The following is a 60948-nucleotide window of genomic DNA, read 5'->3' on the forward strand; positions in this document are numbered from 1 at the left end:
CCCCCAGATTAATGTTCCCCCATCTCTGCTCCAGATTCATGTCCCCCATCTCTGCCCCCAGATTCATGCCCCCCCCATCTCTGCCCCAGATTCATGTCCCCCATCTCTGCCCCCAGATTCATGTCCCCCCTATATCTCTGCCCCCAGATTCATGTCCCCCCATCTCTGCACCCAGATTCCTGTCCCCCATCTCTACCCCCAGATTCGTGTCCCCCATCTCTGCCCCTAGATTCATGTCCCCGTCTCTGTCCCCAGATTCATGTCCCCCATCTCTGCCCCCAGATTCATGTCCCCACATCTCTGCCCCTAGATTCATGTCCCCTATCTCTGCCCCCAGATTCATGTCCCTGTCTCTGTCCCCAGATTCATTTCCACCCATCTCTGCCCCCAGATTCATGCCCCCCATCTCTGCCCCCAGATTCATGTCCCCCATCACTGCCCTCAGATTCATGCCCCCCCATCTCTGCCCCCAGATTCATGTCCCCCATCTCTGCCCCCAGATTCATGACCCCCTCATCTCTTCCCCCAGATTAATGTTCCGCCATCTCTGCACCCAGATTCATGTCCCTCCATCTCTGCCCCCAGATCCATGTCCTCCCATCTCTGCCCCCAGATTCATGTCCACCATCTCCGCCCCCAGATTCATGTCCCCCATCTCTTCCCCCAGATTCATGTCCCCACATCTCTGCCCCTAGATTCATGTCCCCTATCTCTGCCCCCAGATTCATGTCCCTGTCTCTGTCCCCAGATTCATTTCCACCCATCTCTGCCCCCAGATTCATGCCCCCCATCTCTGCCCCCAGATTCATGTCCCCCATCACTGCCCTCAGATTCATGCCCCCCATCTCTACCCCCAGATTCATGTCCCCCATCTCTGCCCCCACATTTATGACCCCCATCTCTTCCCCCAGATTAATGTCCCCCCATCACTTCCCCCAGATTCATGTCCCCCCATCTCGGCCCCCAGATTCATGTCCCCCATCACTTCCCCCAGATTCATGTCCCCCATCTCTGCCACCAGATTCATGTCCCCCATCTCTGCCCCAAGATTCATGTCCCCCATCTCTACTCCCAGATTCATGTCCCCCATCTCTACCCCCAGATTCATGTCCCCCATCTCTGCCCCCAGATTCATGCCCCCATCTCTGCCCCCAGATTCATGTCCCCTATCTCTGCCCCAAGATTCATGACAACCCATCTTTTCCCCCAGATTAATGTTCCCCCATCTCTGCCCCCAGATTCATGTCCCCCCATCTCTGCGCCCAGATTCATGTCCCCAACTCTGCCCCCAGATTCATGTCCCCCCTTCTCTGCCCCCAGATTCGTGTCCTCCATCTCTGCTCCCAGATTTATGTCCCCGTCTGTCCCCAGATTCATGTCCCCCATCTCTACCCCCAGATTCATGTCCCCCATATCTGCCACCAGATTCATGTCCCCCATATTTTCCACCAGATTCATGTCCCCCATCTCTTCCCCCAAATTCATGCCCCCATCTCTGCCCCCAGATTCATGTCCACCATCTCTGCCCCCAGATTCATGACCCCCATCTCTTCTACCAGATTAATGTTGCCCCATCTCTGCCCCCAGATTCATGACCCCCATCTCTTCTACCAGATTAATGTTGCCCCATCTCTGCCCCCAGATTCATGTCCCCCCATCTCTGCCACCAGATTCATGTCCCCCATCTATGCCCCTAGACTCATGTCCCCACATCTCTTCACCCAGATTCATGTCCCCATCTCTTCCCCCAGATTAATGTTCCCCCATCTCTGCTCCAGATTCATGTCCCCCATCTCTGCCCCCAGATTCATGCCCCCCCATCTCTGCCACCAGATTCATGTCCCCCATCTCTGCCCCCAGATTCATGTCCCCCCTATATCTCTGCCCCCAGATTCATGTCCCCCCATCTCTGCACCCAGATTCTTGTCCCCCATCTCTACCCCCAGATTCGTGTCCCCCATCTCTGCCCCCAGATTCATGTCCCCGTCTCTGTCCCCAGATTCATGTCCCCCATCTCTGCTCCCAGATTCATGTCCCCACATCTCTGCCCCTAGATTCATGTCCCCTATCTCTGCCCCCAGATTCATGTCCCTGTCTCTGTCCCCAGATTCATTTCCACCCATCTCTGCCCCCAGATTCATGCCCCCCATCTCTGCCCCCAGATTCATGTCCCCCATCACTGCCCTCAGATTCATGCCCCCCCATCTCTGCCCCCAGATTCATGTCCCCCATCTCTGCCCCAGATTCATGACCCCCCCATCTCTTTCCCCAGATTAATGTTCCGCCATCTCTGCCCCCAGATTCATGTCCCTCCATCTCTGCCCCCAGATCCATGTCCTCCCATCTCTGCCCCCAGATTCATGTCCACCATCTCCGCCCCCAGATTCATGTCCCCCCATCTCTTCCACCAGATTCATGTCCCCCATCTCTGCCCCCAGATTCATGTCCCCATCTCTGAACCTAGATTCATGCCCCCCATCTCTCCCCCATATTCATGTCCCCATCTCTGCCCCCAGATTCATGACCCCCATCTCTTCCCCCAGATTAATGTTCCCCCATATCTGCCCCCAGATTCATGTCCCCCATCTCTACCCCCAGATTCATGTCCCCCATGTCTGCCACCAAATTCATGTCCCCCATCTCTGCCCCAAGATTCATGCCCCCATCTCTGCCCCCAGATTCATGTCCCCCATCTCTGCCCCTAGATTCATGACCCCCATCTCTTCTACCAGATTAATGTTGCCCCATCTCTTCTCCCAGATTCTTGTCCCCCCATCTCTGCCCCCACATTCATGTCCCCCCCACTCTACCCCCAGATTCATGTCCCCCCATCTCTGCCCCCACATTCATGTCCCCCCATCTCTTCCCCCAGATTCATGTCCCCCATCTCTGCCCCTAGATTCATGTCCCCCTTCTCTGCCCCCAGATTCGTGTCCCCCATCTCTGCCCCAGATTCATGTCCCCTATCTCTGCCCCCAGATTCATGTCCCTGTCTCTGTCCCCAGATTCATGTCCTCCCATCTCTGCCCCCAGATTCCTGCCCCCCATCTCTGCCCCCAGATTCATGTCCCCTCATCACTGCCCCCAGATTCATGCCCCCCATCTCTGCCCCCAGATTCATGTCCCCCATCTCTGCCCCCAGATTCATGACCCCTCATCTCTGCCCCCAGATTAATGTTCCCCCATCTCTGCCCCCAGATTCCTGTCCCCCATCTCTACCCCCAGATTCATGTCCCCCATCTCTTCCACCAGATTCATGTCCCCCATCTCTGCCCCCAGATTCATGTCCCCCATCTCTGAACCTAGATTCATGCCCCCCATCTCTTCCCCCAGATTCATGTCCTCATCTCTGACCCCAGATTTATGACCCCCATCTCTTCCCCCAGATTAATGTTCCCCCATCTCTGCCCCTAGATTGATGTCCCCCATCTCTGCCCCCAGATTCATGTCCCCCATCTCTTCCCCCAGATTCATGTCCTCATCTCTGACCCCAGATATATGACCCCCATCTCTTCCCCCAGATTAATGTTCCCCCATCTCTGCCCCTAGATTCATGTCCCCCATCTCTGCCCCCAGATTCATGTCCCCCATCTCTGCCTCCAGATTCATGTCCCCCATCTCTGCCCCCAGATTCATGTCCCCCATCTCTGCCCCCAGATTCATGTCCCCATCTCTGCCCCAGATTCATGTCCCCCATCTCTTCCCCCAGATTCATGTCCCCCCATCTCTTCCCCTAGATTCATGTCCCCTATCTCTGCCCCCAGATTCATGTCCCCCATCTCTGTCACCAGATTCATGTCCCTCATCTCTGCCCCCAGATTCATGTCCTCCCATCTCTGCCCCCAGATTCATGTCCCCCCATTTCTGCCCCCAGACTCATGGCCCCCATCTCTGCCCCCAGATTCATGTCCCCCCATCTCTGCCCCTAGATTCATGTCCCCTATCTCTACTCCCAGATTCATGTCCCCTGTCTCTGTCCCCAGATTCATGGCCCCCCTCTCTGCCCCCAGATTCATGTCCCCCATCACTGCCCCCACATTCATGTCCCCCCTATATCTCTGCCCCCAGATTCATGTCCCCATCTCTTCCCCAGATTCATGTCCCCATCTCTTCCCCCAGATTCATGTCCCCCCATCTCTTCCCCTAGATTCATGTCCCCTATCTCTGCCCCCAGATTCATGTCCCCGTCTCTGCCCCCAGATTCATGTCCCCATCTCTGCCCCCAGATTTATGTCCCCTGTCTCTGTCCCCAGATTCTTGTCCCCCATATAAGGTCCCATATATATTTCATATAATATTCATTTCTCATTCCTGTGCAAAAAGGTTTGTCCAGAATTTACAGGTTTTTTTTGGACAATCCATCAATGGGAGCTGAACATAACTAACTCACATGACTACTCACCCGGAAGTCTCCCAGTTGTCAGTACCATTATAGTATTTCCTTATGTCCTACCAGCAGCACAATGATGGGGGTATCTCTGCCCCTGTATTACTGGTATTACCCCGATTATATAAGGGGAAAAGACCTCAGTACCAAATGTGGTTTATTTTTTTCTGTCCTGTAGGAATAGGGCACCTTAGCGATTAGGCTTTCTTTTGTTTCTCAGGAGTTTGATCCACCAGAATTCATCAATGCTCATTCCACAAGACCAGTGTCTAGCTCCTGGGCTAGAAGAAGTCTGATCTCTTTAGAACAGATATATGAGGAGCATCCTGGAGCTCCCACCTTTCCTTTGTAAGGTAATATGGATTATACCTAAGAAGTTCAGAAACTCTAGCCTTTGACTGCATAGTTTTGAAGTTTGTTTGTCAAGAGGACCCTCTCTAGTGGTTCTACTTACTCTCTCCCCATCATTGTGCTACTGTTAGGACACAAGGGAAGTAGAGATTTAAATTATGTTAATCTTTTTTACCTTAGTCCTAACAACAGCACAAAGTTCACTCCCTTTAAAAAATCTGCTTCTATTACACCTGCATAAAATATTGGTATGTAGAGATATCTCTATATACCAGTGTCGGGGTCGTAATCGACAATATCGAGTCAATCAGTCAGTACAAATCAATGAGCATGTGTGCACTGCTGCTTTAAGAAATGAATCAGACTCAATCTGTTTCAGAACTTGAGCTCATGCTACATTGACTCCGGGCTAGCACTGAACTGAGTTTATTTCATGTCACACATAGTTATACAGGAAAGGAAAAGAAAGGGTTAATGCATAACATAACATGAAATTCTTCTGACGTCCCAGAACTGCACACTTCTGATTGTCTCTTGATCTTGACGCATAGCAGGTTGTAGTCTTGGTTACAATCTAAGGAATTCAGCAAACCATGGGAGACGGCGCCATCTTAGATACACTCTTTGTTCCAAAGCTGATTTCTTTAGTAGCAAGGAAAAATTAGTATTTGTAACACACAACATGTATAATATAAAAGTATAAAAATATTGATACATGATCTCAGATCTGACATTCCCCCCTAAATACTAATTTTTCCCTAATCTTTATGGGCCTGTTGATATGTTCCAATGTGTTACACTCCTCTTCACCCACTGGGTGACAACCTATCCCTTGTGGATAGGTTCCCACTTAAAGGCCTTTCACATAGGAAAGTCAGATCCTAACTGTCCCTAAAGCAACTTCGTGTATTCTCGAGGGGAAACTTTCACATTGTCATACACCTTGATTGTCTCCATACCAGTCTCAAATTCCATCATCCGAGGATCCATTCCTGAGTGATTCAGAAATATGCCCTTCTTGTCCAAACCCACAGCCTTGTTTATCATCCCCTTTAGACACGGGATTACACCGATTGATATCACTAACAGGATCAGTCTGTACGTTGCATATAACATAACCGAAAAATAAATGCAGATTCATCCAACAGTCCAACAGTCTTTGAAATTTCTCCTCTCAGATCTCATATATCTCCTTATCTCCATCCAATCTTTGGGTTTTAGTTTATAAGTTCCTTCCACTGACTTAGAATCTGGAGGGAAGGAGAAAACTCGAAAATATACATTAATCATATGTATTTTTGACAATTCATCACATAGTCAATCAGCACCTCAGACTACTTCTAAAACAATTGTGAAAATACAATCCAAATCTAGGGCTAAGGTTAATTTTCCTGTCTTTTATGTACTTTACAGAAAAGACAAATACAAATGACAACCGATAAAGACTTTCCAATACTCTGGGAACAGTATGGGGGTAAGAAACACTTATTGTATCCCCATAGCATACATTTTCTTATTACCTATATGGTAAGTTCCATTATCACTTCTTTTGATATAATACATAGGCTGTGGACTCTGGTGCTGGCACAAAGCCAAGTTTCGACTCCTTGGGCGCCAAATTGTCGGGGTCGTAATCGACAATATCGGGTCAATCAGTCAGTCCAAATCAATGAGCATGTGTGCACCGCCGCTTTAAGAAATGAATCAGACTCAATCTGTTTCAGAACTTGAGCTCATGCTATATTGCCTCCGGGCTAGCACTGAACTGAGTTTATTTCATGTCACACATAGTTATACAGGAAAGGAAAAGAAAGGGTTAATGCATAACATAACATGAAATTCTTCTGACATCCCAGAACTGCACACTTCTGATTGGCTCTTGATCTTGACACATAGCAGGTTGTAGTCTTGGTTACAATCTAAGGAATTCAGCAAACCATGGGAGTCGGCGCCATCTTAGATACACTCTTTGTTCCAAAGCTGATTTCTTTAGTAGCAAGGAAAAATTAGTATTTGTAACACACAACATGTATAATATAAAAGTATAAAAATATTGATTCATGATCTCAGATCTGACACCAGGACATTGTATACCTAAAAATATATTTTATAAGCATACAATGTACTGGCATAGGTCATTAAAAAAATCCTAGAGCATCCCTTTAATATTAGTTCCCTACGCTGCTCATTTCATTTTGATTGGCTCTTACGCTCCTAAATATCTCCATTATGCTTATACTCACATTCCTGGCATAAACTATGGTGAAATGTACATTTGGGAACTATTCTTTCTCTGCTTGATGCTGTTAGCACCATGATGTACCACCTTATGTAACCACAATTAGGATTCAGACAAACCATATTATGAGGGCGCTTTGGACATGTCTAATGAAGTCTGATGAAGCCCAAGCAGCTATACCAACATATGTCATCCTTTTGAAGCATACTGTACCTAACATTATTACTTGCTTATATAACCAGTATTATGTTTCCAGAATGGAAGGCTCTATGGAAAGGCCCAGAATCCTCAGTCACTAAAAAGAAAAATGTAATGTAATACAATACAAACGATACTAAAACTACTGAAATTTTAGGGGAATAATAAGAAAACATGGGTTGGCATAGCCAAACAAGGAATTGGACCCTAACCTACATATTTGAGCCAAGCATCATATCCATGGACATAGGTATGGGGAAGCATTTTCTACTGTGCCCTGGACCTTGAGGGGGAATTTTAGTCCCTATTCTGAATGCAGTGATGGTTGGACTGGCACACACCTTCATCTCAGTAAGTGTCACAGAGATAACTGAGTGGTTGTACTCCCACTGAGTGGTTGTACTCCCTGTGTGCTATACTTAACACTATGGTTATTGGAGAACTTGATAAGATGGGAACACCCCTGTTTATGGTTAAATATTAGCATTGTAGAACAAGAGTCATGTAATAACGCATATGCAAAATATATATTGTGCAGCAACTGAAGTTGGAGATATATTTTGTATCCAATATTGGTGCAGCAAGTGATTGATCGCCATCAGCTTTCCCTTTATGTGCACCTGGTGAAGAGATACCAGTGCCATTACCATAGCTCTTCACTGTCAGAAGGGCGTTTCTGACAGTCTGTGAGGAACGCCCCTCCTGACAGTAGAGTCCATAGCGCGCGCTGTACTGTGAGGAACACCCCCTAGTACTAGTCTACGGACGAATACTGTCAAGAGGGGGAGGGAGCGTTCCTCAATGCTCAGCGTCTTCACTGGGCGGTAAGGAATGTCCCCTCTGACAGTACAGGACTACGGACACTACTGTCAGGAGGGGCATGTCTCACAGACTGTTAGAAACGCCCTTCTGACACTAAAGAACTACAGTAACAGCACAGATAGCTCTTCACCGGGGGCACATAACAGGAAAGCCGGTAGTGTGCTGCGATGAGAACATGAAAGATCCTCTTTAAGCGGACTTTGTGGCTCAACACAGATGTGAACATAGCCTTATTCACCTCTCTTGAGCTCCAACGTGACTCCAACGTGACCACTTAGGTCTGTGAATGGATCACACGCATGGCCGCGTGACGCTGTGTGATGACAATCTCTGTAGAGTGCCGATAGTGCTGTTACTTGTTAGTCATATATTTCCACTAAAGTATATAGCCACTGATCTGTAACTTAGTTTGTATTCTAGGACAGGCATCTGCAGATACCTCTGGGGGGTTATTTTTACACATCATTCTTTTGCCACAAGCGTCCAGCATTAAAACATTCATATTTAACACATCACTTCACATGATAGCAAAGAATCATAAAAGGTACGCTTGATAAAGTGAGTAAATTATAATGCCAGTCAAACCCTGGTTAGCACAATTACTGTGACTAATATATGCTCATATCAGAAGACATTATCCCGGCTTATCACAGTGTAATGTTCTTGTTAATAAGACACCTGGTCTCCTCTTCTTCTCCTGCCTTAGAAGGAGGAAGATCATGGAGAACAGCTACCTATCTATGAGTGCTTCGGTTACACATCTATGGGTCTCCTACTCACGCTGTGGTTTGCACAGTAATGAAGATTTGCCATCTGCTCCCAATTGACATCACACATGTCTTACAAACAAGAACTGATCAAAGCTTTGATATTCCAAATGATCTCCAGTGCCTAATGTTTACTGCCGCTGTAGTACCAGGGTATATACCGTAATATAACATGCACTCCATAATTATGCTATATACTGTATGACCTTTAGAACAGCCCCTGTTCATATGCCCAGCTGGAGTACATGGACATTACAAGGGGTCTCCTGCTCTATGAGCCAAAAGGGAGCTATTCTGGAAGATCCAAAGTATGTCAATTCTTTTTGTGGAGTTTTGCAGTCAATTTAAGCCTATGTAATGCATTGAGATAGTCAGGACCTATAAGTAACTGGGTGTGCTCCTCAATAATAAACTAGACTGGGCTGATCACCTGTATGTGCTACACAGAAAGGGTCACAGCAGGCTCTACCTGCTCAGGAGGCTGAGGGCCTTCGGAGTCCAGGGGCCACTTCTTAGGGCCTTCTTCAACTCTGTGGTTGATTCAGCCATCTTTTTTGGTGTGGCCTACTGGGGGAGCAGTATATTAACCAGGGACAGAAACAGTGGCGTAACTAGGAATGGCGGGGCCCCGTTGCGAACTTTTGACATGGGGCCCCCCCGACACCGAAGATCTCGACCGAGTCCCTCCTACGCATTCCTGCACACAGTATTATGTCCCATAGTGGCCCCTGCACACAGTATTATACCCAATAGTGGCCCCTGCACACAGTATTATGTCCCTTAGTGGCCCCTACAGGACTAAATACTGTCACGTCACCCGCTGACCGCTATACCAGGACAAATTGTGGATAAAAAATCTGGCCCTGTGCATTACAATTTAGTAACTCCATGTGCCTCATATTAATAGCATATGTGCAGGAGTGCAACGGATTTGGCTGGGAGGATGGTGAGATAGGGTCCCAATCCTTATCATATAATGAAGAAGATCCCACCACGAGACAAATATACTTTGTTTAGAATGCTTATTTATTTTTCAAAGGATTCAATAATGCTTGGTGAAATAAACGTTTTCGGCCTTATTCGGCCTTCATCAGACTCTACAAAGGTCAAATAAACAATAAAATAAAATTAAACAATCGATCAAAGTGAGTAATACACCATTGCATTATATTTCATACAGTGACATCTAACATGGAACAAATTGTTATAGCAAAATTTACAAAATATACAAAAGCATCACATTCGCAAGACATTGTATAGAGGAAAAAGACCAGGCTCGATGGTACAGGGAGTCATATTCAAGCCTATTGTGGAACATAGATGAAATAATAAATCGCCTTCCAGCCGTAGGTCCTTGGTCACTTAAAGTATAGGATATATAGTAGGATATATGTAGAAAATGTCCCAACTGTACCAAGAAAGAATATAACAATCTACCGATTGTCTATATACCCCTATGGAGATAAAGAAATGAATAGAAAGTAAAATCACTGTGGGTACGTACCAACTCAAGCTTATGAGGAGGATTGAGGATAAGTAGACACCAAAAGGTGTTTCAGAAAACCTGTAGAAGAATATATGTTTGTCAAGATTGGTTGTATTATGTAGGGGTAAGAGTGATACATATGTCAAGTTAGGGTATTGCCTTACCCTCAGTGGGTTGGGATAAAGGGTGTTATATTCAGCTTGGTGGAAAGACGTCCTGTGGATACTACATAATGAATATATACAATAATGAGCATACTTGTATATGAGTGGTTTGAAGACAAAGAGAACAAATTAAAGTGGCTTACCCTATAGTAAGGGCTGTGTGGCTGAATCAAGTATAAATGCTCTTGTGGTTGGCAAAAGACTGTAAAACGCATAAACAGTGGTCAATGTCTGACTCTGTTGCACATATGGCTCCTAACACCTGACAAATTATGTGGTAATTACCTTTATCTCCTCCTGGCAATGGCTGTGAAGGTAATGATATGCAGTGTCTCCTAAGGATGAGAAGTATGTCAGTCATGGTTATGGTGTAAGCCCCCTGTGGCTTGTGGACGCTGCCCTGGTTGTAAAATCCCCCTTACCTTAGGGAGAATGTGAGGTCCGTCCTCATGCATTGGTGGTGTGGCAGCTTCTGTCGGCGGCCAGCGCTATAACCCGCGCTGGACCCGCCCACCGTGACGTCACGACGCACGTGCGTCGCGACGTCCGTCCGGCATGCATATCATTCAATTGAATGACAGTGCAGCCGGACGTGGTGTCCCGCGGTCACGTGCCGGATCGTGCACACGTGACCCGTCGTCATGGAGACGTCGGCACACCAACCTGCCGCAGGAAGCCGCGGCTACGCTCTAGACTGTCCGAGTGTGACCGGTAGCTAAGAGGGCCCCTCAATCCATCCCATACTAGTGTGAATGTGTATGGCCGGGGGAGGAGGAGCCATGGAGAGACTGGAGGGAATGTGTATGATTGAAACGTAGAGGAAATGTAACACAAGGTTGTTAATTCTAAAGAATGAGCTGACAAGGGGGGCGCCACGGTCATTATGGATAGGACAGATTATGTAGAGGAAATCCGGAGTCAATTAGACAACAGGGATGTTTATGAGCCACTAAGGCAGAACCCTTTGAACATAATCAGGGAAAGAATAGATAATACATTACGATTACACCAACAACTAGGCACAATTGATGAGGACACAATACAATTCCTAGTCAACTCATCCCCAGTTACACCGGTCTTTTACATTCTTCCAAAAATCCATAAAAGACTACAGAAACCCCCGGGTAGGCCCATAGTTGCTTCCACCGACTCAATACTGTCACCCTTGGCCATCTTTTTAGAAAAAATACTAACTCCACTCACAAAAGGCACAGCATCATTTCTACTTGATACCTCGGATTTCCTCAACCACATACGCACACGCAGCCCAGTACCTTCGAATACCATTTTGGTCACATTTGATGTGGTTAGCCTCTACACCTCAATTACGCACAACAAAGGCATTCAGGCTACTAGGAGGTTATTGGAGAGATCAACACTACACCAACGAGTAATATCATTATCAGTAGACCTTCTGAGGATTGTACTGGAGGAGAATTATTTTCTCTTCCAGGATACTTATTATAAACAAAGACAGGGCACAGCCATGGGGTCCAATGTGGCCCCCCCTTATGCTAATGCATACATGGCAGATTTTGAAGAAACCTGGGTATACCCATCCCCCCAGTTTCAGACACACTGCCTATTATGGCGGCGTTTTATAGATGACATCTTTTGTCTGTGGACGGGCAGTGTAGACTCATTGCTGACTTTCAGGGATTATATTAACAATATATACCCCGAGCTTCAATTTACTTTAACTCATAGCAATGAATCCATCAGTTTCCTTGATACATTGATTTGTAAGGATAGAACAGGAAACCTGTCCACCGACCTGTATGTGAAGGAAACAGACAGGAACAGTCTGCTTCATTATTCTAGTTTCCATCCTGAAGCAACCAAAAAGTCCTTGCCCAAATCACAGTTTACTAGAGTAAAACGCATAGTGGACGATCCACAGAAACGCGCTTCCAGACTGGAAGAGATGCGCCTGAAATTTGGTGAGCGGGGTTATCCTCCTTCAACCCTGGAGGATCCTCCTACTCCTAACATACGGTCGACCAACAGGGTGAAACCAAAAAGGATCCCTTTTATTCATACGTACCATCCCTTTAACTATAAAATTCACCGGATAATTCGCAAACACTGGGGCACTTTGAAAAGGTCATTTCCAGATGTGGAGGAATTTCAAAATGGTTTCATGCCATGCTACAAACGCCCCAAGAATATTCGCGACACCGTGGTGAAGGCAGACCTGGGGTCTGACCAGCGAGTATCTAGGCAAATCTTCCTGGATACACCAAGGAAGGGCACTTTCCCTTGCTTAGGTTGCCTACAGTGCTCCAATATACTTAGGGGCGATAAGATTTACCACCCCCTATCAGGACGCACTTTTCCGGCATCAGGATATTATACATGTGAGTCCACGTATGTGGTTTATCTGATTAAGTGCCCATGCGGTCTCGCATACGTGGGGGAAACTACCCAGCGTGTGCGGGACCGCATACGCCAACATAAATCGAACATCCGTTGCCAGTTACTACATCTCCCTATACCAGCTCACTTTATTGGACAGAACCACAATATTGCCCAATTACGCTTCCAGGTATTGGAACAGGTGGAGGCACCAAGGAGGGGAGGGGACAGAATACGCCTACTAAAACGCAGAGAAGCGTTTTGGATCTACACACTTCAGACAATGGAGCCCCAGGGTCTTAATAGGGAGTACGACATTTCTGCTTTTCTTTAAGGTTGGACTCTTGACATTAACATGTGTTTTATATGATTTTTCAGAATCGCCGATAGACGAGTCTTTGTGACGCCACAGAGTAAGGTATCCTTGGTCCAACACCGTATTACACTGCACAACTTCTGTAAAACTGAGTCTCCCTATTTACCTTATATTTTCTTGATTCTAACTATTTCTAATTCGAATTTATTATTTTTTTCTCAATTTTCTCATTTATCTCTACATTCTTACTTTCCATACACATACATGTCCATGTGTAGATACATTGTTGCATCCATTTACTCATTCTTTAGAATTAACAACCTTGTGTTACATTTCCTCTACGTTTCAATCATACACATTCCCTCCAGTCTCTCCATGGCTCCTCCTCCCCCGGCCATACACATTCACACTAGTATGGGATGGATTGAGGGGCCCTCTTAGCTACCGGTCACACTCGGACAGTCTAGAGCGTAGCCGCGGCTTCCTGCGGCAGGTTGGTGTGCCGACGTCTCCATGACGACGGGTCACGTGTGCACGATCCGGCACGTGACCGCGGGACACCACGTCCGGCTGCACTGTCATTCAATTGAATGATATGCATGCCGGACGGACGTCGCGACGCACGTGCGTCGTGACGTCACGGTGGGCGGGTCCAGCGCGGGTTATAGCGCTGGCCGCCGACAGAAGCTGCCACACCACCAATGCATGAGGACGGACCTCACATTCTCCCTAAGGTAAGGGGGATTTTACAACCAGGGCAGCGTCCACAAGCCACAGGGGGCTTACACCATAACCATGACTGACATACTTCTCATCCTTAGGAGACACTGCATATCATTACCTTCACAGCCATTGCCAGGAGGAGATAAAGGTAATTACCACATAATTTGTCAGGTGTTAGGAGCCATATGTGCAACAGAGTCAGACATTGACCACTGTTTATGCGTTTTACAGTCTTTTGCCAACCACAAGAGCATTTATACTTGATTCAGCCACACAGCCCTTACTATAGGGTAAGCCACTTTAATTTGTTCTCTTTGTCTTCAAACCACTCATATACAAGTATGCTCATTATTGTATATATTCATTATGTAGTATCCACAGGACGTCTTTCCACCAAGCTGAATATAACACCCTTTATCCCAACCCACTGAGGGTAAGGCAATACCCTAACTTGACATATGTATCACTCTTACCCCTACATAATACAACCAATCTTGACAAACATATATTCTTCTACAGGTTTTCTGAAACACCTTTTGGTGTCTACTTATCCTCAATCCTCCTCATAAGCTTGAGTTGGTACGTACCCACAGTGATTTTACTTTCTATTCATTTCTTTATCTCCATAGGGGTATATAGACAATCGGTAGATTGTTATATTCTTTCTTGGTACAGTTGGGACATTTTCTACATATATCCTACTATATATCCTACACTTTAAGTGACCAAGGACCTACGGCTGGAAGGCGATTTATTATTTCATCTATGTTCCACAATAGGCTTGAATATGACTCCCTGTACCATCGAGCCTGGTCTTTTTCCTCTATACAATGTCTTGCGAATGTGATGCTTTTGTATATTTTGTAAATTTTGCTATAACAATTTGTTCCATGTTAGATGTCACTGTATGAAATATAATGCAATGGTGTATTACTCACTTTGATCGATTGTTTAATTTTATTTTATTGTTTATTTGACCTTTGTAGAGTCTGATGAAGGCCGAATAAGGCCGAAAACGTTTATTTCACCAAGCATTATTGAATCCTTTGAAAAATAAATAAGCATTCTAAACAAAGTATATTTGTCTCGTGGTGGGATCTTCTTCATCATATTAATAGCAGTTAACCCCATCATCTCCCTCACATTAACCCCTGTAAGCCTCACCATAAGAGTTACTGATATGTGAGAGACATGGAGGTAATAATAAAGTATCTTCATTATTATTACCCCCATATGTCTCACATATCAGTAACTCTTATGGTGAGGCAAACAGGGGTTAATGTGAGGGAGATGATGGGGTTAACTGCTATTAATATGAGGCACATGGAGTTACTAAAACACAAGTAATCCCCCCATATGCCTGACATTAATAAGTAACCCCAGTACGTACCTGTGTAGCTTTAGTTTCACTTTCCTTCTTCCTTCTTCCTCCAGTGCAGACGGCAGGAGCTCGGCAGGGATAAGCCCCGCCTCCTCCTCTCATTGGTGGGCAGAGGACAGCAGAGAAAGGGAGGGGGAGAGAGGGGGAACGTCCTGAAGCGCTGACAGGAGCCAGAGCTGCAGCTCCTGTGTCTCAGCTGTTGCTGCAGCTTCGGGGGCCCCTGTTGGTGGAAAGTATTCCACCAACAAGGGGCCCCGATCATTATACTCGGGGGTCCGAAAAGACCTCGGAGTATAATGATAGCAGCGGTAGCAGCTGTCACCGGGCCCCTAATGTCCCGGGCCCTGTGGCAGCTGCTACCGCTGCTATGGTGGTAGTTACGCCACTGGACAGAAATAGACTTGACAGGCTGATCAGGAGGGCCAGCTCTGTCCTGGGGAGCCTCTTGGACCCAGTACAGGTGGTGGGTGACAGAAGGATACTGTCCGTGGTGACCTCCATGCGGGAGAACAAATCCCACCCCATGTATGAGACCTTGATAGCACTTGGCAGCACTGTAAGCGACCGTCTGCTTCACCCCAAGTGTGAGAAGGAGCTATCGCAAGTCCTTCCTTCCAACCGCGACCAGGCTGTATAATCCACATCAGACCAAGCAAAGATCACTCCGCACAGAGAACTAATGATTATGATTCTGAAGTCTTCCTTCTTTCTTCTTCTGTTCCTTAGCTGCTATGGACTCCTAGTATATCTTCTCTTCTCAGCATATGTGTGCCTACGTCTGTAATATATTACTGTGTATTATCCTGTATCTGTATTACTATGCTGCTGTAACATACTGAAATTTCCCCACTGTGGGACTATTAAAGGATTATCTTATCTTAATGCAATGCATGCAGATATTTCTGTGGATTTGTTATGGATTTTGCTGCAGATTTATTGAAAATTGTCCGTGTGGACTTCCCTTTATACATTATATAATATCTGAATACATATAATAAAACGAAATCCACCCTTCGAAAGAGAAAAGAGGCATAATACTGTACCAGTTATTCATCTTTTACCATTCAATATATTGATCCTTGGGCCATTATTACTTAATTATACATTTTTTTAATCATTATTTTTATTGTTCCCTTTTAGGCCCATTTTATTGGGCAGTGTAACCTGGAACATCGCCACGTCAACATTAATAATTTTACGTCCTGGGCATGTTTTGTCTTGTTTTTTTCTGGGATTTAAGTTCTCGTCATTAGGATAGATCATTAATGAATCAGTGGGGGCCGACACCCAGAACCCCCCACAGATCAGCTGAGATGGCAGAGTTGCTCTTGTGAGTGTCACTTCCACTTCATAGGCCAGTGACATCACATTAATTAAACACATGGCCTGCGTACAGTTCAGTCCCATTCAAGTAAATGAGGCTGAGCTGTAATAACAATCATGGCCAAACAAATGTTGCAATCTCTTTAAAAATCTGATCTGTAGGGGTGTCAGGTGTTGAACCCCACTGATCTGATATTGATGACCCGTTATAAGAACAGGTCATCAATATCTTAGACTCAGAAAACAGCTTTAAACGTATTGAAGAATTTTATTTATATATATATACGGTATGACTTCTTAGCTTTCCAGACTCCTTGCCATGACAGGAATATGTATCCTGATGCCAGAGCAGAGAGAAGGGGCAGGCCAAAGGAGGCTAAGAGTGGTGAGTAATAATGAAATCTTTGGGGTCTGGCAGTATCATACAAGGGAAAACAGCTATAAGGTGCCATTATACTGTGTGTGGACATAATAAGAAGCTTTTATACTGTGTGTGGACATAATAAGAAGCTTTTATACTGTGTGTGGACATAATAAGGAGCTGTTACACTGTGTGGGGACATAATAGGCAGCTTTTAGACTGCAGGTGCACATAATAAGGAGCCATTATACAACAATTTCAGCCGGTGGGCCACAGCAAAAACCACCTAATTGGGCTGCCAATAAAGAGGACCTTTCACCACCTATATCAACTCCAACTCTGTGTATCCTTTAATAGGTGCCGTACCACTGATGCTTGACTATCTGCTTCAGTCCAGAACCGCCCACCTGACCATAGAGAGCATAATTAACAACTGATTACTCAGTAATGGTGGGGGCCATAAAAAAAAAAATCCAACCTTAACCAACGGAGCAAAACCTACTAAGGAATGCAAAAAGTTGGAGATGGTGGAGGTGGAGAAAGGTTCTCTTTAATAATGAAAGTGGCTTTAGCTGCATTTATTTGACTAACATGCCGATCTCCATGGTTTCTGACAGTATCACAGGCATACCTTGGCATAAATTTACCTAATTTATATGATATGACTAGAGATGAGTGAACACCATTCGAAACAGCCGTTCCGAATAGCACGCTCCCATAGAAATGAATGGACGTAGCCGTGGCCGCTTCCATTCATTTCTATGGGAGCATGCTATTCGGAACGGCTGTTTCGAATAGTGTTCGCTCATCTCTAGATGTGACCAATGTAAGAATACTTGGTACTGTACAGTAGAAGTGGTTATATTACAGTATGACATAAAATGACAGTAGGTTAGAGACTTCCACGCAATAATCTATTTTTACTGTGCAATTAGGAAACTTAGATTATCATATAAAATGCTAAGTATTATCAAATATAAAACACTACTGCCATCTGCTGGTGGTAAACGTGTCTGTGCCATTATTAAATGTAATGTCTCCTTTTCCAGACACATGTAAATTAAAAAAAGAAAAATGTTTAGAGTATTCCAGGTTTTTAGTTACCTCCGCTGGGACCAAACATTTGTGTAGTTGTCTGAGATTAGAAAGGTAGTAGAATGTTTGGGTATATTCACACATTGCAGAAATTGCTGCAATTATCCAATTCATTCAGACTTGCAGAAATTCATGGACATGAAGCAAAAACAACCTCATTCACATTAGATCTCTAATATCTGCTGTATGTGAACATCTCAATGTGTCTTAGAGTTTCTTGCCCTGTGACCCCCACATAGTATAATGCTCCACATGATATATAATACTCCACAGTGGCCTCACACAATATAAAATCCTCCCCTGAGCCTCCCACAGTGACCTCACATGGTAGCATCTCATGATATAAAAAACTCCCCAGAGCCTGCTCCCCCACCACAGTAGAATGTGCCGCAATAACCCACAAAGTATAATATGCTTCCCAGTAGCCCCATATAGTATAATAGGCTCCTAACAGTGCCCACATCCTCAGTATAATGCTCCACAATGGCTTCACACAATATATGTACCCAGGCCACACCACTTTTTTTTGAAAAGGGGCCCGGGAACATGTGACCCCAGCCACACCACTAATGAAAAGTGGCCTGGCATCATGTGTCCTCCGATGGGCCAATCCTACCCTGACTAGAGCTATGGAGAAGTGTATTATGTTAGAGGTTATACATTAGTGCAAGTCTCTCACCAATCTATCCAAATGCTACACTGTCTACCAATAAGTACTTTTACACCCAGTTAAGTTCTGCGAAGGTAGAGTTATGGTCTGGGGGCGTTTCTCCTGATATGGACTGGGACCCTTGGTCCCAGTGCATGGTAAACTCAACGCCGACACCTGTTGCACTATTTTAGATAACAGTGTGTTTCCTACATTATGGTGGTTCTATGGGTCGGACCAATGTTACTTCCAGGATGACAGCGCCAGCTGTCATGTAGCGAGGTCTGCAATGGCTTGGTACAGTGACACTCAGGTTAACCGACTGGACTGATCTGCCCAGAGCCCAGACTTGAATCCTATCGAGCACCACTAGGGCAAGTTGGATCGCCGAACTAAGGGGTGCAGCAGCCATCCAAAATCAGTGAAAGAATTTACCTGTCCTCTCCAAGCCGAATGGAATAAAATACAACTAGCCGTCATACAAGGACTTGTGGAAAGCATGTCCCGGAGGGTTGGGGCAGTAATTGCCGCTCGGACCACAGGTGTCCAAATGCTTATTGGTAGACAGTGTATAGTCCTAATATATCTGTGTTGGCGAACCTAAGGCACGCATGTCAGAGGGGCCACTCAGAGCCGTCTGCTAGTATGTGCGCCATTGCCCAGATTGCTCACTAACGGGGAATCTGAGACAGCAGCTTACACTGACGGCAGAATGTAACCTCTGCACCAACGCAGACACGATGATGTAAGTCATCAGCGCCTGCAATCGGAAGAAGTAGTACGTCCAGGACTTCAGGTAAGTATAATACTGTGTGGAGGGGGATCTACTGTGGAGAATATAATACTGTGGAGGTGAGCCTACTGTGGAGCATATAATACTGTGTTAGGGGGCACCTACTGTGGTGCGTATAATACTGTGTGGAGGCCTAATGTGGTGCATATAATACTATGTAGGGAGCCTACTGTGGAGCATATAATACTGTGTGGGGCTCCAAAGTGGAGCATATAATAATGTGCAAGGGCGTCTGTGGAGCATGTAATACTGTATGTGGGTCACTGTGGAGCACATTGTACAGCCTGGGGACCACTATGGAGAACATTGTACTGTGTGGGGGGCCACTGTGGAGCATGTAATACTGTATGTGGGTCACTGTGGAGCACATTGTACAGCCTGGGGACCACTATGGAGCACATTGTACTGTGTGGGGGCCACTGTAGGACAAATTGTGTGGGTGACCCGTCACTATTTATATCACACAGTATCTGTTTAATAGCAGTTGTGATATTAGTACAGGCTGTAATAACACTACACTGTCACTAGATCCTGTGCGATGTAAGTACTGAACATTAATTGTTCAAAAGTACCAAATGCAAACTATTACCTTTCAGTACAAAGTCGTTTGTATTATTGAAGGCTCGGTAAAGCCCCATTCATACGACTGTATTTTGCGGGTCCGTAACTGTCCGCACAGTATTAAGATTAAATTGCCGGATTGGACCTTTAGGATAATTTAGTGGGTTTTGGGTTGCAGTTTGGGCACTCGATCACTAAAAGGTTCACCATCACTGTAATATCTAAATCTCTTCATAAGGAAAGAACTTTTCCAAATGGAGACCATAAAGTCAGTCACATCCTTTCAGCAAAGTGATGCTCTTCTCACTCTCAACCTATAGGGTGTATATTTACATGTTCCCCTGAGAATTTTACTTCCCAATTCTCTATGGGTTTTTGATCTGTGCCTTACAGCCCCCTATGATGATGGGCTATGCTATGCACGTACAATAAGGAGCAATTTTGTGGTGACCATGGAGGCTGTCGCTTCATTTATTCATTTGGACATCGGATACACTGACTATGTGAATCTCCTTTCATAGGGGCTCCATGTTTTTTAGTACTTACCTTTCATATGCTCTCTCTCTGGGTTCTCCACTTAGTTGATATGTGTCTGTTCACACATACGACTCCGTCCCCTCAACGTGTTTGCTCTCATTGAGAATAGGTGGGCATAGTGAATTCTATTGGCTCCCTTGGATGTGGTTGATCTGAGGCATGGTTTTGTCATGTGCACGGGGTTATATAAACACCTGTAGAGGCTAGTATTCAGCGTCGGCCTCTCTAAGTACCGAAGCTCACCATTAGGGATCCAGGAACTACGGTTTTCACCGCAACATCCCTCATTAATCTATCTGCATCTATCGCCTGATGAACGTACTATAATTAGACAAGTGAAACGCGTTGAGACTTTAGATCGCAGCTGTATCACTTTCAGCTGGCTTCCTCATATGAACTAGAGCATTATCCACTTGTGCACCTATAAACAACCAAACAATATTGCTATTGTATTTCTATCACAATTAGAGGGATATGACCGTTTCCCTATTTACAACATAGTGATTGATTAATCAGCTGGGACTATCCTATAGCTATAGGTCTCTTCCCATGTGATTTGTAGCGGACTGAGGTGTGGGAATTAGGGATACTTTATGTATATTTAAATTTCTCCTTTTGAATTGAGTTTATTATACATAAGGGATTATTCCTTATTTTATCTTAGATTTCCTAGGTTGACGGTCCTTATTAGGGATCATACTTTTAATATTGATGAAAAAAAAAGTTATATTTTAGTTTCTAGTTTATGTTGGGTACCCCACCTGTCTTGGAGGAAAACCTGCCTTTGCTAGAGATTATTGATCATAAACTTGCATTAACTCCATACTTTCAAAGGGGCCAACATCAGTCCTGATTCCTATCGGCTGGTTTAAAGAGTGAGCCGACCAGCTGACAAAAGAACAACCACTCATTTATTGGCTGATTAGCTTTAATTTAATCACTGTCCAAAATGTAGTTTGACTTTCAAAGACAGCCTTCATGTGCGCCTATGTACTAACTGTGCTAGACAGCCTTCACAAGCGCCTATGTAGTGACTGTCCTAGACAGCCTTCATGTGCACCTATGTAGTAACTGTGCTAGACAGCCTTCACAAGCGCCTCTATAATGACTGTCCTAGACAGCCTTCACAAGCGCCTATGTAGTGACTGTCCTAGACAGCCTTCACAAGCGCCTATGTAGTGACTGTGCTAGATAGTCTTCACAAATGTGTCTATAGTAAACTGGCCTAGACATCCTTCACGAGCGCCTCTGTTGCAGGTGTTTCCTATGATCCACTTATTATGTATATATTGTCCCCAGAGATTTAACATATGGGCTATAGTAGGTCTGTCTTGCTTTGTGCTCTGTTGGTCCACAAATTTTGGATTATATTGGACCTATAAGCAAACTGAGGAGAATTCTGAATGGGAATAGTGTGAAGGATACATAGAACCGCATACCACAAATGGTCTGTCCCTCAATAACACTGTCATTTGGTAGCACTGGGGGAAGGATGTGTGCGTGTGTGTTCTGTCCTTATTAGCAGTATTAATAAAATCAACGTTTTATTTATTTGTTTATGATAGATCCTTAAATAAATTTTTTTTTCTTTGCTCCTTGTCCTAAATGACTGATGATGATAAATAGAATCCACCTGTGTGTAATCAAGTCTCTGTATAAATGCACCTGCTCTGTGATAATCTCAGGGTTCTGTTTAAAGCGCAGAGAGCATCATGAAGACCAAGGAACACACCAGGCAGGTCCGAGATACTGTTGTGAAGTTTAAAGCCAGATTTGGATACAAAAAGATTTCCCAAGCTTTAAACATCCCAAGTAGCACTGTGCAAGCAATCATACTGAAAAGGATGGACGGCTACAAATCTACCAAGACCCGGCCGTCCCTCTAAACTTTCATCTCAAACAAGGAGAAGACTGATCAGAGATGCAGCCAAGAGGTCCGTGATCACTCTGGATGAACTGCAGAGATCTACAGCTGAGGTGGGAGACTCTCTCCATTGGACTACAATCCGTCATATGGAAAACTGCAAATGGTGTCTCCCAGCATGAGTACAGACTGCGAAATTGTTCTTAATAAAACTTAACTTTTATTATTTTTTAGCATACAGCTGGTTAAAATTACATTAGTGGCGGTGGGGTTGGTAGACCAAGACCTACGCGTTTCGGAGCATTGGCTCCTTATTCATGGCATAAAAACCATCTACATGCACACCAATATAAAGGATAAAAACACTGACTGCCCGACCCCTCCCGACTGGAAGGTCATTTAGTTAATGATATGCATACAGGTGGGAAGACAGCAAAACCATAATACAGCATATTCAAAATCGCTGCAACATAAATAAATATACACAGTAATCCGAACATGATATGTCAGACCAGAATATGAAATTATATGTACTAAATACCTATCTCCAGTATTTGAAGCTGGTAGCTTGGAAAATAAATAATCAAATCCATAGATAAATATTATCTACTAAAAACATTTATCAAACAACTACACAATTATAAAGGTTGACATCCTATGTCTATACATGTAACATCAATATGAAAAAGGCTTGCTGGGGAAAAAGGGGAGTGAGGATATGATATAAAACATTCCGGTGCAATCCATATAGTAAAGCTTAGGGCACTAATTTCCCTTTTAAAAGGGAAGCATCATGGATATTTAAACTTGGAACACGACATCCAGACGGTCTCAACTACAGAACCGACTTATCTTACCTTTACTAACACATATACACACTTACATATACTTACCTTATTATACATGTTTCAGGTTTTATTTTTCATTTACTATTTTCATTTTTATTCATCTATTCCTTTTTTTTCATATATATATATATTTTTTAATTTTTATTCTTTTTTTTTTAATTTTCTTTTCCCTTGGGATAAAAGCACATTGGTACGCATGCGTGCTCTTCATACTGAAAGACATGTATCCAGCACACGTGTGCATTCCCACAAACACCATCTTTGTTGAGGGAAATTAGTGCCCTAAGCTTTACTATATGGATTGCACCGGAATGTTTTATATCATATCCTCACCCCCCTTTTTCCCCAGCAAGCCATTTTCATATTGATGTTACATGTATAGACATAGGATGTCAGCCTTTATAATTGTGTAGTTGTTTGATAAATGTTTTTAGTAGATGATATTTATCTATGGATTTGATTAACTATTTATTTTCCAAGCTACCAGCTTCAAATACTGGAGATAATTTCATATTCTGGTCTGACATATGTTCGGATTACTGTGTATATTTATTTATTTATGTTGCAGCGATTTTGAATATGCGGTATTATGGTTTTGCTGTCTTCCCACCTGTATGCATATCATTAACTAAATGACCTTCCCTGTCAGTCGGGAGGGGTCGGGCAGTCAATGTTTTTATCCTTTATATTGGTGTGCATGTAGATGGTTTTTATGCCATGAATAAGGAGCCAATGCTCCGAAACGCGTAGGCTTTGGTCTATCGACCCCACCGCCACTGATGTAATTTTAACCAGCTGCATGCTAAAAAATAATAAAAGTTTTATTAAGAACAACTTCGGAGTCTGTACTCGTGCTGGGAGACACCATTTGCAGTTTTCCCATTGAGGACAAGTTATCTACAGGGATAACATCCCTTGCATCAGCGACTCCTGGGTGACGCTCACCGTTTCAAGACTACGGGGCATGTAAGTGTTTTTTGTCTCATTTTGGATTGCAAGCACTGCATTCATATTTTTTGGGCTGTTTGTCCTTGTTTTGTATTACAATCCGTCATACACTGCACTAATCTGGCCTTTATGCAAGAAGAAAGCCATTTCTCAAAGATATCCATAAAAAGTCTTGTTTAAAGTTTGCCACAAGCCACCTGGGAGACACCAAACATGTGGAAGAAGGTGCTCTGGTCAGATGAAACCAAAATTTAACTTTTTGGCCACAATGCAAAACGATATATTTGGCGTAAAAGCAAGACAGCTCATCACCCTGAACACACCATCCCCACTGTCATACATGGTGGTGGCAGCATCATGATTTGGGCCTGCTTTTCTTCAACAGGGACAGGGAAGATGGTTAAAATTGATGGGAAGATGGATGGAGCCAAATACAGGACCATTCTGGAAGAAAACCTGTTTGGAGTCTGCAAAAGACCCGAGACTGGGACGCAGATTTATCTTCCAACAAGACAATGATCCAAAACATAAAGCAAAATCTCTGGGGTATTATATTAATATAGTTAATTATAATGACAATTAACATTATTCTGGGTGGATAAAAAAAAAAAAAAAACTCAATTTCAACTCAAAACTCAATGGCATTTCTTTTTACATTTTAATGTTTTGTTTTTCCATGCAGCATAAGTAACAGGTTACCTTTACTTTTTGTGGGACGATCTGTGCTTTTTATTGGTATTGTTTTGAGATATAAAGTTTGTGGAAGAGGTCAGCCTATGCTGCCTCCATTTTGGATTCTAGGGCCATGCCTGCAGCCATTTCACATTCCTCTTTGTTTAGAGAGCCAATCCTCCCCCCAGTTAATGATATGTGACTCCTCTCCATTTTCTTATCTAATAGCCAAGTGCCAGAACTATTTTAACTTTGCCACCAATCATGTTATGCTAATTGTACTAGTCCAACTTGTTTTTTGTCTCCACACTTTACTTAAAGGGAGTCTATCATTGGCTATAGTGATTTTTAACTAAGCATAGATTTGCCTTTAGAAAGGCTATTCCAGGCATACCTTTCATTCATTGATCGGCGCTTTTGAATTGCTTTTATTGATACACTAATTATCCAGCACAGACCATGCAGTGTTCCCTGAACATCGCTTGTGTCATCAGCCTCCCCCTTCTTTACACATGATCACAAAAGCAGTGCTTAGGGAATACTGCAAAGGCTTAGACACCAACTTTATGAATCTGAAATTCAATATGGCGATACTTAGAGCAGATTGCGCTCACAAGTTTTTGATCAATGTTTACAGCATTTCTTTTTTATATGCAGGGTGGCCAAAAAAAATGATTATTTCCAGCAGTCCTTAAGCGGTTAATATGGATGAACAAAAGTTATATTTTTAGTTCCTAGTTTATGTTGGGTACCCATTCTGTGAGACTAGTGGTGTCCCCATCACCCACTGTGGTGAGTTCACACTAGCGTTACTTAATGTACACTGCTCTCGTTCATCATAGAAAGAACAGACATGAAGTGTCTATTGTAGATTGAGCCCCCTCTGTCCGGTGTCCGTGTGCATTCAGCCTCCTGTAAAGAAAACATGATGGAAGCTTTCCTCTGGTATTTTCTTACTTTTCTGATGAAAAAAAAAAAAGTTATGCATGCAAGTCTCCGTCATTTTTTTACATTAGCATCAATAAAATGTATGCAAACAGTGGGAACTCTGCCTGTGTCCATCACTCTGCTACAGGTAATGTTTGTTGAGCTCATTCCATATGGGAGTGTAGAAGTCTTTAATAAAACTTTACATTATATAAATCTTTGCCTCAATATATGTCTGAAAACAAAAAGAGGCCAATGATGCATACTGTGGTTATGGGACTCAAATCATATGTGTAGGAAAAACAGCCATATCCACAAATGAATATAAAAATATAATTTTATTACTATCCAAATTAAAAATTTTTTACAGTTTATATGATGTAAAGGTGAGCTAAGGCATATCATTGTTAATACTTGGGCACTCTGGGATAGAGTTGAGTTATTGACTTTTGACTATTATGCCGTGTGTAAGTTGACATATTTAATAGGACCTAAATGTCTTTTTTCTGATACGGTATATGTGTGTGCATATATACAATTATATTATTCAACTGGACCCTTAGTTGCCCTGCCCATGGCTAAATACTGACTTTAGACTTATGCATTGTCTCACCCACATCACTCTGGCTTGCTGGCACTTATAAACCTCACGGTTTATCCCGTTTACCTTGTGTTATTTGTGTAATGTGTTATTGTATGTCCATGTAAAAAATTTTAATTTGGATAGTAATAAAATTATATTTTTATATTCATTTGTGGATATGGCTGTTTTTCCTACACATATCAATATGTCTGGCTTCAGAACAAAATGACCAAAGCTGTTGTTCAGTTTCAGAGTGGGTACTTTTTCAACCCAAGAAAGCAGATGGTTGCTGCAGACATGTGACCAAATTAAAAAAAAAAAAAAGACTATGTGGCCATATCCTTATGCAATCCATGCACCATATGTCTCATGGGGGGGGAAAAGCTAGCACCACTGCCCCTTGGGTGCCAAGGCCCATGTTTCCATTCCTTGGTAGATACTAACCACTGTATACTCAGAACACCCTGATGAGAATAGCTGTGACCCAGTTGTCTAGACATCACAAGCTGACCCTTGTAAAAAAAAAAAAAAATCCTTACACTTGCCCACTGTTCCAGCTTCATGTGCCGCCTAACACCTTCCATTGACAGGTGACAGTCACAACACACGTCACTTACTTTACTGGGCTTTAGCTTTAGAATACTTTCTTTACAGCAAGCAAGGACTTTTTTTTTTCTCGGCAGTCAGATGTAGCCTAGGTTACGGTCTGGGCAAGTATTATGTAAGGAAACCAGGAGACAAGATTTTTTTTTTTTTTTTTTTATAACAGTTTATTTTCCTTCCTGTTTGTACATTTAGAAAAAGAATCCCAGGATTTTGCCTCCTGTGTGTTTTCGCCTAGCTTCCTCATGGTCCATGATGCCAGCTGAAGTGGTGAGCACAATATATCTGCAAAACAAAAATCACCACATTTATAAGAAAATAGCCAGATCCACATTACATCTTCAAACCACATTTATCAGAAGCAAAACAAGAAGTAACAAGTATGAAAGCTAAAAAAGAAGTCAGGGAGCAGGGCCTCAGGCAGTTCTACTGAAACTGGATCAGTAAAGACCCCGAATACTGATTCAGTAGAACTGCACGGGGGTCTTGGCCTTCTATCCATAGTACGGATTCTATTGTTTCGCCATGTTAACCCCTTACTGGTCCTCACCATACCACTATATTGCGTGGAGTATATAAATGAACAGTGTCAGTTACTTAATAGTACAGTACTGTAATGTAGAGGGCATAGAGGCTATGCTACCACTGCTGGGTGCTAGCGGTCTTCTACCTGCAGCCCCAGAGTGAGGGAGTGCTCATTATGGTAGATTAACCCCTCTGATGCAATGATCAATACTGGTCATTGAATAGATGGTTACAATATGAACTCCTTACCCCTCAGCCTCTCCACAATGACTGAGGGTGCCAAGAGGTTCAGCCGATCCAAACAGCACGCTCCATAGAAATGAATGGATGCACCTGGTACTTCCGCTTTGACGGCGGGCGGCCGCTTAACCCCCCGCGTGCCGGCTACGTCCATTCATTTCTATGCGAGCGTGCTGTTTGGATCGGCTGATCCGAACAGTACTCGCTCATCTCTAGCTAGGACACTCCATCACCTTAATGTGCTTGTTTTTGAGCCACTCCTTACGTTTTTTTTGTAGTTGAGGTTTGCGCACATCTTAGGAGGAATTTTGGTCCACTCTGCAGATCATTTCTAAATCATTAAGATTTTGAGGTTGTCACTTGGCAACTCAGAGCTTCAGCTCCCTCCATAAGTTTTCTATGGAATTAAGGCCTGGAGACTGGCTACGCCACTCCATGACATACTCGCTCATCTCTAGTTATCATAGCAGCCAGAGGCCTAAAAGCCACCTACAGTGTATCATAGGAATCTGCCGAAATGTACTGCAATACCAAATCAATCAAATGTTCTATTGTGGAACTGGGGGGGGGGGGGGGGGGGGCAATACTTAGGAGTGCCAAAAGCAGAAGTGGAAACTTACAGAAGACACGTTTCAGTGTGCTACAAAGGCAGGTATAAAAATACTGACCAAATCCTGCCATCTGAATGAGGCCTAGCTGCCACAAGACGACAAGTTACTCCACTAACCCAGGTCTGTGATTACTTTATGGTGCTCGCAGACAAGCATAAACCTGGTGAAATCCACTATAAAAAAAAACTGATCAAAGCTCCGGACCTGTCACTGGGTTGTATAAAATGACACACTGTCCAGGAGGCTTTGACCTCCAATCACTAAAAGGGCTCAATTGAGTGCTGTTCCCATTTGGGTGTAATACACTTTCCTCAAAAGACGGGTTATACCGTGTACTGACAGATTACTACGAGTCTGCAGAATGCTAACAAGGAGAATCTACCACAGCCAAAGGGACATCGCACTTGTGTCAAAGTCTCGCAGCACACAGGGCTGCATACTACTTCACATATCGAGGTATGGTACAAGTATTCTTCAAGCTTAAGAAAACTTTAGAACACACTGCATCTATGAATAGGCGCAGCTCCACTCATTTCAGCACGCTTTGATTCTTTCTTTACCCTGACAATTGCTAAGAAGTTCAGTTTTGTGCCAGATGTTCTAACTGAGCTCTGTCAAGGAGATCACACATCCGAAAAAAACGAGTGCAGTTCTGAACGGACATGGTCCACAATCAATTGGACACTACACACACTGAATTATGACCCATGACTTGATTCTTCCTGAAACCGCACACTTGACATAGCTTAATGAGCATGCTGGGCACCAAGATTAATGCACTGAATATTCATGAATGGAGACTATAGAAAAGCTTGTTCACTTTATCCATTATATAAAATACTATACTATTATTCACACTCGAGAGAGTGTGGAGGTATATAATATCTATTTATCTACACAATTCCTGTAAAAGCCCCATTTCTCTGACTTACCCAAACTGACGTGAAGGCAGGAGATTGTTCTGCCACTTTTCCAGGTCCTTCAGCTGCACATCAAATCTGGGGCTGATGACGCCACACTGTAAAAAAAAAAAAAAAAAACATTACAAGCCACATTAGATGGAAAGTGCCAAACTGCTAGGCTGGTCATGAACAAAATGGACTTGTTACATGGTCAGGATCTTATTGGACCATCACCCACCCCTCTCAAAGCTTGTTATGCATTTTCACCAGGCTCTCCATATCTAACAGTGCACATTAAAGAGCCATCTCTTGACATCACCACAACATTGCCAGTGAAAATGCATGGACAAAAATAAGGATTTGGGGACTTCTGTGCGCCCCCACAATACAGAACAGTAAGGGTACATGCACACACAGAGGTTACTGCATGACAATAAGATGAATAATCCTACGTGCCTTCATTGCCACATGATGCAGAATTTAAAATCACAACAATTTCCACTTCAATTCTGTGTGTGGATTTTTACCTATTTCTATGACTGGGATGAAATGTATATAGATTTTACTAAGGGAAAAAGTGAGCACATAGCCTGGGTCAGTATTGAGAAACGGACTATAGAAGCACTGGGTCTATCGCCTCAAGAAATGAAAACACAAGTAATCCTTTATATTTTCACCATGTACTGCCAAGTACGGCCATTTAATCTTTCAGCAGGGCCCTGACGGGCCACAATATATTATTTTTGCCCCACCATTGGTCAAATTCTATGCAAAAAAAAAAAAAAAGTTACCTCAAGCAAAATGAGCCCCGACAGACATTTTTACATTATTGTTTTTAAGCTAAACTCGGGATATGCCATCACAATAAGATATGTGGGAGTCCCAAACCCAGGACCACAACCAATTGGCTGGTTAAAGAGACCACAGTATTTGGTTGAGCTTCAAAGCTGTAGATCATATCATAGGGGCTGTGCTTTGCACTGCAGCTCAGTCACATTCACTTGAATAGTATTTGAGCTGCTGCTATATGATGTGACCAATAACGTAATGTTATTGGCATAGGGAAGAGGCCGTGGCACTTGAGCATCATTTCCTCTTTAAACCGCTGATCAGCAGGAGTCCCAGATGTTAGAGTCCCACCAACCACAAGTCAGAAGAATTATTTCCACATAAGTGGAAATCCTCGCTGCACATGACTGCTTTAGTGAATCAGTAGCCTCAGTGGTCACAGGAAAAGACAAACATCATCACCGGTCCTTCCTTTGACCACTGAGGCCACTATTTGGTTGTAATGATCACAAGCAGTAAGGACTTCTGCCAGAACATGCCCCTCGTCACCACCGCTGGGCTGAACATCTTTACATTCCAAAAATATATATCAGTCAACAAATAGTGTATAGCAGCAAAGAGAGCACAAATCATAAAGTTAAAGGGGTTGGCCACTTTCAGACCAATATTGACAAACTAATGTACAATAAAAAGATATACAATTTCCTAATATACTTTCTGTATCCATTCCTCACGGTTTTCTAGATCTCTGCTTGCTGTCGTTCATTCTGTTACTTCTAGTGGATAAAACTCTGACCATGGTCATGTGATTTACGGTCCATGGTCATGTGATGAGCACACAGGTGCCGCTCGTTATAGTCACAGCACAGTAATCAGACATCGGCCTGGTAATCAGCTGTGCACCTGTGTGCTAATCACATGACCATGGACCGTAAATCACATGACCATGGTCAGAGTTTTATCCACTAGATGTAACAGAATGAATGACAGCAAGCAGAGATCTAGAAAACAGTGAGGAATTGATACAGAAGGTATATTGGGAAATTGTATATCTTTGTATTGTACATTTGTTTGTCAATATTGGTCTGAAAGTGGCCAACCCCTTTAACAGACACAGCCAATTGCCACATTTTTTTTTCCATTAACACAAAAGACCACATCCTTAAAATAAGTCTGTCAGCAGTAAATTGGTTATAAATGTAAGGCTTCATACACATGATCATGTGCAGTCTGCAGATCAGTGAAAATGGCACAGGTGGCATCATCCGTGGACTTCACTGACCCATCCATTCTACTGAATGGGCTGACACACAAACGCAGACAGGTATAGGACCTACTCCAGTATTTGCGGCTCTTAAATGCTATGACACTAAGCTGTAAGACCTTTCCGAAAGATATCGGTGCCAAAACTAAACGTACCAATTTCTCCAACACCTGGGCACATACAGAGGAAGCTGACAGTACGCTGAATTCAACAAACTGTGAGCTTTCTAGCGGTACGTAATACCGCACATCCCTGAGGACATGAAAGACTGATGTTTCCTCTACCAGTTTAAGGCTAAGGCCCCATGTTTCGGAAAGGCAGCTTTTTTTGTTGCAGATTTTGTTGTGGTTTTTTTGAGCCAAAGCTAGGAGTGGATTGGGCAGAAGTTAGAAGCAGAATTCCTTCCTATACATCTCCCATACCGTTGTCACCACTCTTGGCTTTGGCTCAAAAAGCCGTAATAAAATCTGCAACTAAAAAAAAAAAAAAAAAAATCTGTTTCTGCACCATGGGGCGTTAGCCTTAAAGGAATTCTGCCACTACAGAAACTTATAGGTGGCATTCACACGGGGCATAATGGCTCGGATTCTGGCTCGACTCCGTGCGGGATTGCCGCCAGAATCCGTGCGGTTAAAAAGCCTCCCATAGAACTCTATTGAGAGGATTTTTAACCATGCGGATTCTGGTGACAATCCCGCACGGAATTCACGCCAGTATCCGAGCCATTTGGCCCCGTGTGAATGCTTCCATACTCTATTCTTACCAAAACTGAATCCTATAGAAGTCAGAGGCTAGTATAGATTTCAGCCATAGCACACGCCATAAAACTGGTGCAAGTTATATTAAACTTTCATCGGCTTTCTTAAGGAAAGACCACAGTTACAAGTCTTTGGCTGAAGATGCCCACTTTACACACGAGTTTTCTGGCAGGAACAGATTTTAAATTCTCCTGTTGAGCATTGAAAGCACCAAATTATTTCAGGTGCAAGCTTAATAACCAACCTAATAAGGATCCAAAGTAATAAACCTCATTATAGATGTTTTTGAAAGTCCACTAGGACCACTTTTAAAACAACAATTTGGGACTATAAGGTCAGGTTCACAAACACTTACAGCAGACTACAACAAAAGGTCTGTCCAATGTGCATAGCAAAACCTCAGCATGTAATAGGACAAGTCAAACAAATTTCATAATTTGCCAGATGGTCAAGAACCTGTGTGTGAACCCAGCATACAGATTCCCCTGCATAGACGCACTCCTGTATGTGTACACAGTTGTTACCAATGCCATTTACTTTATTGCACTCACACTGCAATTCCCTGGAATAGAGGGTACTTAGGGAAACAGTGATAGGACAGCGCTACACCTCCTTCACTCTTAGAATCATAGACGTCCTGGAGATCAGACTTCCACCAGAGTGATGGATATGTATGTTTATAAGACAGGAATAACTAGTTTCCTGCTCAAAAGAACCAGAAGTGATAAATTAAACATATTAGGAATACTAGTAACCCTAACCCCAAAACCCCATTACCCTGCCAGGCCTAGGTCTTTGCTCTCACCTTGTTCAGTCTGCCTGTGAGATTGACAACAATTTTTCCGGCCCTGTGATCATCAATAATTTCGAATTCTCCAATGTAACCTGCAATAGAAAGTAAGGTAGAGGTCAGTCCCCCTGTACCTGCACCAAATACATACACAGCGAGCTGGAGGAAGACTGTGGTACTTACCATGCTTCATCATCACTGTCAGGAAGCGCACTATCACTTTGGAGCATGGTCTGATCAGAACCTGGCGCTTGCCACGTTTTTCGGCATTGTTGATGCTTTTAAGGGCATCGGCAAGTACGTTCATGCGCACCATGGTGCCTGGAAAAAAAACAGAGACATTCATCAGGCTACAGGATCATCTATAAACATTCGTGTGCACTAGGCCCAGGCAGCCTCTGCTATAGCTGGTCCATGGAGGAGACAATGCCACCAGATGTGATGTAATAACTGGGCAGGTCTCATGCCATCAACTACATATCACCAACCCCTTGTATATATGAGACACAACCACAATACAGATTAACATTTCATGAGGTTACCAGTAATGCCATGGCATACTATAGTGGAGAGGCCATATACAGGACATGGGCTCTGTGCCCATTTGCAGTGTGCCAGGAATTCACACATCCATAGGCCCTTATGCCAGAAGTATACTACACAATAGAGGTGCTCACTGAGACACACAGCATACTTTTTGCAACACGAGCAACTGTTAGGACTCTGGCGTGGAACCCCCCACACACCCCATTATAATGAAGATCACAGGGCACCTATGGCATCATGTGATGGATAGTTACTGCTACCGTTTTCAATGTTCTAAGGCTTGGTTCACATCTATGACAGAGTCTCCTTTGAAGACTGTTGCAAAACCATCAAAAACTGTTGTAGAGAGAGAGAAGTCCTGCTCAGAGGACTTCTCCCCGCTGCTTTCAGTTTGTAAGAAAGTGGCCCCCAGTATAGTCACAGGACTTTTGCGTAACCAATGTTGTTTGGGTCCCCTGGCAAACAACCAAATCCACAACGATAGCGTAAACCTATAACGCAGCAATATGGAAGGAACAGTAATGTGAACAGAGCCCTAGCTACACTGCAATAAAGAGACAGTAAAAGCCCTACTACACAATTACATTGACCGACACAGAAAAATGCCCTCAATAAGCTTGTCCTCACTGGTACCCTGTTCACACTGACTTCAGAGGATACAAGACAGAAGTATCTAATGAAATGCAGACCCCATGACTTATATAATGCATATGATTGCACTGCACCAGCTAGCCATCACTGCACCATCCTAGCCCAATGCCAGTGTACAGATCTGTGCCACATCGGCCATCAATCCTGGGCACACTACAAATACACCAGAGATCACATAGGAGAACTGCAGACCAAGTCTCATTCAATGGAAGACTGTTACTACAACCCCTACTAATGGGACACTACAACCCCCAGCATGCCAAGGAGCTCTGTAAGGTCAGGCCTCGCAGGATCAGGTATAATACACCGGGTACAGTGCTGGGACACAACCAGGAACTACACAGACCTGGGACACTACAACCCCCAGCATGCCAGGAGAGCTGTGTAATGGCAGCACCTGCTGGGGCTTGTAGTGCTAAGGCCTAGAGACAGCACAAGACAGAGAGCCATGTACAATACGGGGACACGGACACACCAGTCAGCCCCACAGCCCGGACAATACCGGCATGGAGCCCGAAGCCGAGGCCTCTGCTAGTCACTGCACACCCCACAGCTCACTACCGAGGCAACAAGGGACAAGCCCAAGGTTCCCGGCCAAACTCTGCACCATAGAAACGCCCGCCCTCCCCCATACCGAGCTCCTCCGGTAACGCTGCTTCTCTACTACACGGTGGTCACACCAGAGCGGCGGCTCAGAGTCGGATGGCCAAGATAAAAAGCGGATTTCAGCCAGGCCCGGGATAGTGACTTACTCACCGGGTCTGCAGTATGGCGGAAAGAGGGAGGAGGAAGAGGCCGCGCGGAGTTATGGGAAATTTTCAGCTCTCGCGAGATTTTGCTTCTCATAGTGCTCTGGGGTTTAGGCGTCACTAATCGATTGCCGAACTGATCGTGCAATAGGAAGGCTTGTATAGAAACAAGTTGATTGATTACAATAGCCTACTCAGCAATATCAATGGAGGAGCTGTGTGAGGACTGAAGTGGCGATGGCAGCAATGTAAACAGGGCCAAACATATGACTGCCTGTATGAGCAGAGTGTCGGGGTAGTGATGGACAAGGCCTGGACTCCCTGACAGCTTGTCCATAGCTAGACTGCATCTAGGAGGCGGCAGAACAGTCATGTCAGGGCTGTGTGTATACGGAGTATCTAGTCATGATGTGTAGTCAGCACTGTGTGTATACTGTATATGTCAAGTGTGTGTAGTATGAATGTAGTGCATGTGCACTGTTTGTTGTGTTTTATGTGTCTAGTACGTTTGAAGTGCATTTGTAGTGTATGTTTTTGGATGTTCTGTGTTTAGTATGTATGTAGTACATGCTGTGTATGTACGAGGTGCATGTGTAGTGTAAGCTTTGTATGTATTGTCGGGGCAGTAACAGCAATGGTGCGGACCCAACCAGTCAGAGAAAGGAACACAATGTCTGATGCAAACAGGTTTATTTGAATAAACAACTACATTAAATAACATCAGGTAAAAATACCCCATGAAACAAAACCCTGCTCATCCAAGCACTAACTAAACAGTACAACACTAACTATACATGTGGCTTACTATCAACCACACAAACGAAAGAGCAGTGTATAGTCTCACCAGACTCTCTGTATTTCAGGCCAGCCCCAGACACCTCCACTCACTCCCTGGATCTGCTCTGAAGACTTTTATAGCCCAGTAATGAGCCCAGGACCCACACCTGGGGCTGAGGCCTATTCAAGACCTGCACTGGACCACACATATGTCAGAAACCTGGGGCTGATCTATCTGGACTCCAGCACTCTGCATGTCACCTTTTCACAGTATGCAGTGTACATCTGTGTAATGTGTAGTATATGCTGTGTATGTAAAATGTGTGTAGTGTGTCTGTAGTATGTAGGAAGTGCCTGTAGAGTGTATCCTGTGTATGTAATGTTCATGTAGCATGTATGTAGTGCATATATATATATATATATATATATATATATATATAATGTTTTTGTAATGACACCAACCTCTATTACAAAATTGTCTGACCATTGTATCAGCAATGCTACCTCTGATGTCGCTCCTGCTACCTCTTGTGTCACCCCCTCTACCTCATAGATTGTAAGCTCTTGTGAGCAGGGCCCTCAGTCCCATTGTGTGACTATTTCTTTGTACTGTATCTCTTTGTCTGTAGTTGAACCCTACAAATTGTACAGTGCTGTGGAATATGTTGGCGCTATATAAATAAAATGTATTATTATATGTAGTGTATTCTGTAGTCTGTGCTGTTTATGTAATGTGTGAGACTGACTGCTTTATATTTCACTAAATTTGGAAAAGTCGTGTGCATTAATCCAGGAGATAATGTGCGCCATCACTTACTGCTGCTCACATCTTTTTACTGCTGTGCATTACTACACTAGTTCTGTACGTGTACAGCTGAGCATTGTCAGGACCTAGCATGGTGGTGCCTAGGGGTTGTAGGTAAATGGTGGAATTTTAAATAGGTTTAGGGTGAGATGTGAATTAATTTTGGGGTCTTCATCTTCAAACTTGTCTCAGATATAAATTATATTACACAAAACAATCAGACCTCCGGTGTTTCAGCCGAACCAGTCCCACAAACCGTAGAACTCTATGGTGATGTAATTTTGGGTCACTTGACTTGCAGTGGACTGAAGCACTAAAGCTGATCAAGATTCAAGATCTTAAAACCAGTTGGTTTCTCGGCAGGATGCCAAAAAGAAATTTCACGCAGAGTCATTTTACTTAAAGTAAAAGTGACTTTTTTTCTGCTATTGTGTCAGGGATTGTTTGGTGAACATTTTTGTAATTCACTTTATTAATCTATCAAACTTCCTTTTAATAGAAAAGGCTGTAAAGGTTCTACAAGCAATGCTTTAACTAAGCAATGACAGAGACTCCATCCGTACACCTGTACTCCTAGAGCTAAAGAATTTACCAAAGGGGGATGGTCAGTCCAGATAGCTGTAGCTTTGGTTTTATACCACCTAGCAAAATGGCTCTGGTATCATAAGAAAGCTAAGATTCTCTAAGGACCAGGTGGGTTTCGCCCTCTGCAGGCAATGGGGAGACAACACCAGAAAGGCTGCGAACCTGATTGATGTGGCTAACCGCTCAGTTACTCCTACTCTAGTCTTGAGCCTTGATGCGGAGAAGGCCTTTGATCGCCTTGATTGGTCCTTCATTATGGCCACTCTCGAGCGTTTCAGTTTTTCTGGTGCCTTCTTAACTGCAATTCGATCTCTATACTCATCCTCTTCTGCAGTCGTTAAACTACCCAATGCTACCTCCCCTGCTTTCCCCATATGTAATGGAACTCACCAGGGGTGCCCTCTTTCCCCTCTAATTTTAGCCACTGGCATCTCGGATTAGGTCTAACCTGGACGTTACTGGGGTCATGGTCCACGACAGGGAGTTTAAAGTGTCCTTGTTTGCTGACGATGTCCTCTTAACCCTTACCAATACCCATACTACCCTCCCTAATCTCCTGACCACCCTCAAAGACTATAGTCTGTTTTCGGGCTACAAAGTTAATGCTGCTAAGACGGAAGCTCTCCTACATAAAGAGGACCTTTCACCTCCAGGAGTAAATGCACTGTATTGTGAGAGGGGGCTCAGCATTATCCCTGGGCGGTAAGGAACACACCCTCTCACAGTACAGCGCAATAGACGCCGTCATGACAGACTGTCAGAAACACCCTTCTGACAGTGAAGAACTACGGTAACGGCACCAATAGCTCTTCACCTGGGGCACAGAACGGAAAAGAGAGAAGAGACTCCTCGCTCCTCTACTTGGGTGTTCAGCTGTCCTCGACCTACTCCTCCTTATACTCAGCGAACTATCCCCGCTTATTTAGTGAACGCTCCCTTCTGGATAAGTGGCGTCCTCTCCATATCTCCCTCCTGGGGCGGATTACAGTGGTTAAGATGACTCTCCTCCCTAAGCTTCTCTGCTACTTTGAGACACTCCTGATGGCGGTCCTGAGACATGAGTTGCACTCCCTTCAGAAGGCAATTTTTCCATTTTATCTAGAACGGTAAGTGTCACTTTATTCCCTGATCTGTGATGTTAGCTGGCGGTCCCACACATTCTGCATTGCTATTGGGCGTCTCATCTTCGAGCTATTCCGTTCTGGGAAGCGCCTCCTTACCAAATGGGTGGAAATTTAAAAACTTTGGTTGGCCCCTGTGCACCCAAATGCATTTTTTTGGTCCCACTCCCCCTATCACTTGCCATTCCCCTCCTGGGACAGATTAAGTTTACAAAGGCATTCTGGATTACATGTTCTAAACTAGGGGTCTCAAACTCAGTTTACCCCAGGGGCCGTTAGAGGTAAAGTCTGGGTGAGGCTGGGCCGCATCAGGTTTTTCCCAATTTTTTTTTTTTCTAAAAGTCATTTTTTGCGGGGCTGGGTGTAACATTTTCGGAAATTGCTTTTGCTTTGATCATTTTTTATTCAAATTTTTATCAGAGGCAAAAGAGTGAAAAAATGGTGGTTTGGCTCTTCTGACTTTTTTTTTCCCACTACGGCGTTTACCGAACAGGAAAAATATTTTTATAGATTTGTAGAGCGGGCGATTTCGGACATGGGGATACCTAACATGTATGTGTTTCACAGTATTTAACTACTTTTATATGTGTTCTAGGGAAAGGGGGGTGATTTGAATTTTTAATACTTTAAAAAAAAATGTTTTACTTTTTTTTATTTATTTATTTATTTTTTTCCATTTATTAGACCCCCTAGGGTTGTTGAACCCCAGGGGGTATGATCACTAATGCAATGCATTACAATGCTAATGCATTGCCAAAAAATCAACATTTCTTTTGCAGGCTATATAGACCAGCCTGCAAAAGAAAGAGATTGCAGACCGGCCGGTAGCCTTTAACAAGGCTTCCGGCTGTCATGGCAATGTGACGTCGTCCCTGGAGCTTGCTCCAGGCACTGGCGATCACTGGCAAAATGGCGGCGCCCATGCACCGCTGGGAAAATGGCGCCTCCGGCGCCTTTGACTGTGGCGCCAGAGGGGTTAATGTCTCCGATCGATCCGCGAGTTTGAGACCCCTGTTCTAAACAGTTTGCTTTGGCCTCTCGTTCTTCCTTCATGATCTCATTCCTTTACATACAACCTGCTCCTCCCAGAGTACACCCAATGGTACACCCTTGGAGCAAGTGTGGTTTGTTCATTATTGCAGATTTAGTTGACCCCTCATCCTTGAAGCTCAGACCTTTTGATTATTTCACTTCAGCTCTGGGTATGCTGGCTGAGTGGTGGCATTACCAACAGATATCCCACTTTGCTAGGGCACAATTAGGATCCTTGCGGGTCTAGCTCCCCACAGCTTTCAAGAAACTTTGCCAATTGGGCACTTTTACTAAAGGCCTTATAACTACACTGCTCAAAAAAATAAAGGGAACACTCAAATAACACATCCTAGATCTGAATGAATTAAATATTCCCAAAGAATACTTTGTTCTGTACAAAGTTGAATGTGATGACAACAAAATCACACAAAAATCATCAATGGAAATCAAATTTATTAACCAATGGAGGCCTGGATTTGGAGTCCCCCCGAAAATGAAAGTGGAAAAACACACTACAGGCTGATCCAATTTTGATGTAATGTCCTTAAAGGGGTACTCCCACGTCGCATACTCACCAGTCTTCGTTGCTGTAAATTCTTCTTTCTTCCGGCTTTGTTGCGTCATTGGTGGGCGGGGTTACATATGCAAAGCCAGCGGCGAGATGCCGCTGGCCCTGCGTGCACGCTCATAGATAGTAAGATCAGCGTAGCCTTCACAGTGCGACTACAGACCCGGCATCCGCTGTAATAGAGAGGCGGATGCCGGGGAGTGTAGACGCCGGCACAGGTGCCTGCAACATCGCTATGCTCCTGCCCTGCATGAAGCCAGCAGCCGCAGGAGCTCCTGTTATTCTGCTCCTCCGCCCCCCCCCCCCTCCCCTCTGGAATAGCAGCATCGCTCCTGCCGCTGCTGGCTTCATGCAGGGCAGGCACATAGCGATGTTGCAGGCACCTGTGCCGGCGTCTACACTCCCCGGCATCTGCTGTAATAGAGAGGCGGATGCCGGGTAGTGGAGACGCCGGCACAGTCTGTATTGGCGGTCCCTTCCCCCAAAGGGTAAACTACCCCCCCCCCCTCAGGCTCGCTCTCGTACACTTAGCCCCTCCTCCCTCCCCCCTCAGAGCAGCAGATACATCACTTGACTTATGACCAGATAAGTCAAGGGATGTGTAAAAAAAAAAAATGAATAAAGTAAGATAAACAAAGCAGTTTTGCTGAAGCAATGTATTTAGGAAAAGTCTTACATTCACATTAACAAGCAGTATAGATAGGATCCTTGTGATGGGACGACCCCTTTAAAACATGTCAAAAATGAGGCTCAGTAGTGTTTGTGGCCTCCACGTGCCTGTATGACCTCCCTACAATGCCTGGGCATGCTCCTGATGAAGTTGTGGATGGTCTCCTGAGGGATCTCCTCCCAGACCTGGACTAAAGCATCTGCCAACTCCTGGACAGTCTGTGGTGCAAGATGGATGTAGGTAGGATGGAGCGAGACATGATGTCCCAGATGTGCTCAATCAGATTCAGGTCTGGGGAACGGGTGGGTCAGTCCATAGCTTCAATGCCTTCATCTTGCAGGTACTGCTAACACACTCCAGCCATATGAGGTCTGGCACTGTCCTGCATTAGGAGGAACCCAGGGCCAACTGCACCAGCATATGGTCTCACAAGGGGTCTGAGGATCTTATCTCAGTACCTAATGGCAGTCAGGCTACCTCTGGCGAGCACATGGAAGGTTATGCGGCCCTCCAAAGAAATGCCACTCGACACCATAATTGACCCACTGCCAAACCGGTCATGCTGAAGGATGTTGCAAGCAGCAGATCGCTCTCTACGTGTCTCCAGAATCTGTCACATTTGTCACATGTGCTCAGTGTGAACCTGCTTTCATCTGTGTCTGAAGAGCACAGGGCACCAGTGGCGAAGTTGCCAATCCTGGTTTTATGTGGCAAATGCCAGCGTCCTGCACGGTGTTGGACTGTGAGCACAACCCCCATCTGTGGACGTCGGGCCCTCATACCATCCTTTGTTCGTCCCTTTTGGGCTGAGGTGCAACTACTTACTGGAGACCTCTTTGTTCTGGGGATCCCGTTGATCCCATGACTTATTTACATAGTTTACCTCCCCGTCTTGTTTGTTTCTCTACTTATGTACAGCAGCGAAGACTCTTGTTGCCCACCATTGGAGAGATGCGCTCCCCTCCACAATGTCTGAAGTGCTTATGAAGGATATTTGCAGCCTTAAGTTTTTGACTGCGACATTGAACAACACGGTTGAGGCTTTCAAATCTGTTTGGTCATACTGGGACACCTACTGTACGTTGCATGGTCTTTGATTTTGCACAAACCTTGTACCCTCATTTGCTATCTATCGCCCTCTTCCTCCATCCTCTCTTCATGTTGTGTCCTTTGTCTGTCTTGGTCTTTTCCCCATGGCTTTGTGTAAGTTGTGATTATCCTGTGGTTCCCACATTTATTATGCCACATGTTGTGGTTATTTTTCTTTGTTGTTGTTTGTTCTTTAATTGTTGAAAAATTTAATAAAAATTAAAGTTTAAAAAAAAAAAAGAAAGGTAAGATTTTCTGAGATTAAAGAACTAGCTATAACATAATCTGAGATATCATTTTACATGCAGCATGAAGGAACTGTTGCATATTAAGTTGAATTTCCGCATTGTGTTTTTTTTTTCCCTAAAGGCCCACGCACACGGAGTTAACGCGAGTGCATTTTTGCATAATACACGTGTATAGAATACACGTGTAAAAATAACACTCCCATTGACTTCAAAGAAATTTTATACATGTGTAAAAAACGTGTCGCGTTTTTTGGCACATATTTTGACGCATTATTTACGCGTGTAAAAAATTTCATTGAAGTCAATGGGAGTGTTATTTTTACACATGTATTCTATACACGTGTATTATGCTAAAATGTGCTCACATTAACTCCGTGTGCACGGGTCCTTAGGATGCCGAAGTAGTTGAATAGACCCGAACAGCAGGACTTTACCTTCCTGCTCTATTACTCAGGCATCAGGCATACCCGCTGCCTCAATCTGCACTGGAAGAGGAGGATCAATTATTAGTTGTTTGGGAGCCACTGGGGAGCATTATGAGGTGTCTGGGGGACACTGGGGAGTATTATGAGGTGTCTGGGGGCCGCTGGGAAGTATTTTTTTTGTGTGTCTGAGGAGCATGATACTTTGTGGGGCTACTAAGGGGGCTTGGTGATGGTAAAAGGTGAATTTTTGTATGTGCTGGGTGGAAACTATAGGATGGTGTAGCTTTGAGGATGCATTCACATGGTGCAGTTGTGATGAAGTTGCAATTGCATCAAAACTGCAACAGAAACGTACATGCAGTTTGAATGTGGTTCAAGCTGTAATTTCAAAAACTGCACTAAAAAAAACACATCAAAACTGCAGTTTTTTGTCTTTTGGCAAAAATTATTTTGTAGGGGTGCCTCAATGCTCAAAAAGTTGGGAAGTACTGGTTTAAGGACTTTCCCTAACAAAAGCTCATACAGGGTTGCTAAGCACAATGTTACAGTATGTTTTATGATAAAACGGCAGTAGAAAACTTTTAGAGATTAAGTTGCACACTCTTCAACTTGAAAGCTACAGCTAAATGTGGATTTAGGCCTTGTTCAGATGATGGTAGCATACCTCCCAACTTTTGAAGAACTGAAAGAGGGACAAAATGTGCGGCGCGCGTAGCGCACTGCGGCAAATTTAGCCCCGCCCACTTTTGTGTTGACTCCGCCCACTCATTAATTTTTCATGTGCCCGCACACAATATAATCCTCCTACAGTCACCCGTAAATTATATGTCCCCCCTCTATCTCTTCCCCAGTTTCATATACACCCTTCATCTGCCCCCAGTTTCATGTCCCTCTTCCATCTCTGCCCCCAGATTCATGTCCTCTCCATCTCTGCCCCCAGATTCATGTCCCCTCCATCTCTGCCCCCAGATTCATGTCCCCTCCATCTCTGCCCCCAGATTCATGTCCTCTCCATCTCTGCCCCCAGATTCATGTCCCCCCATCTCTGCCCCCAGATTCATGTCCCCCCATCTTTGCCCCCAGATTCATGTCCCCTCCATCTCTGCCCCCAGATTCATGTCCCCCCCATCTCTGCCCCCAGATTCATGTCCCCCCATCTCTGCCCCCAGATTCATGTCCCCTCCATCTCTGCCCCCAGTTTCATGTCCCCTCCATCTCTGCCCCCAGATTCATGTCCTCTCCATCTCTGCCCCCAGATTCATGTCCTCTCCATCTCTGCCCCCAGATTCATGTCCCCCCATCTCTTCCCCCAGATTCATGTCCCCCCATCTTTGCCCCCAGATTCATGTCCCCTCCATCTCTGCCCCCAGATTCATGTCCCCCCATCTCTGCCCCCAGATTCATGTCCCCCCCATCTCTGCCCCCAGATTCATGTCCCCCCCATCTCTGCCCCCAGATTCATGTCCCCTCCATCTCTGCCCCCAGATTCATGTCCCCACATCTCTGCCCCCAGTGTCATGCCGTCCTCTCCTTCATCTGCCCCCAGATTCACGTTCCACCTCCACATTAAACTTACCTTCTCCTCCGCTCCCTGCCCGCCTCTCTCCCTGACACATGCGGCTGAAGGAAGGAGCTGACACAGGTCAGCTCCTCGCTTCGCCGCTGCGTGTCTCTCTCGCTGACACATGCGGCTGAAGCGAGGAGCTGACCTTTGTCAGCTCCTCGCTTCGCTGCTGCCGCCGGCTCCTGGCATGTAGACGCGATGTGTCACATCACGTGTCACATCGCGTCTACAAGCCAGGAGCCGGCGGCAGCGGCGAAGCGAGGAGCTGACACAGGTCAGCTCCTCGCTTCAGCCGCATGTGTCAGCGAGAGAGACACGCAGCGGTTAAGCGAGGAGCTGACCTGTGTCAGCTCCTTGCTTCAGCCGCATATGTGTTCAACTCAGATCTGCGTCCTCTGGACGCAGATCTGAGTTGAAATCGGGACATACCTCCCTCCAACCGGGACCGCGGGACATGTCACCCAAATCGTGACTGTCCCGCAGAAATCGGGACGGTTGGGAGGTATGTGGTAGTGACCTCGGCTTAGCTTGTACACAGGGAAAAGCTTCCAATGTACGCACTGTGCAGATCAATAGGTTTCTTTTAACCCATTAAAGACTGAAAGTGTCCCTGTCAAAATGGTATGGTGCAAAAAAAAAATTATATATATTTTTTTACTGTATGGCCCTTATAAACAACATTTAACACTGTATGTATATGTGGGCAACCAAAATCAAAATGATGATTAACTGAACATTTTACCTCGATTACGATGAATGAACAATTACTTTAGGCCACACCCCCTATTTGTATGCCACATCGTGACAATGAATATTGACTTTGGTTATTCACATATTAACATACAGATGCCATCAGTGTTTGCCAGTGACCCAGCCATCACATGACTGAGTTTCATCTGTGAATCTTGGTCTGTGTGTTGGCCAGATTTACTGACCTGGAGATCACGGTGAGAGAGACTCTTAGCACTACGGTTATGTATGATGTTAGGAGTCCCTGCCTGCTAACATAAAGCTCAGGCCGGTAAATCCAGCCAACATATGGACTGAGTTTCAAGTCCTTAGACATGAATACTTTAGGCATGCCGTTTCTCTATTTGATCTGTAGAGGTCTCACTAAGATGTTTTTTTATACCAGATACCTGGTTATTTATTTCTTACTTACATACCGCCATCCACGTAACACTCACAATCTAAGGTCCCTGTCAGTATACAGTCTACATTTAGTTTCTTTATATTGAATAAAATGATCAGCTATCTCTGCCCATAAGAGCTGGACTGTACAGGCTTCAGGCATTTTACAAACCACCATGAGGGCGCATAATATTACAAATATAAGTGCCACTTTGTCCATTTTCTGACCTTTGACGCTAGGTTCACACTAGCGTTTGGGTCTCAGTCATTCATGTCTGCGTAGGGACCCAAAAGACGAAGAGCCCATCTGCTTAAAAGCGGTTCCCTGTCGTCCGTACCAGCGGCACAATGTAGGGTATTTCTGCCCCTGTGTGCTGGTAGGACAGGCGGAATATTTAATTAGCCAATAAAATACATGGCTTACCCTATAAGAGGGCACAAGAATTTCCCCCCTGCATGTTTTTTTCTGTCCTGTGTGACCGAGGACAAGTGGAGAGGACTTACTCTTGTGGGCCCAGCATAGTCTCTGACCTGGCTCCTGGGCTCACTGTTGTTTTCTTTTCCCTGCAGCTCTGCAGCTTTCAGTCTTCATCTAAGAAGAAAGGGCCGAAAGTGGACCTCGCCATGGCAAAATTGTCCCGAAGGACCCTGGTGCCCCTTGAGGATGGATCAAATTTGCAAGACCCCTTGGACCGCAGGGCTGACTCTAATTTGAAGAAAGTCTATTCTGCCACCTCTGCCCAGGCCTCCGTGGCTATAGCTTCCACCGCGGTTGCAGACTTATTGGCAAATGGCCAATAAAAAAAAGGCCTATGCGCAAGCGCGCATCGGCTTTTTCATTGTAACGCCCCCTTATATGGTTTACGGGCTATCAGCCTATATATTACTGGTATATGCAGTAATAATGGGTTTATGCCGACGCGCTTCATTGCGCATGCGCGTCGGCGTCTCACTGATTGGCCGCTGTCTTTCCATGACAGCGGCCGGTGAGTGTGTGCCGATGCGCTTCACTGCGCATGCGCATCGGCGTTTCACTGATTGGCCGCTGTCTTTCTATGACGGTCAATTGATTGTTTAGACGCGATCTTCGCGTCTAAATGCGCATGCGCATCGGCGCCTTTTTTATAGGCTGATAGCCCGTAAACCATATAAGGGGGCGTTACAATGAAAAAGCCGATGCGCGCTTGCGCATAGGCCTTTTTCTTATTGGCCATTTGCCCGTGCTTCCTTCCATTTGTGAAGTAGAAGCACGGAGACTTACATATGCTGCTTGGCATTGGCTTTTTGCCAATTGGCTAAAAGATTTTAGGACAGTTTTCATTCTGGTCCTCTCTACCCACATGAATATTCATGGAGGACATTACTAGTACTCCTATTGGCTAAAATTTGAATCCATTCCAGGAGTTTTTCATTATGCCTGATTGTTTTAGCAGTATTTAAGCCCGCTTTTCTGTCATTTGTGATTGCATTTTTGAGGCTTGAGAAAGCGCACATAGCTGCGCGAAACGGCTGTTGCCTACTTGCCTATTTATGCTACCTTCCCTCCCTGCACTATTTGTTTTTACAAACATGTTACTTTAATAAAAGAAGTTTTTTACGAAGACGAGCCTAGATATGGGTGAGTGCCCTTCCAAATTTCTCTACAATTGTACTAAAAGCTCAGTCTACTGCTTTGCTCCTAACTGCAGCTCATCATCTCCTTCCTACAAGAACTAGGATTGTTAATCAATTGGGAGAAATCCAAGATCGTTCCGTCCACCCGAAGGAAGTTCCTCGGAATTATAGTGGATTCAGAAGCGATGCAGATCTTCCTCTTCAGCCCAAGGAAATTGAGAATAGAGGCTGGTGCGCACTACCTGTTTCGCACCCGGCGAGTGACCATCCGCACCGCCATGAGAGTCCTCAGCTTGATGTCATCCTCGGCCCGGGCGGTCCCTTGGGCTATATGGCATTTGCGTCCGCTTCAAATGGAAGTGTTGAGAGCCTGGGATGGCTCTCCACGGGGACTGCACAAGAAGATCTGCCTTTCTCCCAGTACCCGTCTTTCCCTCAGATAGTGGATTCACCTGAAAGACGGAAGGTCCTCGGTCCCGACAGTGTGGACCGTATTGACAACCGATGCATCCCATCTGGGATGGGGAGCCCATCTGGAAAACAAAACCATACAAGGACGATGGAGAAGGACCGGAGCTGGGGACATCCAATCTCAAGGAACTCAGGGAAGTCTACTTGGCCCTGCTACACTTTTCCCCAGAGCTGAAAGGCAAGTCAGTCAAGGTCCGGTCAGACAACATGACCGTGGTGGTGTATATCAACAAACAAGGGGGCACCAGATCTCCAGCCCTAAGAGAGGCGAATCTCATTTTCTCCTGGGCAGAAGAGAATCTATCCCAGTTATCTGCGGTTCACATCAAGGGCTCCCTGAACATAGTAGCGGATCAGCTGAGTCGGGGTATTACCGTATCAGGAGAATGGTCTCTCAATCCAGACATATTTCAACAGATCGTCCAGAGATGGGGTCTCCCGGAGGTCGATCTTATGGCAACCCGACTCAACACCAAGGTAGGGACCTTCTGCTCAAGTCTCGGGAATCGCCATAATCCCGTTCTGGCCAAAAAGGGCTTGGTTTGCCCAGCTCATACAAATGAGTCAGGGCACATATTTGAGGCTTCCACCCCTCCCAGACCTGGTAACACAAGGAGAGCTGAGATGCCAGGGTCTGAGGAGCCTCAACCTGACACCCTGGAGGTTGACCAGTCTCTATAGAGGAATAGAGAATTATTGTCCAATTGGCAACATCTTCAATGCCTGGTGTCTCCAACATGAAGTGGACTACTCCGATCCCCCTACTGGGGCAATCCTGGATTTTCTTCAAGACGGGCTAGACAGAGGTCTGGCTGCAGCCACGCTGAAGGTACACATAGCCACTTTGTCCGCCTATCTGGGGAGGCGTTTGTTTCATGATCCCTTAGTGGAATAGAATAGAAGATCCTAGTATAGATTAGTTAAGGTATCAAATGACTTTTTATTGGTTTACATTGCACTGTGCCACACGTGATAAAGCAGAGTAAGCATGAGCAACGTTTCGGCAATTTCTGCCTTTCTCAAGCTCATTGCGGATAATGCAGTCCAGTGTGTTTGCAGCTTAGGTGAGGCCAGTACCAAGGGGGATGAGTATCCTTACACTTGGTGAGTTCCTCTTATGGAGATAACCACTCATTGCTCCGGGGTCCAGGGTACCCGTGTAGTGTATCTGCACAACTCCCAACCACCCCTCCATCTACTCCTAATGTCACATACATCTTGTGTGTAGCAGAGCTCAGCACACAATCAGCTCTACAACAGAGTGTAGAGATGTAGCAGAGCTGAGTGTGTGTGCTGAGCTCTGTTACACCAGAGATGTGTGTGACAGGAGGAGTAGCCGGAGGGATGGTTGGCAGTAGTGCAGAGCTGTGTGTGTGACAGGAGGAGTAGCTGGAGGGATGGTTGGCAGTAGTGCAGAGCTGTGTGTGTGACAGGAGGAGTAGTTGGAGGGATGGTTGGGTGTAGCACGACTAGCTCTGCTTCATCTCGCCATAGGAATGTATTGACCAGCGTTGATTGGCCAGTGTACAGCATTCGGCCAATCAACGCTGGTTCTGCCGGAGGAGGCAGAGTCTAAAATCGGACCAGAATGGAAACTGCTGTGGACCAATTTTAGACTCCGTCTCGTCAGGCAGAACCAGCGTTGATTGGCCGAATGCTGTACACTGGCCAATCAACGCTGGTCAATGCATTCCTATGGCGAGATGAGGCAGAGCTAGTCGTGCTACACCCAACCATCCCTCCAACTACTCCTCCTCCTGACGTTGCCGGCGGCCGGCCGGCGTCACAGATGCTTTCATTCATTTCTATGGGTGCGTGCTGTTCAGATCGGCTGATCTGAATAGTGTTCGCTCATCTCTATTGATGAAGTCCCACAAAACTCCTTAAAATTAAGATACAGAAACCAATGTAACCACTTCTAGGATATCCTACATTTTATTACATCCATTAACAGGAAGACACATCAACATTTTTAATTTGCAGGGTAAGGAAAGCAAACACAATATCACAGGAGACACATGAAAATATGAAATATTTACAAGAGTGGAAAACATGTAAAGTGGTAAAGAAACACAGGAGACAAGGACAGCACTCCGGGGGTAAAGACTCTTCATACTTGAGAGGTTTCAGTTTCAGTGCAACACAGATACAGCATTGGCAGTTATTGGGGAACTTAATGGTAACGTTAAGGTCAGACCCCAAAAACAAACAAGAAAATGCTCCCATGGAAGTTTTAGTTTTGTATCTAGCAGACGGTTACTCATTCTTCTTCTCTTTTTGCTTCAGCAGTTTGTTGATTTCACGCTTTCCCATTCCGACAAACTTTGTGATGATTCCATGTTTGTTGAGGCCAGGAAGCAACAACACAAAACTCACTGAAATGAGAGAAAAATCTCGCTGAAACATAGGAAAGCATTTCCTGTAAAATAAAAATATTTTCTGTCCAGCTAGATATACTGTTCAGCCATTTTTTATTCTCCACATCCAACAAGTCCAGTTCTTTATAACAATTAATAGCTGCTGCTCCAATGATTGTGACACAGTTGAAATTTTTTACCCCCACCGTTCCAGAGCAATCAATGCTATTAGTTTGGGTGTCTGACATGCTATTTATACTGTCCGGAGGGCGGAGTCTGTCAGGAGCAGGCAATGGGCGTGACTAAGCTCTGACACTGGCTGCCTCTGATTGGAGCTCTGAGTCACGCCCCCCGCGACTGACACTGCCCTTCTGACATTACAGAGCTTAAATAGCACATCAGGCACCAAAACTAGCTGTGCTTGTTGCTTGGCAACTGCACTGGATCCGAAGGGGCGGCGCCTATTAACATGGTAAGAACTAGAATTGGAGGAAAAGGTGAAAGGTCCTCTTTAACCCTTAAGTACTATCATGGTGTCTATCTGATGTATCATTATGATAGAAACCACGATAGTACTTAAGGGTTAAAGGTGTGTTCTGGCTTCAACCAGAAACAACAAGGATACCTGTCTCATCAGCAAGGGCATGATCCCTAGGACTCCATCTGAATGCATAAGCATGGGTCTTGTGTGTCCTGTATGAATGGAGTAGTAGATCACACTACCTATGCATCTCTATGTAAGTGCTAAATAGGAGCACAGGGGTATTGTGTGTCCTGTATGAATGGAGCAATAGATCACACAGTGCAACGCTCTGCTATCTAATGCAGACTTGAATGCAGAATTGAATGGAGTTGCACAACGGGTGCAGGGAAAACTGGAACCCTGCTGTCATGATCTGTGAGGTCCTAGTGTGAGACTTTAGTAACTGAAAAAACACCTTTAGCCATTTCTGGGAAGGGTAACATATAGAAAACTGGGTGGGCCATTGTGCTTGTCCAGACACCAAATCTGCTAGGTTTCACAGCAGTAAATCACTTAATAACTAAGTATATTATTAGTATACAGGAGGCCAAATTAGTTGCGAATCAGCTTTCTAAGAAACACATAATAGGGTCCCTATGCAGGGGTTGCTTTCTTTCATAAACAGCACCATACTAGTTTGTGGGTTGTATTTTAAGCCCTCCACATTCACTCCAGTGGGGTAAACCTGCAGACCAGACATAGCCAATGGACAAAGCGTGGTGCGGCTAATAAAGCATATATATTTTTTCTAATATCATACACTCCCTTTAAGAGGAGGCGCAGTATATTTTATACACACACAAAATTTGCCCCAGATAGGTTTTGACAGTGCCCTGCCATCTTCAGGGTTAATGGAATAGTGAAAAGTAGGATTTTATTATTTAAGTGTTTAACCCTAGCATTAACCATCACACTTTCTTAAGTGAGAGTAGACGGCAGCTAGCTAACACGGTACGTACATACATGATCATGGATGCACTTAGGGAGACAACAGCAGCTCAGTGTTCTGCAATACTTATCTGACTCCCTTCCCCCATAACTGTGGAAGGATCTACCCTGGGGACACTTTGTAGATGTAGCAGGAAATACAATATCCATCTACATATGGTGATGGCCATTTATATTGCCTGTAAAAGGACACTCAGAAACCTGGTCATGTACATTGGTTAGAAGTGTGTAATATCAGTTCTAAGTAAATGAACTCTGCATCCATGGATACATTTATGATAAAACCTAGCATGCTACACCAAAATTGGCATCTCATGAGGAGCTGATAAATAATAAATGTTACAGACAGAGAACAGTCAGTCAATAGGAGAAAAAAAAATTATATGGGAAAGGTACATAGCCTAAGGTGAAGGAGAGAACTGGTTTTTCCAGTAGGAATGCAACATATAGTACACTAATGTAGATTGGAATATTCCATTTCTGCTGTCCTCTGGGACAGAAACTCTTATAGTAATAGGAACACTTACCAATAATGTATGTAAGGAAGAGGTTATGAACCTGCTGTCCAATCCAAGCAACGATAGCAAGAGCGGTGATCATCGACATGAAATACTAGACAAAGAAACATTAGGTCATGAACTGGAGGGCTGTGCATACCATAACAGGACAATGCATCTGAAAACAGTCATTTAACTGCTGAAAAATACAGCCTTAAAAGGATTCTACCATTAAAATCGAATTTCTCTCTCATTGACACATACAAATAGCCTTAAGAAAGGCTATTCTTCTCCTACCTTTAGATGTCTTCTCTGCGCCACCATTCAGTATAAATCACAGTTCTTGTTGGTATGCAAAGGAGTTCTCTTGCAGCACTGAGGGCATCCCCAATGCTGCGAGAGAAATCTCCAGCGTTGCCTTCATATTCTTCAGGAACGACCTCTTCACGCATCTTCTTCTGGAGTGGGTGGTCAAACTTCTAGACCTCTGGCAGAGCTGACTGCGCATGCCTGCGAGAAAAATGGCCGCTTACACAGCAAGTTGGCTCTGCCCTAGTCCAGAAGCCTAGAAGTTTTACTGCCCGTACCAGAAGACGACGCGTGAAGAGGACTTTCCTGAAGAAGATGGAGGCAGCGCTGGAGAGTTCTCAAAAACCGGACAAAGACCGGGATTTATACCGAATGGCGGTGCAGAGAAAACAGCTAAAGGTAGGAGAAGAATAGGCATTCTTAAGGCTATTCCTATGTGTCAACAAGAAAAAAAATTCAATTATAATGGTAGAATCCCTTTAAAGGTAAAACAGTCAGGTAAATCTGAGACATTAAACCACCAGCATGTCCTTAGGGACTGGTGGCTTAGCTTCCCAAGTATCTGTGTCGACCACAAATGTATAGTTTTCTAACAAAGCTGGGCAGTACATCATGGCTTTGCATGTACCTCACATCAAGTGTGAGAGCAGTGAAGGCAAGATGTCCCACACCAAAATAAGTGACAAAAAGTGCATGCCTTGGGAGCACCAGAGATGAATTAAAAGAAAAAGAAAAAAATTATATACATACATACATGCAGGGAGCTCCAGGTCTTCACTGTTCCTGCACTGGGACAGCCATTACCTCCGCTACTCTGTTTATATATGGAATGGCTGCAGTATTAAAGTCACATTGACTTGACACTACAAACAGAGCAGCAGAGGTGATGGCTGGCCGAGTGCAGGAGGAGAGGGGAGGATGCAGGCAAGTATAGATGAGTTTTATTTTCTGTACATCTCCTGCTGCTTACATGTATTTGTCTTAATTGTATTCTGAATAACTCCTTTAAGGATGTGCTAATTGTCTATTGTCCCAAATTCACCTGACATTTTCCCTTTAAAAGCACCTGATTATTTTAAGACTGTATAATAGTCCTACCATCTTGGGCTTCTCCTCTTTAAGGACAAAGAGGCGTTTCCACCAGCCAATGATCCTTCTCCGGGTCTTCACAAGGTTGCTGCATATCTCATGCAGTCTCTGCTGCTGCTCAGTGGTCCTGTACAGAGAAAAGAATCAGTTAATTCACAAATCTGCTGAAAAGCCTCTAGAATATATGAGCATTCCAACAACGTGACACTTCTGGGTCTACAAAAACTGCTTTCAATGTAGAGGACTGTGAATGGGATCTCCTAAAAGTAAAGAACTAGCAAAACCCAAGTGCACGTCTGGATCAAAATGTCCACTGTCAAATATTTTATTTTTAGAATTTCTGCTACACATAACCAAAAACTGAATGATTTGTCAAGTGCTGCAACTCCTCAGCTAGCTGGTAGGAGTGCCAAGAGTAAGACCACCATTGAGCGCATAGGTTAGACCAGGGGTCCTCAAACTGCGGCCCGAGGGCCACATGTGGCCCGCCAAGCACTTCTGTCGTGCATTTATAATGAAGCTCCTGGGGAGCTCGGGCCAGGCCATGGAGCGCACTTCACTTTACCTATTGGAGGTCACCGCTCCCGATGTCTGTGCGACCTGCTCTGCCTCCGGCCCACTGTTTAAAAAGTTTGAGGACCCCTGGGTTAGACCATCAACTTGTACAGAAATGGAGAACCCATCAGGGCTTATTCACATAACAGGTTTTTGTGGTTGTGAGTGTGCTAGCTATAAAATATACAGGTTTTTTGGGGTTTTTTTAATGGTCCCATTGAAATTAATGGCTCATTTATTTATTTTATTTACTGTGTGTCTAATCTGCTAAATAATAGGACATGTTATATATTGAGGTTTTTTTGTTTTTTTTTGCAGCTCCTCAAGTGTATGAAGGATCTGGAAACCAGATTACCCAATGATGTAGTGGAGCTGTACAAGATGTACTGTTTCACGGCCGAGTGCATGGCCCGGCTCTGGCGTTTACTGATTAATTAAAGTCCCAATTCAGCCAATATCTTTGAGGGAAGAAAATGCATCCGTACGCAGAAACGCCACTGCAAAAATCTATAGTGTGTGAACCTTTGTCTGGTATCTTAGGGCCTGTTCACATCACGTTTTGATCAGTTTAACTGATCAGTTCTGCACAGACAAAAAACTGATGCGAAAAATGAATGGAAACTGATGACCATCTGTTTACATAGAATCAATGGTCAACATTAAAAATGGATCAGTATCTGTTCTTGTGTGTGTGTGTTGGAAGATTGTGGTTTGTCCTACTTTTCTGTCACACAGTAACGGATCAGTTTTTATTTAAAGGGAGTCAAACATTGGCGATATGCATTTTAAACTAAGGACATTTGGGGTTTGGGCAGAGGAGACCGCACATGCGCCACCAGCCATCTTTATTCTATTCCTACATGAGCGGCCAGTGGGGCATGCCTTGTTGGTTCTGCCCGGACCTGAAGTGGCAAAGCCGACAGCGCATGCGCAGGATTTCAATCCTACTGAAGACAGTGTCAGGGAAGAGGTGCACCATGACATCTCAGGGTGGGGGAGGGGGTGTAGGATCAGCGCAAGAGCTGGTATTTGAGCTCTGACAAAGATGTGCTCAGTGCAGGGAACATCCCCCTGTGCTCACTGAGCATCATTTACATATTACAGCACCGTTCAGAACTTAACCAGAGGTAGGAGTAGAATAGCCTGTCTAAAGGCTATTCCAACATGGCTTTAGTTTAAAATGCACATCCCAATGATAGACTCCCTTTAACACGGACTATGTAAACTGATAGTTTCCATCTGTTTTTTTGCTTTTGTCTCTGCAAAACTGACCTGTTAAACTGACGATCAAAACGCAATGTGAACGGCGCCTTAAAGCGTCATCCCAAATGACAAATATGACCCTGAATACATTTAGGACTACAAACCATGTGTTGGAGCCAAAAATTCTGGGAGCCAGTGTTGGAACGAGATAGTCAGCCAGGCATAGACACATAATGAAACAGGAAACGCCAGAAAGAACTGATGGATCCAGGTAATAGATCATCCTGCAGAGGAAGAAGAAGATGTTAGCAGAAATATCCCAGCTTCATCTTTTCTCAGAATCTATTTCTGTTCCTGAGCACTTACTGCAGCGCCGGACAACACAGATTTATGAAACCGTCTGCATTTTCATAAAAGCAGCACAAAATAAAAATAAGAACCATCAATATAGAAGAGAATCTGCTGCAGCTTCCAAGAGCCATATGCAAATATAAGACTGGCAGCGTGGTGTCCCCGTGATATCGCATGACCACATCAACCCTGCGTGGCTCACACAGGCAACAGTGGCAAAAGCTCAACAGCACTGCTGGGTTTTTTTTCCGAATTTTATACCATTTTACCTTTATGATAGGAAGGATGGCATATTGAATTGAAGAGAATTGTTCTTGCCTTCATAACTAAAAAACATCAATGTCAAAGGGGTCTGTCTATAATATTTGGACAAAGGCAAAAAAAAAAAAAGTGATGATTTTTGTATTCATCGTAAAATCCTTGTCTCGCTTATTTCATTGGGGGACACAGCGCCATGGGTAAAGACTTGGACAACTAGGCAGCTGACACTAGGAATAACAAAAGATGGCGGCTCCGCTTCTGGGCTATACCTCTCTTCATACATGTATTTACTTACAGAAATATAAAGGACACTGCCCCCATTATAGCTGCTGGGAACCAAGGCTTCTCCCAGCGAAGAGCACGGTCTGTAAGTAGGACCACCTCGCCCCATCCTTGGAAATGCTCCTCAAGACTCGCGGTCTCTGCAGCCTGCAATTAAGACATTATTGTGATCTTAGAGGAAATGGAAACCAATCGATATTTACAATGAAGAGACAAGACAACCCATTATAATCCAGTGCAGACAGCGGGTGATAAATTATTAATGGCTTACTGTATCTCCACACATGGTACATGGCGTGTGCCCACATGAGGCCCAGTTCTACATTACACCCAGTGCTTGCCTAAATATAGCTGGCCCAGAACCCATCAGGAGGTTATCCTGTAGGAAGGAAGCATGTAATGTTCTTCTATAGCAAAGGCCAGACAATATCCAGTGCATCAGAATTAAAAGGGGTTCTCCAAGGAGTCTTTAGGATTTCCTTCCTCCAGGGGGCTTCTGTATTGGTTCTGACTTCAGGTTATGTGAGTTGAACTGCCACCTACAAGTCACTGCCTCCTCTCCCGAGCTCAAGGTAGTTACTAGTGCTATGGGGGCCAGCAGACTATGGCAAAGCCTCCCCCCATAGCCCATAGTGACTTGAGAGGTAACTAGGTAAATTAAGAGGAGGTCTACTGACCCAGGGGCCGGGTGCTGGTTCTGATCACATAATTAGGGAAAGGAACTTCTAGGTACAGTACCTAAAAGGAAGCAAGTCTAAAGACTTGGGAAAATCCCATCCTGTGATGGATGAGAGCAATGGACACCCAGTAAGTGACACAGGAACAATGTACTGAGAGTAGTCACCCAATATCAAAATCCTACTGAAGAGGCTTGATAAGCAAATTTTTGCCAAATCAACACAAGCAAAGTCAGTGGATTCTGCTACAAAGTACAGACTGGATGTCTACCAAACTGACCAAAGGGCAACTTCAGTAACCAGTAGGACAAGGTCAGATCTGACAGATAGTGTAAGGGAGGTATCATGGACTGATGTAATGGTACAATGGTGTCTACAGACACTTCAAACTGCAAAACGGACAATTGGTCCTGTCCTGAGTATTGCCTCTGGGGTCACATCACCCCATCCACAAAAGAAGAAGGGGTCAGTGTGTTATCCATTAAATCACATAACACACACAAACACATGGTCCTGTTCATGTAGCCTTAGATCTCTGCATGCTGATCACTCCTGGTTATGTGATGGACACACAGCTGCATGGCTTGTTACAGTAGTTATCACAGCCGTGTCCTCTAACAAGCTTATCTTTAGGACTGGCCATGAATATCAGAGCTGTGGGTATCAGACACTTGGCACTCCTGCCAATGTAGGGCGCTGTGCTTGGTAAAGAGCCATGCCTGGTACTACAGCTCCAATCCAATTGATAGGGACGGACCTGCTAAAAGGCCATTAATGTGATGTCCTGCAGCACTAGGGAAGGAGACTGTCTGTACACATGTACTCAATACAGCAGGTAGACCTGAAGCATTTATCAAAGTGGGAATATGGTCACTTCAAATACTTGTATCTCTGGTTCTGGTATCACAGGAAAGCAGAGCTTCTCAGCATTCATATGTTAGAAGTCCCCAGTACTAGCTATACAAGAATTAAGAGATATCACTAGTTAAATACAGTCAGGAGTGTGATTTTATACGCAGCATGAACTGGTGTATAACAAGTGCAAATTCCCAACCTTGTTTTTAACTAGTGATCTCTCCGGTTCTGTTATATTACTGTAATCTCGGTGTCATACAAGAGCGGAGATTCTCACTTGCATAAATACAGTCATATGAAGTGACCATCCCTACCTGCTGGCCATATAATCGGGGTGTCAATGGTGGTCACCTACCTGAAAATAAATATCATTTGTCATGCAAAACTAGTCTTTTCAACATGGTGGACCCTCTCAGAGATATTGTAAGATCTTCTGATACAGAACTTGAAGTGATATGAACCAACAGGGAGATGGCTGGTTGATATAAAAGATTCATTTTTTTGAGATGACCCCCTTTATAAGTGTCTGATCACCGTGATACCCAACAATGATGAGAATGGCGTAGTGCACATGCAGGAAAACTACTCCATCCACTTTGGGGATAAGTGACAAAATAGGGGGTAAGTGTCCCTTCCTAGCGATCAGGAGAATGAGAGGCATCCAGTCGTGCGCTCCGGATTAGGACCAATGAATGGAGGGAGTGTCTCTAAGCGGATTCGCTAGGCGAATCTTCCTGAAGAATGAGCATGTCACTTAATTTTTCTGGGAGCCGGAACAACCGCTCCCGGAAAAAAGAACTGACCGGCTGCCATTTATTTCAATGGGAGCTGTCTTTTTGGGCAGGATTTTGAGGTGAATACAGCCTCAAAATCCTGACCAAATTACCCTGTGTGAACTCAGCTTAAGGGTGCTGCCATATGATGCTCCTGGACGCATACATTTACCCCTAATTGGGGACAGTATATGTACTTCATTGCATATAATAGTAAATGCATGTGTCCAGTAGCATGTCATGTGAGCACTATATGTGGTATATGGCTTTCGTATAGGGGCAGTCATGCTTATTGTTGTACAGCACTCCCAGGACTTCATCTTTGATTTTTTTCCATTTACATTGACACGGCGTATAAAAAGGTTGCCTACCCCTGTTCTAGAGGATGGGGCCATGGAAGTAGGTCACAAACCACTGTGCTAGAGAGCTCTGTGAAGCCATTGTTCTTATAGCAATTACAATGTCCTCTATTGAGACACCAACATTTACAGTGTCAGAATTAACCCTCCATATGCCAAAGCCACCAACCCTACGTACAGGAGACTGTGCGCCCAGCTGTGGGTCACAAGACGACTACACATAACCATTATATCCACGTGACTTCCTCTGGGGTGCAGGGCTGCCATCAGATAACATCAGACACCTCCCTTTCTCTGGCCTGCCACAAGGCTTTCATTGTCACCAGCCAGTTACCAGAGATACAGGACGGTATACATTTCTTCCCCCCATTGTACATACAGTGCTTTGTTACAAACACAAAGCAGCAGGTTCCTCCATTGTTATAAGATGTTGGGATATTTACCAAAAGCAACATTACAAATTCACAAACCAAGGAAAGTCTCTGCTATATTTGGCACCAACCCCCACCTTGGGCACATTCAGAAGGAATTCAGGGGTATTGGCGCGAGTCTCCGTGCTGCTTCTCTGGGTTGGGGGAATATGAAGTAAAGTAAGTGGATTGTTACTACGGTGAACCAAGTGTTGACACATCTTTTACGTCATAGATGGCATGGGGTCTTCCTGAAGACTTCTACCCTAGCGACTAAAGTATTATACTGTAGTTTCTCTTCTCGCCACACCATATATACCGAAACTGACAATGTCCATTATATGCAGAAGATTTTCACCCTTCATGATATAAAATCTGCAGCATGTCTACAGCGTATTTGCATGAACGACTTGGTGCGTTTTCTCTTCTGCAGATTCACTGCAGAAAACAGCAGCAGATCAGTCCCATCTAGACATAAGGGTGCTCATGTACCTTACAGCCAAGCTGCAGATTAATGCCAATTGCCTTGGGTTTTTGTCAATATGTAAATTAGCTATTTGGAGCAATGACAATGTTTTCTTTGCTACAAAAATCTAATTTGCAAATTGACAAATACAGGAATATCTTGGCAACAGAGACAGAAATGCAAGGAGAAGGCATTGCTGGATTGAGGTGACCCTGACCTTCCTATGTGCTGGGTTGATATCCCGGGTTCTTGGACGGGCACCTATAAAGTTGTGAGCAAAAGCACAGCAACAAAGCGTACACCAAGTGCAGCTACTACAGCTCAATAGTAATGCATATATGGGCACTCTAATGATCCCATATAGCTGTCCTTATATAAAGGGGACCTTTCAGCAGATTCAGACAGCTCCAATTTCAACCAGTTTAAAAAAAATCTCAAATTTCAACTGGACTTTTTTCCTTAAAAAAAAAAAAATAATAATAATAATAATAATAAAGATACACAACAGACAGCAACAAATCAGTTTGGTTTTTTTTACCACTGAGGTTGTTTTCTGACCAATTTTTTTTATATAGTTTGTAGTGGACGGATACCAGGCACAGGGGTGAACCTAATGACCATAAAAGAATAGCCTCAACATATCATATGCAAAACCCCCAACAAAGGATATACAAGTGTGAACCTAGCCTTACTGCCCATCCCCCACATTGTAACATCCAACAATAACATAACTATGGAAACAATTCAATCTGGGAGATAACAGTACGGGAGTGTTGAGGGGTTCACAGTATTTCACCAAAACCCAGCATCATAGTTCGGTTAGGGTCGCTTGATTCTAATTATGTTTTGAATGATTTGCTGCCTTCTGTGAGGAGATATTTTGGGGGGGGTTTTCAATATGCAAATGAGATCTCTGGAGCAACAAGGGTCTTACCATTGCTCCAAAGACGTAAGCAGCAAGCATGGAGCTCATTTGTATATTGACAAATCCAGTGGTGTCTCAGCGCCAGAGGAAAACACTGTCAGGTTAGGGTCACCTGCAGCAATCTATGTGAGGGGGTTGATATTCTGGTGACAGATGTCTCCTAGCCAACCCCTATAACGTTACTGTATACAGTCTTCAGCACAGATCTATAGATCAGATGTGACACCGTGAGCTATATAATAAGAGAGGTGGCAGGTTTATTAAGTCCCATTATTAGTAATAATAAATAAATCATCGAAAACCATCCGTGGCGGAATAAGATCACAGTATTTTCCACATGACATCTCCGGATGGGGGCTGCATACATCATCACGTGTGTCCCTTTCAGAGACACTGAAATACCCTATAGATTACCCTATAGATGATCTGCACCAGCCCCCAAACCATCAGGCCTTGCTGAAGCGTCAGACACTGGGCCCAGACTGCAGGTAACTCCTACCTGGGCCACAGTAACATGGCATCATGCCAGTCAGCAGGGCACCATGCCAGTCAGCAGGAAGCCTCTAGAAGAGACCACCTGCCCCGGTACAGCCGGACATCATGGATGTCACAGACCATCCACCGCCCCTCAGTGTGGAGCGCCCCTATAATGGGTTACAGGAGAACAATAACCGCGGCCATGAGAGGGAGACAAGGCCGAGCGCAGACATGGAGCCCTCCCGGTATTACTCGGCATCCCCCGCACTCACCAGCTGGTTGATGCTCCTGTTGTCCCCCGGCTCCGCCATTGTCCTCAGCGCAGCCCTGCCCCAGTCACACTAATATCACAATCTGCGGCTCGCTCGCCAGAGCCGGACATAAATAGCTGCTTCCGCCAGGTAGCTCAGGCGCATGCGTGCTGTCATTGGCCGACTCGAGCATAAACGTCGTTATGACAGCCAATCAGCGCGCGCCTGCCAACAACAAGGCGATTCGAATTTGAATACGAGACTGATACTGTATAATGACGTCATCAACGCCCTGTTTATAATGTCGTCATCCCTATAAACCGCCTGACGTCATGAGAGGGGGCTGAGTAAGAAGCCGCATTATTTGAAACAGAGGGACGGGACAAAAGAAGCAGATGGCCAAGAAATACCTCAAATTCATCCGGCTGTACCTCAGTGACCAGGAACTGCAGCACAGTAAATACAGCACAAAGGCTAATGGCGGCAGCTGCCTGTCAGCACA

The 60948-nt window shown here is 44.6% G+C and overlaps 2 protein-coding genes across 2 annotated transcripts; both read right to left on the bottom strand.

The window, feature by feature from the left end:
* Nucleotides 1-27093: 27093 nt before the first annotated feature.
* On the bottom strand, nucleotides 27094-34822 carry RPS15A (ribosomal protein S15a). Its single transcript, XM_075284761.1, has 5 exons — nucleotides 34786-34822; nucleotides 33016-33153; nucleotides 32848-32927; nucleotides 29262-29347; nucleotides 27094-27238 (listed from the first exon to the last, which is right to left on the bottom strand). The coding sequence occupies exons 2-5, from the start codon at nucleotides 33146-33148 to the stop codon at nucleotides 27145-27147; spliced, it is 393 nt and encodes a 130-aa protein (XP_075140862.1). The 5' UTR covers nucleotides 33149-33153; nucleotides 34786-34822; the 3' UTR covers nucleotides 27094-27144.
* A 13972-nt stretch (nucleotides 34823-48794) lies between these two features.
* On the bottom strand, nucleotides 48795-60623 carry ARL6IP1 (ARL6 interacting reticulophagy regulator 1). The gene is made up of 6 exons (XM_075285503.1): nucleotides 60468-60623; nucleotides 55267-55400; nucleotides 54524-54643; nucleotides 52611-52728; nucleotides 51234-51318; nucleotides 48795-49253 (listed from the first exon to the last, which is right to left on the bottom strand). The coding sequence occupies exons 1-6, from the start codon at nucleotides 60504-60506 to the stop codon at nucleotides 49135-49137; spliced, it is 615 nt and encodes a 204-aa protein (XP_075141604.1). The 5' UTR covers nucleotides 60507-60623; the 3' UTR covers nucleotides 48795-49134.
* Nucleotides 60624-60948: the final 325 nt, after the last annotated feature.

Source organism: Leptodactylus fuscus, chromosome 8 (genome assembly GCF_031893055.1).
Source record: "Leptodactylus fuscus isolate aLepFus1 chromosome 8, aLepFus1.hap2, whole genome shotgun sequence".
In the NCBI taxonomy this organism is placed as follows: Eukaryota; Metazoa; Chordata; class Amphibia; order Anura; family Leptodactylidae; genus Leptodactylus; species Leptodactylus fuscus.

Bases quoted from the DNA above. Each gene is read 5' to 3' on its own strand.
- ARL6IP1 (XM_075285503.1), bottom strand. From the start codon at position 60,506: ATGGCGGAGCCGGGGGACAACAGGAGCATCAACCAGCTG. The intron at 52,729-54,523 runs GTTTGTAGTCCT...TTCTCTGTACAG, and splicing joins ATTTTTGGCTCCAACACATG to GACCACTGAGCAGCAGCAGA. The intron at 49,254-51,233 runs GTAAGTGTTCCT...CTCTCATTTCAG, and splicing joins CTTCCTTACATACATTATTG to TGAGTTTTGTGTTGTTGCTT.
- RPS15A (XM_075284761.1), bottom strand. From the start codon at position 33,148: ATGGTGCGCATGAACGTACTTGCCGATGCCCTTAAAAGCATCAACAAT. The intron at 32,928-33,015 runs GTAAGTACCACA...TTTCTATTGCAG, and splicing joins GACAGTGATGATGAAGCATG to GTTACATTGGAGAATTCGAA. The intron at 29,348-32,847 runs GTGAGAGCAAAG...TTTTTTTTACAG, and splicing joins TCACAGGCAGACTGAACAAG to TGTGGCGTCATCAGCCCCAG.